The 72,089-nt window shown below is 37.5% G+C and overlaps 2 long non-coding RNA genes and 1 other non-coding gene across 3 annotated transcripts; 1 reads left to right on the plus strand and 2 right to left on the minus strand.

Annotated features, from left to right (window-relative positions):
- Positions 1-12,717: 12,717 nt before the first annotated feature.
- LOC136220025 (uncharacterized) lies at positions 12,718-13,330 on the plus strand. The gene is made up of 2 exons (XR_010684367.1): positions 12,718-13,072; positions 13,167-13,330. It is a non-coding gene; the product is annotated as an uncharacterized lncRNA (long non-coding RNA).
- A 4,000-nt stretch (positions 13,331-17,330) lies between these two features.
- On the minus strand, positions 17,331-17,404 carry TRNAN-GUU (transfer RNA asparagine (anticodon GUU)). Its single transcript has one exon. It is a non-coding gene; the product is annotated as a tRNA-Asn (tRNA).
- A 26,256-nt stretch (positions 17,405-43,660) lies between these two features.
- Positions 43,661-54,666, minus strand: LOC136223658 (uncharacterized). Its single transcript, XR_010686068.1, has 6 exons — positions 54,477-54,666; positions 54,256-54,349; positions 52,745-52,848; positions 51,796-51,979; positions 51,528-51,702; positions 43,661-51,424 (listed from the first exon to the last, which is right to left on the minus strand). It is a non-coding gene; the product is annotated as an uncharacterized lncRNA (long non-coding RNA).
- Positions 54,667-72,089: the final 17,423 nt, after the last annotated feature.

Consider the following 72,089-nt stretch of genomic DNA (forward strand, 5'->3'; position numbering starts at 1 on the left):
CAATAGTACCTTGTATATACCGAAGTATCCTTTTGAGAGCTGCCATGTGAGATGTTTTTGGGTCATGCATAAACAGACAGATCTGTTGAACGGCATATGAGATGTCCGGCCGAGTGAGTGTAAGATACTGAAGAGCACCTGCTAGCTGTCTGTATTCTGTGGGATTGTGATATGCAGAGCCGGAAGAGATACTGAGCTTCTGTTTTGTGTCGACAGGTGTAGCCGCGGCATTACATGACCCAAGGCCTGCCTTGGCTATAATTTCGGATGCATACTTTCTTTGCGACAGGAACATGGAACCCGGAGAGTGAGTAACTGATATACCCAAGAAGTAGTGAAGAGGTCCCAGATCTTTCATAGCAAATTCTGAATTTAGTTTGGATAGAATATGACCCTGAAGCTTATCAGAAGAGGTGATCAACACAATATCATCAACGTACAACAAGATGTATGCAGTGTCTGAGCCATGCTGGTGAATAAACAGTGAGTGATCAGAGATGCTATGTCTGAAACCCAAGGTGGTGACAAAAGTTGCAAATCTATGGTACCATGTGCGGGGAGCTTGTTTCAATCCATACAAGGATTTCTTCAATAGACAAACATGATCAGGGTACCTAGAATCCCGGAAGCCCAGTGGTTGATGCATATATACTGTCTCATTCAGTTCTCCATGGAGGAAAGCATTTTTGACATCCAGCTGCCTAATGTTCCAATTCTTTGATAATGCAATGCTGAGAACTGCCCGAATGGTAGCTGGTTTGACCACAGGGCTGAAAGTCTCACCACAGTCAACACCGGACAGTTGTCCTGAACCATTACCAACCAGCCTTGCTTTGTATCTCTCGAAAGATCCGTCAGATTTGGTTTTGTGCCTGAAAATCCACCAACTATGAATAACATTAGCATTATTTGGACGGGGTACGAGTACCCACGTCTTATTTTGAATAAGAGCCTCAAATTCATCAGTCATGGCCTGTGTCCAATTTGGATCAGATAAGGCAAGAAGTGGTGTTTTGGGAAGAGGAGAAACATTAGATGATACAGAAGCAGACAAGTTAAGCATTCTACGCTGCTTATGAATGCCGTGTTGGGCACGGGTGGTCATGGTGTGTGTGTTAGGATTGGATGCAGGAATTAGGGAATTTGGGGAGCCAATGGGAGAATGTTCAGATGATGTTGAATTGGAATCTGAACTGCTATTAGGTGAGGATATGTGTGTGAGGGATGGAGCATGCGATAGGGACCCGAGGGTCGACGAGGAATTAGACGCAGATGAGGTTGATTTGGACGACACGGGGACGGACGAATGAGGGGATGATGGACTGGACGACGCGGAATTGTGCGACATAGGACTGGACGACTTAGCAGAATGGGGCGACAGGGAATCAGATGACATAGGAGATGATGTGACAGTGTCCCTGGACGACGCGGAAGGGGACGACGGGGTGGGCGTAGACTCGGATGCGGACATCGCAGGAGAGGACTTACGAGACGCTGGGGAGACGACAGACTCAACGATAGGGGAGACTGAGGTAGACGACTCGGACGCAGACACGGGAGACGCATTTGACGACTTTCGAACTACCGACGCAGGGACTAGATGTGGAGGTAGGACGGGAATTTCATGAATTTGGGAGGGGACAGTACCTGATGCGCAAGGCGCGGATTGAAACGAGAATGGATACACCGATTCATCGAAGACGACATGACGAGAAACAATGATTTTGTGCTTGGTTAAATCATAGCATTTATATCCTCTATGGTTCAGTGGATATCCAAGGAATACACATGGGAATGAACGGGCTTCAAGCTTATGTCGTGATGTGGATGGAATAAGAGGGAAACATAGACATCCGAAAACCCGTAGATGAGTGTAAGTGGGATCTTTTTGGTAGAGTATTTTAGTGGGAGATTGATAATTTAGGATTTTGTGAGGATAGATGTTAAGTAAATATGTGGCAAGTTCAAGACCATGATGCCAGAAATGGAAAGGAATGGATGCATGATTCATTATGGTTCGCACAATATTATTAATTGTTCGAATTGTGCGTTCGGATTTACCGTTTTGGGGTGATGTGTACGAACAAGAAAATCGGAATTGCATTCCGTTTTGATTACAAAATTGGCAAAAAGAGTTATTGTTAAATTCGCCTCCATTATCACATTGAAACACTTTGATATCACGCTCAAATTGAGTTCGAACAAAAGAACGAAAGGTAAGGAATACCGAATATACTTGAGACTTGTTAGCTAGGGGAAACGTCCATAGAAAATTTGTGTAATTATCAAGGAACAATACATAGTAACGATGACCACTAGAGCTTAAGATAGGAGAAGTCCAGATATCACTATGAATTAAATCAAATGGCATAGAAGTAAAATTGTGCGATGACTGAAATGGTAATTTAACTTGTTTTCCATTAATACAAGAAGTACAAACAGAAACATTCTTATTCCTAGTACATAAAATTGATTTTTGACTCATAAGAACATTCAGAATAGGGGGCCCTGGATGTCCTAGACGATTGTGCCAGACTTCAGAAGACAGTGCAGTAAAGACGGAAGGGGAGGACGACGAGGTGACCGGACTTGACATGACTGGATAAAGATCCCCGGTACTGTTACATCTCATGATATGTGTTCCCGTCTGTAAATCCTTCACAGAAAAACCCAAGGGATCAAATTCGACAGAAACTTGGTTATCTTTAGTAAATTGACGGACAGAAACAAGATTTTTGATAAGTTGAGGAGCATGCAAGACGTTATTTAATTTCAATGAGTGGTGTTTAGGACCCAAACTAGCATTACCAGAACCACAAATAGGTACACAGTGACCATTACCAACAATAATATTTCCATTGAGGCTCGAATTAAAATAAGAAGTGAGTGTACCTTTGTGAGCAGTCATGTGAGAGGTTGCTCCTGTGTCCATATGCCACTGATCAGGAGGTGGTGCAATTGACATTGTGTGCATGGCTTCGGCAATGTCAGTAGGCAAATAGGGTTGTTGATACATGTTCAGATGAGCCTGAGGAGCATGAGGGCGTGGTCCTAGGATTCCTGGTTGCTGTGTCTGATGTCCGGATGGACCCTGGGGCTGCCATGAGTTCGTTGGAAACGGGCAAGGAGGTGTAGCCCATGGCTGAGAGTAAGCCCAAGTTGGGGGAGAGGCGGGGCGATAATTCTGGTTATGTGCAGGTCGGTATGGATATCGGCCCCCTCTGCCCCTGTAGTTCCGATTATTGTACCGTCCGCCACGGTAAGATGCAGAATTACGATTATGCGCAGGTCGCACAGGTTGGTGGTGCGAAGGCTGCGCGGCTGGTTCGGCCGATGTGGCTGTGAGGGCGACAGATTCAGTTGAGGTACTGTGTTTGCGAGAGCGTGCTGTTTCTTCAAGAATGAGCATTGAGCGAGCCTTGGGAAAGGAGGGTAGTGGATCCCCATGACGAATCTGAGTGCCGACTGTGTCATAGGCATCAGTTAGGCCAGAGATAAGTTGGAGGACCATTTGATCATTTGTGACAGGACAATCCACATTAGAAAGTTGATCATAGATGGATTTTAGGTGTTGGCAGTATGAAGAGATGTCGGAAAAATTATCCAATTTGATTTTGAAAAATTCTTGTTGGAGGAATAGGGCACGGGAATGTTTGTTGTCTGAGAAGATGTCTTGGAGTTTGCTCCAGGCTATGGCAGCAGTAGAGTCTGCCTCAATGATGGTGTGTAGCAGATCAAGTGATATGGTGCTGTAAATCCATTGGAGGACAACAGCGTCAATTCGGGACCAGAGTGCAGGATTGGTAATTTCTAGAGGGTTGTCGGAAGCGTTTTCGGGTGAGGGAATGATGTGGTCAAGAACATCGAAGGCTTTGGCGTGGAGTTTGAATAGGGCGGCCCAGGTTGGATAGTGCCCTTTTTCAGTATCAAGGGTTATTTTGACGAAGGTGGAGATGTTGGAGACGGTAAGGGATGGATGAGGGCTAGGGTTTTTGTCTGACTGATTTGTGTGAGAATTGTTGTTTGGAGGAGTGCCGGTGGAGGATTTCTCGGTGTTGGTGCTCATGGTTGCGGTGTATGTGGTGTTTTAGTGGTTCGAGTTTTAGTGTTACGGAAGAGGAGGAGGTGCGCCGGAAGTGGCTGCGGCGGCTGTAGGTCGGAAGCAAGGGGAAGGGGGAGGGTAGGAAGATAGAGAAAAATTTAGGTTTAGGTTTAGGTCTCTGATACCATGTAACAATTGTAATTGTTCTGTGATTCCATTAATTTGTAAAATAGTATATATAATAAGTACAGTTCACGTTTCAGTGAAAGACTAATGCTAACTAACTATTTTATACAAACAGTAAGTGAGGGTAGAAATGGAGTAGGTATTCTTATTGATAGGGAGTATATTGATGAGGTAGTAGCGGTGTCTAGGAAGAGCGATAGAATTATGAGTGTTAAGCTAGTGATAGGGGATGAGGTTGTGAATGTCATTAGTGCATATGCGCCACAAATAGGATTAGATGTGTCTATAAGACAAGCTTTTTGGGATGACTTAGAGGAAGTGGTGCAACAGGTTCCTAGGGATGAAAAAATGGTACTAGGGGGTGATCTCAATGGACACGTGGGTTCTAGGCGAGATGGGTTTGAGAGTGTTCATGGAGGGTATGGTTTTGGAGATAAGAATGAAGCAGGAAATGATATTTTGGAATTCGCATCAGCATATGACTTGAGTATCATGAACACATGGTTTATGAAGAGAACATCCCACTTAGTGACTTATCGGAGTGGCGGTAATGCGAGCCAAATTGACTTCTTCTTAGTAAGGAGTGCTTGGAGAAAGAGTTATATTGATTGTAAGGTGATCCCTGGTGAGAGTACGACAACCCAACATAGAGTAGTGGTGCTAGATTTTCGAAGTAGGAAATGTATAAGAAAACAAACACCTCAAGTAGAGACTAAGATTAAGTGGTGGAAATTGCAAGGGGAGAATCAACAAAAATTTGTGGATGAGATGACCAAAAAAGATATTTGGACTTGCAATATGGATTCAGATATAGATTCGATATGGAATAAGATGGAGCATAGTATAAGGGAAGTAGCGAAGGAAGTTCTAGGGGAATCTAAAGGTAGCATGCCACCGGGTAAGGACACATCTTGGTGGACAGAAGAAGTACGACAAGCAGTAAAGAGTAAGAGAGAATCCTATAAACTATTGGGAAAATGTAGGAGTGACGAGAACTACGAAAAATACAAAGAGGCTAAAAGGGAAGTAAAGAAGGTCATACGAGATGCTAGAGCAAAGGTGAATCGGGATCTGTATACAAGATTGGATACGAAAGAAGGGGAAAGAGACATATATAGAATTGCTCGGATGAGAGATAGGAAGACGCGAGATCTCGGAAAAGTTAAATGTGTGAAGGATGTGGACCAGAAAGTCCTAGTTGGAGATAAGGATATCAAGGAACGATGGAGGTCCTATTTTGATGACTTATTTAATGGAGATCGCCAACAAGATGTTGGAGATATAAGTATCCATCACGATATGATAAATCATGAATGCCTGCGGAGAATTCAAAAGGGTGAAGTCAAAATGGCATTAAGTAAGATGAAGTTGAAGAAAGCAGTAGGACCTGATGGCATCCCTATTGAGATTTGGAGATGTTTGGGAGAAAGAGGATTCGAATGGTTGACGACGTTCTTCAACAAAATTTGGAGAAACAATAAGATGCCATCAGAATGGAGGAAAAGTACCTTAATCCCTTTGTATAAGAACAAAGGCGATGTCCAAGATTGTGCCAACTATCGGGGAATCAAATTAATGAGTCACACTATGAAACTTTGGGAGCGAGTGATTGAACAAAGGCTAAGGAGGACGGTGAAGATCTCGGAAAACCAGTTTGGCTTTATGCCGGGAAGATCAACTATGGAAGCCATCCATCTAATGAGACAATTAATGGAGCACTATCGAAATAAGAAGAAAGACTTGCATATGGTTTTCATTGACTTGGAGAAAGCATATGATAAGGTACCAAGGGAAGTACTTTGGTGGGCCTTGATAAGGAAAGGCATTTCGCGGAAATATATTGACATCATAAAGGACATGTATGAGGGAGTATGCACGAGTGTACGTACTAGTGTTGGGAAGACTGAAGAGTTTCCTATTACGATTGGAGTGCATCAAGGTTCCGCACTAAGCCCATTTCTTTTTGCCATCGTTATGGATGAACTAACAAGTTCACTTCAAGATGGTATACCATGGTGCATGCTGTTTGCAGATGATATTGTGTTGGTTGAGGAGACGAAAGAAGGAGTGGAGATGAAGTTGGAACTATGGAGGCAAACTCTAGAATCTAGAGGCTTTAAGTTGAGTCGAAGTAAGACAGAATATTTGGAGTGTAAGTTTAGCGGCCGTAGGAGTAGGGAGGCAGGGACAATCATCCTAGATGGGAGAGTTGTTCAGGCCTCGGATTGCTTCCGGTATTTAGGATCTATTATCCAAACGGATGGAGAAGTAGATGGAGATGTTGCTCATAGGATTAAAGCTGGTTGGTCGAAGTGGAAGAGTGCTACGGGTTTCCTTTGTGATCCCGGCATGCCTAATAGATTGAAGGGAAAATTCTACAACGGCAATTAGACCAGCATTGTTATATGGTACGGAGTGTTGGGCAGTGAAACACTGCCACATCCATAAGATGTCGGTGGCGGAGATGCGTATGTTGAGATGGATGTGTGGTCACACGAGAAAGGACCGGGTGCGTAATGAAATAATTAGGACAAAAGTAGGGGTCACATCTATTGAGAATAAAATGAGAGAAAACCGACTAAGGTGGTTTGGCCATGTGAGACGTAGAGCGCTTGATGCGCCGGTTAGGAGAACCGAAGAGTGGCAAAGAGATGTAGTGGTGAGGGGTAGGGGAAGACCTAAGCAAACTTGGAGGAGGGTGATCGAGAGTGATATGAGTTTATTGGGAATTGAGGAAAATATGGTAGTGGATAGGACGGAGTGGAGGGAGCGAATCTGTGTCGCTGACACGACTTGATTTTCACGGTTTTATATGATGGTTCATGTTAGCCGACCCCGAATCATTTCGGGACTAAGGCTTTGTTGTTGTTGTTGTTGTTGTAGTAAGTGAGTAAATAATCTATTTCTCTAATATATATCTAATAAATGTTAGGTCTGACCCGGCCCAAACCACTACAAGAAAAAGAGGATTTAATGATGGGAAAAACCATCACTAAAAGTCTAGTTCCACTTATTAAAAGTTTTTAATGAGCGGAATTTTCCCCTTGAGAAAGCCCTTCTTACTAAAAGTATTAATGAGCGGAATGATTCCGCTCATTATTAACTTACAATGAGTGGACATTTACCCTTATTAAAAACTATATAATGATTCAAAATACACTCATTAGAAGCATTTATAGTGATTAAAAATACGCTCATTAGAAGTATTTATAATGATTAAAAATCGTCTAATTAAAAATATTTATAATGATTTGGATTGAAAGGAGCTACTCTAAATTAGATATATTCAAGTCTCAAACAAATTAAAATAACATCAAACTTTTAAATAAAAACACATAGATAACCAATTCCAAATGAAACCATATCATTAATAATAAGACATATCATAGATTGAAGGTATAATTTTTACACTTGAGCAAATAAGGTATAATCACATTCAAAGTATTGGGAACTCCTACGAAATGAAATCAGAATTTTATTATACTACCGATTAAATAGTCAAAGTAAAGAAATCTACAAAGAATAGAGCTAAATACCAAAAACATTGTGCATATCTGCCAAAAGATGATGTCTATGGGTTCACCTATGGTTCTGATTGCAACTCCGAGTGGGCATCCAAGGTCGAAGAGGACGAAGACTCGGCTCTTCCATCAATAGGTTCGCCTATGGTTCTAATTACAAACGTTTTCACATAAAACACCTGATTGTAAAAGGTATTACGTTAGACGCCAGAACTATATATGAATTTGCTGCATTTAAATGTATCTACAGAGTTATCATATATAATTTTTCTTTTCGTTTACGTTTGGAAGCTTGGAATGTCTTCTTACATATAGCTAAAGTTTTCTCAATCAGATATATGCCGCTCAAGTTTCCCTGTGCAGCTGTAATTAACAATAGTAAACTACTTTAATGACCAAGCGATATATACTCTTTCCAATTACTAACCTTTTGAATAATATAAATAAATAGCAGAATAGAAGCATTGAATATCCACTAACACAATGAGAAGAAAGAATAGACAAAAAAAAATTTAAGAGTCCAACTTACTAGGCCACAACCGAGGAGATGAATATCAGTATAATCACGAGTTCTTGTGTAATATTGCAAATCAATTTGGAAGGAATTTGTCCACTGCAGAAATTAGAAACAGAGTGTATAGTTATACAGTAAAATTTACCATCAATTAACTTTCTCTTCCCAATTCAACTTAATTGTACTTTTTTGCTCTTATTTAAATGGATTACACAAACAAAAATGCATGGAGACACAAACTTATCACCAACTTAGAAAAGGCTTTTAAAGTTAATAAACTAGAGTACATCACCAAGGGAAACATTATATTCTATGATTTTTGAAGAGAAATTCACCACCTAAACAAGCAAAAAAGCATTTATTGAAAAAGCATTTTCGAATTTCAACATTAAATCTCAACTAGTGAACTCAACTTTAACTAGGAATTGAAATTGCCAAAAGCAGAATTGTAACATTAATCTCAACTAATAAACTATACTAGAACTAGGCTTAAAATAATAGTTCATCATATGCTCAACCTAATTGCATTAATCAACAAAATTTCTCAAATATTCCAATCAATCAATTCAATAACTCAAATTGCCAAATCAGAATTCTAACCTTAAATAACAATAATTCACACCAATCACTAAGTTCGAATATCCAATGGCAAACTAAATTAATTGAAGCGTAACGAATTGCAAAAAGATATTCACTGCTAGAATCTGCAGGACAGCCATTCTTACTGCTATTAACTTGTAAATCCTTCTTCAATTAAGTGGATACAGACACTGCACACTAGGCATTTAAGTATTAATTAGACACCTAATAATGATGATTGAATTTACAATAAAAACTTGGATTAAAGACTCAATTTCTCATATGAAACTACCTTAGCTTGTGGAAATATTCCAAATGATGAAGAATGCCGTAGAAAGAAGAACATAACAAGTGATATACCAAAAAAATTTGTGCATCAAAAGTAAAACCTAAAATTTCAATAACACCAACTAACAGACTAAAAATAGAAAAACAAGTGTATCAAATATTTCTATTGGCAAAACAGAGAATCCAGTACTAAAAGAAGTTAAATTCAGCAGAAGATTATAATAATTTCATGTACATTATCTATATAATAATATTTGAAGCATTTAAGAGCTATAAAATGTAATCCAAGTACCTTAGCTTTAGACAACTTAGACCAAGAGAGAAAAAAGCGTGGACAAAGGTGCAGCAATCAAAGTTAGAGCTAAGGATCCAATAAAGAGACCAGGTGGGTTCGATAATCCAAGTGAGATCGGGCCCTCGTCTCTCAATGGCAGCACCACGAAATACGCTCTCAAAATCTGCTAAAGAGAAATTTAGAAAATTAGTCACAACTCGAATTCAAATATCCAAAAAGAATTAGAGAAAGTCAAACATTAACAGCAATTACGAAGAATAAACGAGAGGAAGAGTGAAGCAGAGCCGGGACTGTGAACTATTCTTTAGGAGGAACCACTTGACAGCTACATCGAATCAATTGACTTCTCTATTATTTAAATGACACGTATACTCCAGTTTCATGGAGAAAAACAGAGGATTGTCTATCTAAGGACAAGACTTGCCAATTCAAAATCGTTAATATGCCTTACACTTCTTCAAACAAGAACCAAAGTTACACATGGACTATTGAGCATGGTGTGCCTTCTGCTACGTACTTCGTATGTGTCTATGCTTTCAACTTTGATAAACATGAGGTTGCTTATGGTCAGAATACATATACTCATGAAACAGAAAAACTCTTGGAGGTCAAGGCCATCACCGGCCGTCATGTCTCCGTTGATATTGCCTCTGTTTGCTTCAGTGCTTTCTCTGTCATACCCTTGTTTGTGTTTTTCTTTATTGAGAAAAGAAAGGCCAGGCTCAGTGAAAGCAAGTGAAATCAAGAGGAAAGGACTATGTGCACCCATTTGACACACTAGTATGGTTTGCTTCTCATTCATTTTACAGTGTCTGTATTAGGAATTTTCTATGCCAAACTTAGTATTCAAGTATGAAATGGTACTATACTCTTCCTAGTTTTATTCAAATAATAATTCTCCTAATTAGTGAAATAAAAGGCAAGTTATAAGAGTGAAGAATAAAAGTGCTTAAAATTACTGTCTTTCTCCTCATATACAAATTAAAATACATTTCACTATATCAATAGAAGTATATCCAATCAGGACAAGGGAATTGATATTAATTTGCGGGAAAATTATTAATTCTTCTCAATTCTCATCATTGGAAAAGTTTAATTCATCATACAGAGTCATTCCAAGACACAGACAAGATTGAAATTCAGTCCTAATGCCTATCTGTGCAATTGAAATTCATGAAAGCTTTTACAAAGTAAAACATATTTCAGAGAAACCCACCCATATAACGATGCTTCTCTTTGTACTGCACAAGAGGGTTCAAGTAATTAATTCAAAGCCCCAAAATTGAAAGATTGTATCTGTAAAATTGTTCAAACAAACATATTGTTAGCAAAAGTCTAACAAAGTCGAACAAAAAAAAAGGAAAGCAAGCATAGGAAAAACAGAACCACACAAATTAGGTTTTCCAGTAGATCTGCAAATAAACACATAAGGAGATATGAATAACGACATTTACACAAATAAACAATGAAATAGCCTAACTTCTACTTAATTTGCAAACTAGAGAAACTCTGATTTTGAGGAAAAGAGTACCCAGGGCAACAATCTCAAACAAAATGGAGCTTACCGATTCTTGTTCCAGTCGATTCTGGGGTTTGTCAAATTGACCGAAATATGAAAATAGTGGTGGACGAGGATGGTTCCTAGAGCTAATCGGTATAAGAGAATGATTTCCGGAGCTAATGAAAGAGAGAGGCGAGGGAGAGGGAGAGGGAGAGGGAGAGAGCGGTAGTTTCGTGGAGCACAGAGGTGGACTGCAGTTAGGTTTTGTTTGGGTGGGAATGTATCCCGCTCAAAAAGTTAGCACCTATAATGAGCGTAACATTAGAAAATTGAGTAAAGTTAAGTTTTTTAAGACTAATAGTTACCAGTTTTTGTTTCCACCCATTAAAAGTAGGGTTAAGGTGCAAAAATACCCTTAACGTTTTGGGCGAGGAGCAATTTTACCCCTAACGTCTAAAATGGTGCAATTTTACCCCTAACGTTGGAAGCCAAGAGCAATTTTACCCCTAACGTTAATAAATTGGGTCAATTTGAGAAATAATTCATCAAATTGTCTTCTCGGTCATTAATCTTGTCATCTACACTTCATACGTGTGTCATTTTATTCGTAACAAATCATAAACATATGTTGGGATGTGAAAAAAAAATATATATATATATACTGTCTTTTTGTACGAATTAGATAAAATAAATTTAAAAAATTCACCGAATTGATAAATATTAATCTCAAATTTTATTATTAAATTATAAAAAACATGAAATCATTTTTTCAGAACGAATTGTTATGCAATTGGTGCTGAATAAGGAACAAAAATATCTGTGTTTTATAATAATGTTTGAAATTGACCCAATTTATTAACGTTAGGGGTAAAATTGCTCTTGACTTCCAACGTTAGGGGCAAAATTGCATCATTTTAGACGTTAGGGGCAAAATTGCTCCTGACCCAAAACGTTAGGGGTATTTTTGCACCTTAACCCTTAAAAGTATAAAAAGTATGCTTTTAATGAGCGATTTTCTCCCCACTCATTATTTTTTAGCCATCCGAGGTCGTTTAGGGCCTCAAATCGGCCTTTTTGTGTTTTATCGCACTTTCCTTGTTTTGTTGTTTACCTTTTCCTTTTAGGTTTCGGATTAGGTTTTTATTTGTCAGCCTATATAAAGGCTCGACCCCCACCTTATGTAAGGCAGTTATTGATTAATAAAAATTTTAGAGTTTAATCTCTTTCTTCCAATTTTCGTTAGTCGTGCGCGATTCAACGATAGTTGACGGTTTTAAGCTTTGTTCGTGCGCGAGCATTCGTTTAGAACGAAAGTCTGTTTATTCCGCTGCATCACTTACGAACCAAAAAAAAAACCTTTAGCAATGAAAATACTTTTTTTCTCATATTTAGGTGAGTTCTATGTAAAATAAGCATCCAACAATAATTATCTTATAACTGAATTTAAAGTTCATATAACTTCATATCCACAAAATAACTAATTGAACTTAATTCATTTAAGACATAATTTATTAATTTCAGATGGTGAACAGGCACCCCTAATATTCTTAACTTAAAAGTGCTGAACTTCACATCCCTCCTAGATTTGTAATGGATATCTTTAGAATTTTCTTACTAAAAATAGGTTTAAATAAATTTGTAATGGATTCTATTAAGATATTCATATGATCCTGTTTTTGCCATTTGGCATTTTAATTCAGAAACTTACTACCAATCAGAGAGAAAAGTAATTGCTTCCTTCTTAATATAAATATCATATTGCCATGAACTCAAACATCTCAATCACCCATTTACATATCAAAAAAACAACTCAGATTTAGAGAAATGGAAAACACAAAGACTCCAATTTTGATGGTTATAGCAACATTTTTAATGGTGGGGGCTCTTATTTTGAATGATCAAACTGTTTCCGCTGGTTGTGAAGATCAAATTTCTGCCTTAAAAGCTCATTGTGGTAAATTTATACTGAAACCGGGACCGAAAATTCCACCATCTAAAGATTGTTGTCAAGTGTTAAAACACGATGATGTTCCTTGCACTTGCAAGTATGTAACTCCGGGAGTTGAAGCTGTGATTAGCATGGAAAAAGTTATTTATATAGCTCGAACCTGTGGTGTTCAGGTTAAACCAGGAATGAAATGTGGAAGTAAGTTTACTCTCTTTTCACATAATCTATATCTATATAATATTTATTTTTAATCTTTCATAATTAATTTAATTTTTTTTCCAAATCATTTCAGGTTATACAGTTCTTCCTCGTGCTACATGAAGAGATGTTAATTATAATTTATAATAAAAAATTCTGAAATGTTCTATTCTAATATGTTTCTAGATATCATATTATCTTATGAATAAATGGATTTACAAAGTTATCTATATATATTGTTGATATTTATGCTGTTAATGTCTATTATATATATATATATATAACCAACTTAATTAACCAATTTGAAAACACCAATCACACTCCAAGGTTAACACAAGCTGAATTTGGTTTCCTTGCATGACGAATCAAACGTTGTGAAAAAACAGAGAGAAAAGATGAATGAAAGAAATCAAGCTGAAAAACCTTCACTAATTAAGGACACAAGCCACAAATGGATTTGTTCTGCAAATGAAGAAAAAAAAGGGCAAAATAAAGTATTAAAACTAAATATTAACATCTTTGAATTGAATAAGATAAAAAAAAATAAACATCTTTGAATTGAAATAATACATAGTGAAATATTATAATAATTCTAGTTAAAGAAGTGAATTATTCTTGAACTACAATAACTTAAATTGAGACCCCCATGTAAAAACCTTTGATTTTTTTTTCTAAGCACATCTTAAGTCTTATGAGTGCTCTAGAAAGACAATCCAAAACTTTCAAACATGCAAGTAGGTGACTTCAACATCAATCATTAACAGTTTCTAACCCAACTTTTAAAATCATCCGGGAAGATCACTATAAAGAACCACCATACACTACACTATGGATCAATCACGCGCTATCATATGTCACAAGACACTGTTGGAAAAAAAACAGTCCTTTATAACAAGCAAAATCATGGTTATTTATAACCAGCAAGCCGTTACAATTGCAGATGTTAGAAGTAACTTTGTAATGGGCGCATTTCTGGATTATAACTTTTTTTTGTAATGCCCCATTTAAGAAGACCTCTTATTCTAGTATTCTGAAGCAGCATATCATCGAAACACCTCCCTCAACCTACCGTCTCAGATATAGGCAGTATTAAATGGGTTCGGATTTCACTAGCTCTATATCAGAAACGTATCGCACTCTGCGCTAAAGCAACCCGTGATGCTGATTGTATGATAAATTTCAAAGGTTTCTTTTCCTTTAAGACATAATGACTTTGGTATGCCTCGTACAGGTCTCCTTCACAACTTTTTTAGGACCATTTGGTTCTTCTGTTAGTCCAAATTTTCGTTCATAGTTTTTCTTTTCTTTTTCTTTTCAACCTCTACCCTGACCTTCTTTGGTAACAAGGAAAAAAAAAAGTAAAAAAGAAAATCATTAATATATATATAGTGTTTTAAATAAGGCAGTGATTTCTCGTACAATAACAATGGATTCGGATCCCCTCCTGTCCACCAAAAACAGGAGGGGATCTGTTTATTCAATTTCAGCCATTTGATTAAATTTAAGGGCTGAGATGAATTAACTCTAATTAATTAGTTTTTTTTAAGATAAGCTTAAAAAATAAGAGTTCTTAGTTTAAGTTAAAAATAGTTACCGCACACCCTCCCTCCCTCCCTCACTGATCCATCTTCCAATTAATTAATTATTTTAGTTTTTTTATCTTAAAATTAAAAAGCTAAATTATACATATGGCTACTGAATTATACTCATTTTAATATTATAGTCACTCAACTTCAATTCTTAAACGGTATGGTTACTGAACTTTATACTTTTTAACATCGGTAGCGACTCAACACCTCAAAGCTCGTTGACGGTCTCAAAATAAAAAATTCGAAGTGTTAATAATATTATAAGAAATTTTAATTCTTGAAAATTTTCATTTTGAGGTTATTTAGGTGTTGTTTGGTTAGGAGAGATAGTGAACTTTTAGAGAGAGAAAGCTCCAAAAAATGTGATTTTGGAAAATAAAAAATGTGGTTTCATGGTAAATCTCGTTCTGAACAACTTTAATTCTTGAATATTTTCATTTTAATGTCGTTAAAGGTCATTTTGAGAAGTTAGTAAAAGTTGAATGGTCACGGTGTTAAAAAATATCAAATTCAAGAATTAAAGTTCCTTAAAATATCATTAACTCTTCTAATTTTCTATTTTAAGATTGTCAACAGTCGTTTTGAAGCGTTCAGTGGCCACCGGTATTAAAAGTGTAAAATTTGGTGACTATACTATTAAAAATTGAAGTTCAATGATCTTAATATTAAAATGAGTATAATTCAGTGGCCATAGATGTAATTTAAGCTTTTTAGTTTTAAGATAAAAAACTAAAATAATTAATTAATTGGAAAATGAGTGAGTGGGGAGGGTGCGTAATAATTTTTAAGAGAACTGTTATTCTTAATCTTATCTTTAAAAAAACTAATTAATTAGAGTTAATTCATCTCAGCCCTTAAATTTAATCAAAGGGCTGAAATTGAATAAACAGATCCCCTCATGTTTTTGGTGAACAGGAGGGGATCCGAATCCATTTTTATATCATTTATAATAGGATGCGTCAAATTTAACGTTAACATTTTCAAGAAAGATCAAAGAAAAATTACATTAAAGATAAAAGAAAACCTCTAACCCATCCCATCCCAATGTGATTGGAACCCATGACCTCAACAGTCATACGTAAGCTCTCAACAGATAGGCTAAGAGCTTCACGGTACCAAAATAAGCCTATGGTTTTTGGAGAATTATGAATTTAGGCTCCGCGTACAAAATAGCACAAATATAGGTTTAACGTTTAAAAAAAGATACCAATTTAGACCTCGATAACGGAACGAGACACCTTAGGATTAAATTTTGCTCTTATCCCTATTTAATAATATATAAAATATATAATACTAATACTATAAAGATAAATCAATTTTTGAAACCCCTAATTTGAAAGTTAATTTAATGACAATGTATTTGCCAAAGAAAGTTTCTTTGGATAAAATTTAAAGTTTCTTGAAAAATATATCAAAAATTCAACATCTAACATGCAATTATTGAAGAAAGTCACTAGTAAGGCAGTAAATGTCTTAGACATAATTGATATTTAGAAAGTCTAAAGTGATAGTGAAATAATAGTCAAATTAAGCTTATAAAATTTTCAATAACGTAGGACTAATTGATATTCCTTGGAAATGTTAGGGTAAATTTTACTATTTCATATGTTATGGCTAACTTCCCCTAAAACATTACGGCTAAATTTTACTTTTACCATTATATAATAATATGTAATACAAATACTTTACAGATAAATCAAGTTTGAAACCCCTAAGTTGAAGTTAATTTTATGTCGATGAATTTTCCAAAGAGAGATTCTTTGGTAAAATTTAAAGTTACTTAAAATTCACCGTCTAACATACATATAAAGTTCATATATATTTCTGATATATTAGTAATAATAAGGATTAATTTTAAAAAAAGCAATGGTTACATTTAGTTGCAGATAAAACTCTGTAGTTTTTCAGCTAACATCGATAAAAATAATGATGTCGTATAAGATAATTTTGTTCAAAATTAATTTTCCGCTTTTGACTTTTGAAAAATTAGAAATATACAAAAAAAACACATATTAATGTGCTAGAAAATGTCTCTAAAGGAAAGAGTTTAACTTTCTGTCAAACATTAGGGTTAAATTTTGCTCTTATCCCTATTCAATAATATATAAAATATATAATACTAATACTATAAAAATAAATCAATTTTTGAAACCCCTAATTTGAAAGTTAATTTTATAACAATGTATAATGAGATTATCACACAAATAGAGAAGAAATTGAAGAAGAAAGGTTCAGTCTTTGGAAGAAAAAGAAGATAGTGAAAAGTCTTTTAGGATGAAGTACAAATGATGCCAACAAAAACCTTCTAGACTTCTTAACTTATCGAATTAGACCTTTGGATTACCAAGGTTATTTTGGTCATTTCTCACAGCCAGGTGCATTTTTGCCCTATTATCCTTTAGCACATTCCAGAAGCTTAGCAGCATTACTATGATGTACCACACTCTACACAATCAAAGCCATTAACATCATCCATCACAAGCCTTAAAAGAAATATAAATATGTAAGCTCTAAACTTTTATAATTTAATGAGAATCAAATACAGTAAAAGTGATTTATCCTTTTACCTCATTCACCTTTCCCAAAGAAAGTTTGTTTGGATAAAATTTAAAGTTTCTTGAAAAATATATCAAAACTTCAACATCTAACACACAATTATAGAAGAAAGTCGCTAGAGGAAGGGGTTGAACCTTCGACCTTGTGGTTAACAGCCACACGCTCTAACCAACTGAGCTACTCCAGCAAGTACATTTTAATTTTATTAATATAATACAAAACTACAACATCAACTGGAACACATCACCATATTTTTGTACTTTATAAATCATTCGGGCAATTCTCATTATTATAATTCACCTCCACGTTTCTGTTAACAATGCATGTCTGACCGAAGAAAAATAGAAACAAAAATTGCTCTCATGAGTCCATATTTTTCTTTTCAATTTCTTGAAGCTTCATAATATAGAAAGTTCGTCTTATTTTATTGGAAAAGAAGAAAATAAAAACAGGAACTGTTTAATCCATGTATTGAAATTTGCATTAGATAATCCAAAATAGAAAGTCACAAACCTTGAGGCTTGGGGATGGTTGTGTTGGTGAATATAACATGTGTTGGAGAGCATACTATGTCTACATGAACATCATGGATCATCTATTTCTCTACTGGAATATCTACCTGTTGGCCCAAAATAAAATAAATTTTATTTTATGTATATAGAATGCTTGGGTTTCGATTTTAGGATATAGTTTATATAGAAAATAAAATAAAAATAAAAATACATTCGTAAACTCACCTCAAGTGCGCGAGGCGTGCATTTCTATACGCGGAACGTATACCAGCCATCCGAAGACGTTCCACTTCAGAGACTCCACTACGCGGGACGTACCTTCCTATACGCCACGCGTAAGACGCATCAACAAGGCGCTCCAGGATCAAAAGCACAAACACGCGGGGCGTGCCTTCCTATACACGGAACGTATACCAGCCATCCGAAGACGTTCCACTTCAGAGACTCCACTACGCGGGACGTACCTTCCTATACGCCACGCGTAAGACACATCAACAAGGCGCTCCAGGATCAGCAGGACAAACACGCGGGGCGTGCCTTCCTATACGCGGAACGTATACCAGCCTTCCGAAAACGTTCCACTTCAGAGACTCCACTACGCGGGACGTACCTTCCTATACGCCACACGTAAAACGTATCAACAAGACGCATCAGGTTCAGAGGCTCCATTACGCGGGGCGTAACCAGACTTATGCGGGGCGTGTTCTTTGTCTCGGCAAGCTAGAGGTCAGTTCTCGCCCAGAGCCTGTCTTCGGTCACCGACTTCTCCGAACGCACCCGGACACAACTACGAGCTCACCCCCACACCTAGGCCCAAGCTTTGAGAATCTCTCCAACCACAAGGTAGTGGAGTGATGTGGCATGGTAGTTAGTGGTGGTTTGTGGAAGTTGAGGAAGTGGGGTGATGTGGCAAGGTAGTGGGCAAGGTTAGAGAGAATTTTAAGGGTTAGTTGATAAACAATTACCAAAATACCACTCAATAATTACCAAAACGCCACTCCAAAAAACTATAAATAGACCCTCCATTCTTCATAAAAAACACACTCATTTACACACAAAACCCCATCTCAAAGCTCCAATGCTTAATCTCTAGTTCCTTTTGTTCTTAGTTCTTCAAGTTCTTCCTTTCGTTCTTCATTTTTCTTAGCTTCAGTTCCTTCTTTAGCTCTCCTTTAGCCTTAATTCAAGTTCCAATAGCCTCTTTCCAAGTTTTTTTTTAATTCAATTTAACAATTTCCCAAGCCTTTAATTTGTTCAATCCTTAGCTAGAATTCTATTTTCAACTCAGTTTTCCAGATTCGTCCAACTATTTTCAAAGCCCGATTTCGTCCGTTTAAAGTCATTTTTTGCTTTCAATTCCTTCGACAAAGTTGTTCCTGACATCCTGAAGTTAAATCTGGTGTATTTATTTTCCCAATTCCGTGCCCAGAAACCATAGTTACAATCCAGTCTTTGCAGCCCAAATTTTTGTAGTGGTTCTGTTTCCAGTTTTTTCCAGATTCGTCCAATCGTTTTCAAGACTCAATTTCGTCCATTTAAAATCCGTTTTTGCCGTCGATCCCTTATAGAAGTTTGTTCCTGGCATCCTGAAGTTAAGTTTAGCCTACTTATTCATCTAATTCCATGTTTTTAAGCATCCAAACGAGCCTACCGAAGTTGAAGGTTAAATCTGCCCCATTTGCCTACCATACGTTTAGTCATTGCGAAGAGCACATACCGTACGGGCCCGACCGGCTGCAGCTCTCCGAGAACCTCGCACCAACACCAAAATTCAACGTCAATCCGAGATAGTTATTGTGGCTCCGAGTTTGTTGTTGAATTTTAATTTATTTTATCGCATTTCAATTCTTTGTATTGATTTGTTTATTCTAATTCAATTGATTACCTATATGTTTAATATAGAGATTTTTCAATTGTAATTCATTTCATTTTTAATGCTTACTTTGAACATATGTATTCAAACACTTATTCATATCAATAAATACCAATTTTCCCAAATCTCGTGTCAATTTCGCACTTTAAATTCTTTATTTTACACAACTTCAATTTACCCGCATTAGCTTAAATAAAAAAATTGATTTATCTAGCAAAGTTTCTATAACGGCGCTAGAGACCCAAGAGGGACTTTTTCAATCCTTGCGTCCTTCGCCAATCGCCTCGTTTAGATTTCAAGTTTTGGCGCGCAAATTCCATAAACTTAACCATTTTAATTGAGAAATAATCTTCTCTGGCACGCCCGCATCTTAACCACACGTGACAAGGTCGAAATTAGCATGTTCGCAAAATATCGCTAACACTACCATTGCTAATCATGCACTGCTTTTCAGATTTTATCAACACATGTAATAAATAAATTAGCAATTAACGGAAATATAACAATCGCTCTAATACCAGTATCGGAAATAAAAGCATACTAGAGATCTAGACACTACAATAAAATAGCGAATAAGCAATTGTTGAAATAATAAACTTATAATTAATAGAGTCTTTAATGTGGTTCAGTGTATTATCCAAGAGTCATTTCTGTATCTGTATTTATAGAGTGTCCAAGAATCATTTCTGTATCTGTGTCTGTATCTGTATTTATAGAGAGTTAATGTTTTTGTTAGACAAGGTGCCGCGGCCTAATCTCCCGGGCGGACAGGGGGGGTGGACACCTCATGGCGACGTAAGCGGTGATTGGCGCCGAAAGCAACCAATCGTGGAATCAAGCTGCTCGGCAGGACCGGAGCTCGGAGTATGGAAGAGTCGCCACCCATGAATGGGAAAATAAACACCGATCCCTTGCGGGAGACCGGTGAGGGTTCGGGAAACTTAGGTACGAGCCGAGAAGGCTAGCTCCTTTCCGGGGAAAGGCTACTAGGCACCCCGACATCGCCCGGTTATGAACCACCGGCCTCCTACTCAACGTGTTAGGCGATAACGGACTAATCGCATATTTCTTTAAGTTTAAAATTCATTTGAAACCTTTTCTTTCTCGTTTTGAAAACCGTTTTGAGCATATATTATTGAAAGCCATTTTGGTAAAGAATCACCCATTTACATCAGTTCAAAATATATAGGAGAGAGGGGGGAGAAGAAAGAATTGATTTGTTTACAATGTGATTTATGCTTCGTATTACACACTAACTCTAAACTAAGCTCACTTCCCAAAAACGAGTTTATTTACATGGTTCGTACCTTAATCGCCGTTGGAACGATTTAGGTACGTTTCAAAACCCCGTTTAATGACGTTCACTCGAATCGCCGTTGGAACGACTCGAGCGTTTGACAATGTTGAGATAAAAGCTTTAACAAGAAAACGTGATTAAGCATACAAGTCAATTTATTTTGTTCAAAAACCATTTAGTTAGGAAAACAATTCAAAAACTCTATTATTTACAATTAAAAGAAATTTTAATTACAAGGTTCACTTAATCCGTCGTTGGAACGAATTAAGGTTTTAAAACGTGATGTTTTAAGAAATGGTTTAAAAATGTCAAGAAAACGTTATTTACACTTTAGGAATATCTAGAAAACTTTAAGTTTAAATAAGCAAATTAAACTCTCTTTTTGTGATTTTACTTTCCCCTTTTCACTCAATTAACCTTTAACATTATCATAATTACAACAATAAACCAACTAAACCAAAATTCCTCAATTGAAAACCAATTTAAAACCATGTCCCCAAATGCCAAAAAGAATAAGGAAGAATATGTACATATATTATAATCAAAACATGTAAAAATGATGAGGCAAGTTCACAAATAAGAAAATAACCTTTGATTCAAAAACAACAGTTACATCATAACCCAAAAACCAATTAATCATCCCAAAAGTCACAAAAACTATACATATATACTTATATAATTTACGAAACCAAATCGATATAAACTAAATTTCTAACATAACATAAATAGACATATAATATGTAGATAATAATTATATAAACCAAAAATATATTTATCAAGTATTTTACATAATTAAATAGAGATATACTAAGAAATGCCAAAAAGATAAGAAAAAGACTCAAAAAAATGGGTATTTAAGGTTCCAGCAGCTTTACCGACGGAAAATCCGTCGGTAAACAGCTATTAGTGACAGAAAATGTAGAATTACAGAAACAGTCCACAACTTTCTAGATTTATTCAAAAGCTTTAGATTAGATCTATTCTATCGTTTTGGACTTCCGAACTACCAAAAATAGATCGTAGTCTAAAACGGAGGTTCCTCAAACGACGTTTTTATTTTAAAACGTTATTTTGAAATATTTTTAAAACTTATAATTACAACGTTTTTAATACCCGAACTACCTTTGAATCGGATCACGGTTCGTATTGGGATATTAAAATGAGGTTTTTGTTTTAAAACAAAACCGAACGTTTATCTAATACGAGACGAAAATTAAATAAATACGAAAAATTAAGTAAAACGTGATAAATAAATAAATAACTAAATAAATAAAATTATAACATAAATAAAGGAAATAAATTAAATAAAATAAAACGAGTCTAGTCCTCGGATAATACCTCAAGATCGGTATCTGACAGTCGAAGTCGGTCGATTCCACGAGTTGTGATTTTCCGGTTTTTTGTGTTTTTCGTCTTTTTAGTAAAAATTGTAACTTTTGGGAAATTCGGACTTTTTGAGAAAAAAATATTTTTCTCAAAAAAATTTCACTTTCTCTCTCTAAAAATGTCTAGAGTGAGAAAGCTATCCAAAAAATTCCCTCTCATTCTTGCATGGGGATCTGTGCCTTAAATAGGCAACGGGTCCCAGAAACTTTGGGCGACGCCCAAATAAAATTGGGCGTCGCCCAAAGCTGGTTGGGTGAACGCCCAACATAGTTGGGCGGACGCCCAACTTATGTTGGGCGAACGCCCAACTTTCATTGCGCGAACGCCCAACTTCAGTTGGGCGCGTGCCCAACCAGCGTTGGGCGCGCTCCCCCAACTGACGTTGGGCGTTCGCCCAACGAGCGTTGGGCGTCCGCCCAAGTATCATTGGGCGTATGCCCAACTTCAGTTGGGCGCGCTCCCCCAACTGACGTTGGGCGTTCGCCCAACGAGCGTTGGGCGTCCGCCCAACGTCGCTGGGCGATCGCCCAGTGGCTGCCGGGCGCAGTCGCCCAGCGGCCGTCGGGCGTGCGTCCCGCGCTGTCAGGCGCGCGCGCCCAGCGGACATCGAACGGGAGCCCCGCACTGCCGGGCGTGCGTCCAACTGTCGTCGGACACGCGTCGGCTGCCGCTAGACGCTCGCACCACGTCGCTGAGCACTTGCGAGCCGTCCACTTGACGACTGCGACTCCCATTAACTTCTTCCATTTTTATTATATATTTTTGCTTTAAAACCTCCGGAACCAACCGCTTCGACCGTCTTGTTACAGGTTTTCGTCACAGGTCCTCCGACTCGGTGTCTACAGTTGCCCCTACTTTCCTATTTTGACAGTGATGTGTGTTTTGAAAACGTTTTTTTGCTAACGCAACACATGCAATGTAAAACATATAAAAGTAAGAGACACGTAAAGAGTAGGAGGAAGAATACCTGACCTTTGCGCTGCGCGTTCCGGCGTCGTTCTCGATCTTTCCGTCCTTGCCTTTGAATCAGCTGCCGGCGGATGTTCTTCTCACGGACCCTAGCCTAAGTTGACTGCGGGTAAAAATGGCTCAAAAGCAACTCTGATGCACGACCGCGAGTAAAAACGGCTCAAAAGCATTCCTGGTCTACGACTGTGGGTAAAAACGGCTCAAAAGCAATCCTGGTCTACGACCGTGGGAAAAAAATTGGCTCAAAAGCGACCCTGGTCTACGACCGTGGGTAAAATGGCTCAAAAGCAACCCTGGTCTACGACCGTGGGTAAAATGGCTCAAAAGCAACCCTGGTCTACGACCGTGGGTAAAATGGCTCAAAAGCAACCCTGGTCCACGACCGCGGGTAAAATGGCTCAAAAGCAACCCTGGTCCACGACCGCGGGTAAAATGGCTCAAAAGCAACCCTGGTCCACGACTGCGGGTAAAATGGCTCAAAAGCAACCCTGGTCCACGACCGCGGGTAAAATGGCTCAAAAGCAACCCTGGTCCACGACCACGGGTAAAATGGCTCAAAAGCAACCCTGGTCCACGACCGCGGGTAAAATGGCTCAAAAGAAACCCTGGTCCACGACCGCGGGTAAAATGGCTCAAAAGCAACCCTGGTCCACGACCGCGGGTAAAATGGCTCAAAAGTAACCCTGGTCCACGACCGCGGGTAAAATGGCTCAAAAGCAAAGAGGTTCTCTCTAACAATTCTGAATTCTAAAACACTGTTGTCTGTGTTTTCACTGGAGCTACTGTCTCGGGTATTTTGAGCGGTTTGATAGGAACGTCCTTTTCCTCCGGAATGATTCAAACTAACAATTATTTTCCTGTTGACTATTGTCTGTATTTTGACTGGCGCCACTGTTCTATAAAATTTGGCTGTCGTCTAGAGTCCTATTTTGATATTACTGGTCACTACCTGGCAGAAACGCATGCTGAAACGGACTGCAAATCGGAGGTCTGTGCACCTGGTAAATAATTATTTACTTTTTACATTTATGTCACATCGTACCTTTTTCACTATTTACGGGAATGTCATTCCATTTCTTTAAGGTGGTGGGGTTTCATTTCAACCCCACACATTCTCTCTCTTCTCTCTCTCTCTAACTCCTGATTTGGATTATTCTCGGGATGGATTTGGATAAACATGATGGCACGAAGGGCATGGATGCGGGTTTTGTGAACCTCACTACAGTGGCCCCTTTCCAGGATCCTACCTCACATCTGAGCCGGACCCGCTCTAACCAGGTAAGTACTTTCTTACTTCCTCGTCTTTTGACTAGATTTCTAGGCTTTAGTAATCCTACTTTGAACATGATTTGCATGCTAAACTCTAGGTTGCTTTAGAAGACTTTAACTAGAAAACATGAATAGTGCACGTGAATAGTAAAAAATGTGAATAGTAAAAACGTAAATAGCGTATGTGAATAGTAAAAACGTGGATAGTGCACGTGAATAGTAAAAACATGAATAGTGCACGTGAATAGTAAAAACGTGAATAACGCACGTGAATAGTAAAAACATGAATAATGCCCATGAATAGAATGTTAAAATTGTATCGATCTCTTTGCCAATGCGGGCGAGAGTGGATCAAAGAATAATGAATTAATCAAATCATATACAAACAACCCTAAGAATGAGATTCCACAAAATGACGGTCCTAATTGACAAAGTGTCTCTAGGTTGGATTTGACCGAAAGAATAGCTAACGATGTTTTATTAGACGCAAGCCTAGGAATAACACTTAAACTTACTTGTTCCGTCCTTTCCAGATTATCGGCATTTCTGGGACCACGGAGGACATTCATGTGTGGTATTCCATGCTTAGCGCAGCGGTGAAAGCTCGTGTGCGAGAGTTGGGTTTCGAGCCCTTCATTTTAGCGTTGCCCCACGCCAATGGGGTGTGTGACCGCTTCGGCCTACGCGCCCTATGCGAGAGATGGGTTGACTCGACCCATACCTTCCACCTCTCGTTCGGGGAGATGACGATCTCGCCTCGCGACTTTTCCTTGCTGACCGGATTGCGGGGGAGTGGTACTCCGGTTCCCTTCTCCTTTGATATGGTGCGTCCACGGGTTGACCGTGCCAGGTTGGCTGCTCTGATCGGACCAGGAGTCTACACGGGTGTCAAGTCCACCCCGGCGAAGTTCATCACCACTTCTGGGCTTTTGAGTCATAGGGACTTTTGTGGGACAGACGACACTGATCTGGCGGTCTGCAGCTTCCTTTTATACGCTTTAGGCGAGTCGCCACTTGTTAGACGAGGTGCCGTGGCCTAATCTCCTAGGCGGACCGGGGGGTGGACACCTCATGGCGACGTAAGCGGTGATTGGCGCCGAAAGCAACCAATCGTGGAATCAAGCTGCTCGGCAGGACCGGAGCTCGGAGTATGGAAGAGTTGCCACCCATGAATGGGAAAATGAACACCAATCCCTTGCGGGAGACCGGTGAGGGTTCGGGAAACTTAGGTACGAGCCGAGAAGGCTAGCTCCTTTCCGGGGAAAGGCTACTAGGCACCCCGACATCGTTCGGTTATGAACCACCGGCCTCCTACTCAGCGTGTTAGGCGATAACGGACTAATCGCATATTTCTTTAAGTTTAAAATTCATTTGAAACCTTTTCTTTCTCGTTTTGAAAACCGTTTTGAGCATATATTATTGAAAGCCATTTTGGTAAAGAATCACCCATTTACATCAGTTCAAAATATATAGGAGAGAAAGGGGGAGAAGAAAGAATTGATTTGTTTATAATGTGATTTATGCTTCGTATTACACACTAACTCTAAACTAAGCTCACTTCCCAAAAACGAGTTTATTTACATGGTTCGTACCTTAATCGCCGTTGGAACGATTTAGGTACGTTTCAAAACCCCGTTTAATGACGTTCACTCGAATCGCCGTTGGAACGACTCGAGCGTTTGAAAATGTTGAGATAAAAGCTTTAACAAGAAAACGTGATTAAGCATACAAGTCAATTTATTTTGTTCAAAAACCATTTAGTTAGGAAAACAATTCAAAAACTCTATTATTTACAATTAAAAGCAATTTTAATTACAAGGTTCACTTAATCCGTCGTTGGAACGAATTAAGGTTTTAAAACGTGATGTTTTAAGAAATGGTTTAAAAATGTCAAGAAAACGTTATTTACACTTTAGGAATATCTAGAAAACTTTAAGTTTAAATAAGCAAATTAAACTCTCTTTTTGTGATTTTACTTTCCCCTTTTCACTCAATTAACCTTTAACATTATCATAATTACAACAATAAACCAACTAAACCAAAATTCCTCAATTGAAAACCAATTTAAAACCATGTCCCCAAATGCCAAAAAGAATAAGGAAGAATATGTACATATATACATATATATATTTTTAGATAAAAATAATGATATACATATAACTTTGAAAACCAAGAAAAAAATACCCTATAGTATCGCTAAGTATATGTATAATAATGAAAATAACACTAAGTATGATATATTATAATCAAAACATGTAAAAATGATGAGGCAAGTTCACAAATAAGAAAATAACCTTTGATTCAAAAACAACATTTACATCATAACCCAAAAACCAATTAATCATCCCAAAAGTCACAAAAACTATACATATATACTTATATAATTTACGAAACCAAATCGATATAAACTAAATTTCTAACATAACATAAATAGACATATAATATGTAGATAATAATTATATAAACCAAAAATATATTTATCAAGTATTTTACATAATTAAATAGAGATATACTAAGAAATGCCAAAAAGATAAGAAAAAGACTCAAAAAATGGGTACTTAAGGTTCCAGCAGCTTTACCGACGGAAAATCCGTCGGTAAACAACTATTAGTGACAGAAAATATAGAATTACAGAAACAGTCCACAACTTTTCAGATTTATTCAAAAGCTTTAGATTAGATCTATTCTATCGTTTTGGACTTCCGAACTACCAAAAATGGATCATAGTCTATAACGGAGTTTCCTAAAACGACGTTTTTATTTTAAAACGTTATTTTGAAATATTTTTAAAACTTATAATTACAACGTTTTTAATACCCGAACTACCTTTGAATCGGATCACGGTTCGTATTGGGATATTAAAACGAGGTTTTTATTTTAAAACAAAACCGAACGTTTATCTAATATGAGACGAAAATTAAATAAATACGAAAAATTAAGTAAAACGTGATAAATAAATAAATAACTAAATAAATAAAATTATAACATAAATAAAGGAAATAAATTAAATAAAATAAAACGAGTCTAGTCCTCGGATAATACCTCAAGATCGGTATCTGACAGTCGAAGTCGGTCGATTTCACGAGTTGTGATTTTCCGATTTTTTGTGTTTTTCGTCTTTTTAGTAAAAATTCTAACTTTTGGGAAATTCGGACTTTTTGAGAAAAAAATATTTTTCTCAAAAAAATTTCACTTTCTCTCTCTAAAAATGTCTAGAGTGAGAAAGCTATCCAAAAAATTCCCTCTCATTCATGCATGGGGATCCGTGCCTTAAATAGGCAACGGGTCCCGGAAACTTTGGGCGACGCCCAAATAAAATTGGGCGTCGCCCAAAGCCGGTTGGGCGAACGCCCAACCTAGTTGGGCGGACGCCCAACTTATGTTGGGCGAACGCCCAACATGGTTGGGCGAACGCCCAACTATCGTTGGGCGTACGCCCAACTTCAGTTGGGCGCGCGCCCAACCAGCGTTGGTCGCGCGCGCCCAACGAGCATTGGGCGTCCGCCCAACGTCACTGGGCGCTCGCCCAGCGGCTGCCGGGCGCACTCGGTGTCTACAGGTTTTCGTCCGTCTTGTTACAGGTTTTCGTCACAGGTCCTCCGACTCGGTGTCTACAGTTGTTTACTAAGAGTCATGTTTGTAATCTATAAATACCTATCAATACAAGTAGTAAGATAAGAGAATTTTCTGCCATCAATTATACTCTTCCTCTGTTACCTTTGAAAGTTTATTTATTTGATCCAACAAATTGGTATCAGAGCCAGCAAAAATTCTCTAAAATGATGAATGGAATGATCCCATACAAATATCCACAACTATCAAAGGAAAACTATGATAATTGGTGCATTAGAATGAAGGCTTTGTTGGGTTCCCAAGATGTATGGGAAATGGTAGAAACTGGATATTGTTGAAACACCTTTCCACAGGATTTTGATTTGACAAAATTAATTAAGTGAAAGTAAATATTCTATAACACACTAAGTTTAAATGCTTTGATTTAGTGTTACTAATGTGTTTGTTCAATGTTGAGTTTATAATTTATCATAAGACATAAAGATCATAAGGCTCAAGCCCTATATGGAAATCAAGGCCCAAGTCAAACAAGCCAAAGATCACTCAGCCCGCGTATCTCCAAAACGTCGCCGTTAAAGTGATGAAACGCATGCTGAGTAAAGAAGGATCGAGAAGATCCACGTAGACAACTTCGGTATGAAGCTGCTGAGCTGTCTCGACAAAACGTGCAGGACAGCTACTGACCATAAGACAGCTTCCAGACAAAGTATTTCCTCATTAGGTAAAGGTCAGAAGACACAACAAGCTGTCTGGTTGACATTACCCAAAATGGTGGAACATACTGACTCACTGACCGAAGAACAGAAGACGCTGGAATCTGATTGGCTAACGAGAACTGCTGGCAGACTCAATGAAAGCGACCTGTAGCCGTTTCTCTCCAACGGTTATTTCGAAATTCAAAATAACCAGAAGCTCTCACAGCTCTCTATAAATAGTCCATTCAGAATCCACATTCTGCAGAGAACTTTGAGCAAGAGCCGCTACGCTGACCAAACGTATACAAAAGTTCTCCATCAAAAGCAAAGCAAAGTTCTTACACTACAAAGTCTATTCATTTGTGTAAAAGTCTAGAGTGATTGTTTTTCAATCATCTAAGGTGTTCTAGCAATTGTTGTTTAGGACAAAATCTTTATCATTTCTAGAAGTAGAAAGGAGAGGCTGAGTACTCGGTTTTAAGTACTCAGCGGAGAGATTAGGATTGAGTAGAAGTATAGAGGAAGGTACTCTTGTCATACTCAATTACTGATATTGTAAAAGGTTTGAGGCTCTACCTTTAAAGAGCTCAGTAGAGGATTTGAAATCTCGGAGGTGTTCCGGGGACAGGACGTAGGCTTAGAAGAAGCCGAACCTGGATAAATCTGCTGAGTGAAGTATTTCTAAACCTTAACTCCTTATTCATATTGCTTGCTTAAAACAAACTAAAACTGACCAAGTAAAAGAGGTCAAGCTGAGTTGTGCGCTACCAACGAGAAGGTTCAGGAATAGACTCTAAGTGCTATTTCCTGACCTAAGCAACGAAGCTGTCCTAGTCACCAACAGTCTCTATGTTCTTGTCTTGTATTATCCTGGTGATGAGAGAACCTAAACGGAGCTTCCTTCCGCTTCTTTGGAAAGCTCCGACCAAAAATACAGGCATGTTGAAAGGAGTACTGGTCAGCATATGCCAGATGAAACATTGTTCAAAATTAGAGGCAGATGAGGGAGAGCTGAGTTTAGGGAAGATAAAGTTGGTCAGCAAGAAGTGGGCCATCTTTTGATTTTTGCCCATGCAGGTGCTGGGTACTTCTCCCTTGTAGTTTCTGGGTTTATAGAATCCCTTCATCTTCTCTGCGATGGCTTTCGGTATCGACTCCTTTGTGGTTCTGAACTGGATCCCTGTATTTGGTATCTCTAGCAATGTAGCTAGATATTCAGGGGTTATCACTATCTTTTGACCGTTGACTGTGGTCTCCAGATAGTCAGAGTAATCTGCATCAACATGCAGGTTGGAGTAGAACTCTCTTACTATTGTAGGATAGGTTTGCCCGGACAGAGAGAAGAGACATGTCCATTTGTTGTTTTTGATCCATTCACAGAATGGAGTCTCTGAAGAGATGAAGTCAGGGTGGAAGAATCGACTTCTTAATACCTCTTGATTCTTAGCCCAAGAGTGTACTTTAATCATTTTTCTCATTAGGCTAGTTGAAGGACCAGCCTGGTCAGAGGATTTGAGAGTTGGAGAGAAATAACTTTCGTTGTAAGACATTTTTGAAATTTTGAAGCTCTTTGGAAAATTTTGAAGCTTTCTTAGAGTTCAGTGTATATGTGACGAGGGTAGTGGGTTAGTATTTACTATTTATAGATTTTATGGTTTAGGGTTCCGTTTGAATTTTAATCCAGTTTTGCTCTGGGTTGTCCAATCGCCAGAAACCCTGACACTTATGACACTATTAAGACGTTATTCGACGCATGCGCAGTACAGGTGTCACCTCGCGTGTAGTGACATTAAATGCTAATAAGTGCTTCTACTTAGTGTTTGTTGATATAAACGTTTCATATTCTGAGTAGTCAGTACATTCTTTAGGAATGGCTTTAAGTGAAAGTTCGAAGCTAATTTACTCAGTGTGCAAGATTACTCAGTATTGTATATTTAGTCAGTTTCAAGAGATACTCAGCAAACAATAAATCATTCAGCATGTAATTCACTCAGCATTCAATATTCATTTAGCACAGGAATTTACTGAAGAGGATTAAACATACCAATTGCTTCTCTCAGTATGCTAAATTGCTCTCGTGCTAGAGGCTTTGTAAAGATATCAGCAAGCTGCTCGTCTGTTGGTACATACGTCAGCTTGATTTCTTTCTTGAGTACATGATCTCTGATGAAGTGATGTCGTATACTGACATGTTTCATCCTTATGTATTGAATTGGGTTCTTTGAGAGGTCAATTGCACTTTTGTTGTCGCATTTGACTTCAATTGTCTTTGTTTGAACACCATAATCTTCAAGCTGTTGCTTAATCCAAAGGACCTGAGCAACACAACCTCCAGCAGCAATGTACTCAGCTTCAGTTGTGGACAGGGCTACTGACGCCTGCTTCTTGCTGAACCAAGATACAAGACAGCTTCCTAGGAATTGGCATCCTCCAGAGGTGCTTTTTCTTTCCAGCTTGTCTCGTCCATAGTCAGCGTCAGTGTATCCGATGAGAGTAAAGTCATGAGTGTTTGGATACCACAGACCTGCATTTACTGAGCTTTGCAAATATCTAAGGATCCTTTTTACGGCTATGTAATGGGATTCCTTAGGGTTAGCTTGATATCTAGCACAATAACATACTGAGAACTGAATGTCCGGTCTACTTGCTGTTAAGTAAAGTAAAGAGCCAATCATACCTCGGTATAACTTGCTGTCTACTGACTTACCATTCTCATCAGCACAAAGGACAGTGTCAGTGCCCATAGGAGTGGATATTGGCTTACAATGTTCTAGTTCATATTTCTTCAATATCTCCTTGGCATATTTAGCTTGACTTATGAATATGCCATTCTTTCCTTGCTTGATTTGAAGTCCGAGGAAGAAGTTGAGTTCTCCCATCATTGACATTTCGAATTCAGTCTGCATTTGTTTGCTAAATTCCTTGCACATAGATTCATTAGTAGCACCAAATATAATATCATCTACATATATTTGAGCCAGCAGGGTATCTTTACCCTTTCTCTTAATGAATAAGGTTGTATCAGCTTGACCCCTGACGTAACCTCTAGTCAGTAAAAAGTTGGTCAGCCTCTCATACCAAACACGTGGTGCTTGCTTGAGTCCATACAGAGCCTTTTTGAGTTTGTAAACGTGGTTTGGGAACTTAGAATCCTCAAACCCTGGAGGCTGATTTACATAGACCTCCTCGTCTATTATTCCATTAAGAAAGGCACTTTTGACATCCATTTGAAATAGTTTAAAGTTCATGTAAGATGCATATGCACATAAAATCCTAATAGCTTCTAGCCTTGCCACTGGGGCAAAGGTCTCACCGTAGTCAATACCTTCTTGCTGACTGTAGCCCTGAGCTACAAGTCTTGCCTTGTTTCTGACTACGTTTCCTTGCTCATCTAGCTTGTTCCTGAAGACCCATCTCGTTCCAATGGTATTTTGGCTCCTAGGATGTGGCACTAGCTCCCATACATTATTCCTCCTGAACTGATTGAGTTCCTCTTGCATGGCATTCATCCAGAATTCGTCATCCTCAGCTTCGGCAAAGTTCTTCGGCTCAAGTACTGAGACAAAAGCTACATTGCCGAGATACTTCCTTAGTTGATTTCTTGTCATCAACGTATTTCCAGCTGAGTCAAGAATTGCATTTTCTGAATGCCCTCTTGGGACTCTTATCTCCTTTGGTAGACTTGTGTCTTGTTCTATCTGTGTTTCAACATTCTCTGCAGAAGTAGATAGGTCAGTGAAAGTAATTTTAGGTTCACTCTTACTCTTGGTCAGCCGTTTTATGAAGGACTCAGTAGCTGGTTCTTGATCAGCAGGTGCTGAGTTTGGTTCATCTTCTGTCAGCGGCTGGTATCTTCCTGCAGGGTTAGTTTCATCGAATTGCACATGTATAGATTCTTCTAATACTTGAGTTCTCTTATTAAAAACTCTGTATGCTTTACTGTTTGTTGAGTAGCCTAGAAAGATAGCCTCATCAGCTTTTGAATCAAATTTGGCTAAGCTATCTTTGGTATTTAAAATAAAACACCTACAGCCAAAGGCACGAAAGTATCCAATGTTGGGCTTTCGTCCTTTCCAAAGTTCATATGGGGTTTTCTTAAGTATAGGTCTAACTAAAGCCCTATTCAGAATATAGCATGCTGTGTTGACAGCTTCTCCCTAAAAATACTTTGGAAGCCTATGCTCATCCAGCATTGTCCTGGCAATCTCAACCAGAGTTCTGTTCTTCCTTTCAACAACCCCATTTTGCTGAGGCGTTCTAGGAGCAGAGAAATTGTGGTCAATACCGCTGGCTTCACAGAATTCAACAAACTTTTGGTTCTGGAATTCTCCACCATTATCACTATGGATATGAGCTAATTTTAGGTCTTTCTCATTTTCAATTTTTCTAACCAAGTTTGAAAATGTCTCAAAAGTCTCATCCTTACTGGTCAGCAGGATAACCCATGTGTACCGAGAGAAATCATCTACAATAACCAAGGAAAACCTTCTTCCACCCAGACTCAGTGGCTGGACTGGACCAAAGAGATCCAAGTGTAGCATTTCTAACGGACGCTTAGTTGAGACAACGTTTTTACTTTGAAAAGATTGCTTGGTTTGTTTTCCAGCTTGGCAGGCATGGCATAATTGATCTTTTTGAAATTTAAGTTCAGACAGTCCCTCAACCAATTGCTTTCTTGCTAATTTGGCCAGGAGGTCCATGCTTACATGACCAAGTCTCCTGTGCCATAGCCAGGAATTTTCTTCCTTTGTGACTAAGCATACAATTTTTGAAAACTTCTTTTCGAGGTTTAGCATAAAGACATTGTCTATCCGAGGGGCAGTTAAGATTAACTCATTAGTTTTACCCTCGTATATTTTACATCCAGTAGCATCAAATATAACTTTTCTCCCATTGTCACATAGCTGAGCTACGCTGAGTAAGTTATATTTGAGTCCGCTGACTAGGGAGACAGATTCAATAGTAGGGTTACCTCCGACGGTTCCTGAGCCTACTATCTTACCCTTCTTGTTGTCTCCAAAACTTACACTCCCTCCTTGTTTACGTTCAAACGTGATGAACTGAGTTTCATCACCCGTCATATGCATTGAGCATGCGCTGTCAATATACCACATCTTTGACTTCTCGGCACATCTCAGGCTTACCTGCATTGTAACTAGTTACTTTTAGGTACCCAACTCTTTTTGGGTCCTGACTTGTTAGGTGCAACAGGCATATCATCATATTTTATTTTATGGCGACATACATGGACAATATGGCCATTCTTTCCACAGAAGTCACAACTGACCTTCTGTTTAGGATTTTTTACTGACTTGTTAGCACCCCAGTGCTGAGCGTGCCAGCACACTTTAGTAGTGTGTCCTAACTTCCCACAAAAATCACATTGGACTTTTCGCTGGGGATTTCTTCTCTGCTGAGTACCTTGGTACTGTGTACTTTGATACTGAGTTCTCAGCGGAAAATTGTTTTTGTTTGGAACCTTTAATTGGTTCTGAATGGTTGTGACATCCTTCCTCAGTTTCTTTGAAACTGACTGGACTTCAGAGACAGACTCATGAATGATTTTCATATTTTCATGCAAAACTGAGTTGTCTTGAAGAAGATATCTGAGGTCACTCAGTTTGACCTCTTCTACTTCATCACAGCGCCGGCTGAGTGCTTTAATCTTCCTATTACACTTTTTAACAAGTGTATAGAGATCACTCAGGGCGTTACCCATTTCATTTTTGAGTTGAGAGAGTGAGATTGCCTCATTAGATTGCTCTTCATTGTCTGACTCATCAGAGTGGTCAGCATGCTCAGAAATGCATGGCTCAGCAAGTTCGTCAGCCATAAAGCATATCTTCGCTGACTCAGTGGCCTCAGTTTCTGTTGATGAACATTCATCACTGTCACTCCAAGTAGCCACCATTGCCTTCTTCCCACTTTTCTTGTCTTTCCTCAGCGTGGGGCAGTTTGACTTAATATGGCCATCTTGGTGGCACTCAAAGCATGTAATGGGCTTTGAGCTGTCCTTTCTGTATTTGCTGTCGCTTGAGTCAGCCTTATACTTATCAAAATTTTGTAAGGCTTTTTGGAATATTTGTCGTTCTTCCTGAACAGCCTCTTCATCTTTCTTGTAAACATAGCCATCTCCTCATCATCAGTTGAACTCCCGTCAGTGGAGTCAGCCTTCATGACAAGTGACTTCTGCTTCTTGTCATCAGATTTTTCCTTCACCTCAAAGTTCTTCATTGATATCTCATGGGTCAGCAATGAACCGATGAGTTCGTCATATTTGTAGGTGGTTAAATCCTGAGCTTCCTCAACTGCTGTCTTCTTTGCTTGCCAGTCTTTTGGAAGACTCCTGAGTATCTTTTTGACTTGTTCTTCCTCAGTGAAGATTTTCCCAAGTCTCTTGAGCTCATTAATGATGTTGGTGAACCTTGCGTTCATGTCTGAAATGCCCTCATCATTGTTCATCTCGAACAGCTCGTACAGTCTCATCTGCTGATTCACCTTGGATTCTTTTACTTTGTTTGTTCACTCGTAGGTGACTTCCAGCTTTTTCCAGATCTCTTGTGCCGACTCACAACCTGAGATTTTGTTATATTCTGCAGCATCGAGCGCACAGTGAAGCATATTGATAGCCGAAGCATGGTTTTGAAGCTTCTTAAGATCATCCTCTGTCCATTCAACCTCAGCTTTAACAACTGACTGGCCAGCAACAACTTTCACAGGTACAAACGGGCCTTGGACTATAGACAGCCAGGCACTCATGTTTGTAGCTTGAATGAAGTTTTTCATCCTATTCTTCCAAAAGGTATAGTTTGACCCGAAGAATAGGGGAGGCCTGGTAATGGACAGTCCCTCAGGTAATATCTGAGTTGTCTGGTTTCCAGGGAGAAACCGAGTGCTGTTTTCGCCCATGGTATGGATCAACTCAAGGTTGTTAGACCTTTAGTAGTGAGCTTTTAGGCCCTGATACCACTTGTTAGTCCCTTGTAAGGTTGCAAATATAGTTCCAAGGGGGGGGGTTAGGAACTATTTTACCTTTTTTTTAAAAATAAGTTGGGCAGATTTCTTTTCTTCAAGAAAAGTTTATCTAACAGCGGCGCTTACCACTCAGCAAGACACTGGCTTAGTCAACTAGTGACTAGGACAGCTTCGTTGCTTAGGTCAGGAAATAGCACTTAGAGTCTATTCCTGAACCTTCTCGTTGGTAGCGCACAACTCAGCTTGACCTCTTTTACTTGGTCAGTTTTAGTTTGTTTTAAGCAAGCAATATGAATAAGGAGTTAAGGTTTAGAAATACTTCACTCAGCAGATTTATCCAGGTTCGGCTTCTTCTAAGCCTACGTCCTGTCCTCGGAACACCTCCGAGATTTCAAATCCTCTACTGAGCTCTTTAAAGGTAGAGCCTCAAACCTTTTACAATATCAGTAATTGAGTATGACAAGAGTACCTTCCTCTATACTTCTACTCAATCCTAATCTCTCCGCTGAGTACTTAAAACCGAGTACTCCTCTCCTTTCTACTTCTAGAAATGATAAAGATTTTGTCCTAAACAACAATTGCTAGAACACCTTAGATGATTGAAAAACAATCACTCTAGACTTTTACACAAATGAATAGACTTTGTAGTGTAAGAACTTTGCTTTGCTTTTGATGGAGAACTTTTGTATACGTTTGGTCAGCGTAGCGGCTCTTGCTCAAAGTTCTCTACAGAATGTGGATTCTGAATGGACTATTTATAGAGAGCTGTGAGAGCTTCTGGTTATTTTGAATTTCGAAATAACCGTTGGAGAGAAACGGCTACAGGTCGCTTTCATTGAGTCTGCCAGCAGTTCTCGTTAGCCAATCAGATTCCAGCGTCTTCTGTTCTTCGGTCAGTGAGTCAGTATGTTCCACCATTTTGGGTAATGTCAACCAGACAGCTTGTTGTGTCTTCTGACCTTTACCTAATGAGGAAATACTTTGTCTGGAAGCTGTCTTATGGTCAGTAGCTGTCCTGCACGTTTTGTCGAGACAGCTCAGCAGCTTCATACCGAAGTTGTCTACGTGGATCTTCTCGATCCTTCTTTACTCAGCATGCGTTTCATCACTTTAACGGCGACGTTTTGGAGATACGCGGGCTGAGTGATCTTTGGCTTGTTTGACTTGGGCCTTGATTTCCATATAGGGCTTGAGCCTTATGATCTTTATGTCTTATGATAAATTATAAACTCAACATTGAACAAACACATTAGTAACACTAAATCAAAGCATTTAAACTTAGTGTGTTATAGAATATTTACTTTCACTTAATTAATTTTGTCAAATCAAAATCCTGTGGAAAGGTGTTTCAACAAGAAGAACCTGTCGCTCAGGTGTTGCAGGCGACTCTAGATTTGAATGATAAAGAAGAAAAGAAGCAATTTGAAGGTGGATATGGAAGGGGAAGAGGAAGAGGAAGATCAAGAGGTAGAGGCCGTGGCCGTGGCTGGAATCGTGGATATAATGGAAGAGGTAGAGGTGGCATAAATTTTCACAATAATGAAGCCACAAATAATCAGCAATGGAATGCAAGAGGACGTGGTAGAGGCAACAATTTCCAAGGCCGTGGAAATAATTGGCATGGTCGTGATAAATCTCGTGTGCAATGTTACAATTGTCAAGAATTTGGGCATTATGCTGCTGAGTGTAAATATGAACCTTTTAAAGACGAACGCGCCAATTTTGCCGAGGCGGACGATGAAGAATCAACTTTGTTACTGACATGTAGTGAAGATGAAGCAAGGAGTATTGGTATCTACACTCGGGAGCAAGCAATCATATGACGGGAAATAAAGAACTTTTTTATAAGCTTGATGAATCTAAGAAAGGAAGTATTTCTTTCGGTGACAAAACAAAAGTTCCAGTTGTGGGAAGCGGTAACATTCTTATCAAACTGAAGAATGGAGATCATCAATTTATTTCTCATGTTTATTATGTTCCAGCTTTGAAATCCAATATTTTGAGTATTGGACAACTTTTGGAGTAAGGTTATGAGGTGGAGATGAACAAGAATGGGCTGGTTATGAAAGATGGAAAGAAAAAAATGATTGCAAAAGTTCCTATGTCTGCAAACAAGATGTTCAAATTAAAAATCAGCAGTGATCGTCCTATGTGTTTGAAAGCCTCATCAGATTCTGCATGGCTGTGGCATCTCAGAATGGGTCATTTGAATTTTGGTGGACTGGAGCAAATGTGCAAGCAACAAATGGTGAATGGATTACCTTTTATAAATCATCCCAATCAGATTTGTGAAGGATGTATGTACGGGAAGCAATCTAGAAGGAGTTTTCCAAAGGAGTCTTTGTCAAGCACATCAAAGCCACTTGAATTGGTGCATGCAGATATTTGTGGTCCCATTAATCCGAGTTCACATGGAGGAAGCCGGTATTTCTTATTATTTATTGATGATTATACTCGGAAAACATGAGTTTATTTTTTGACAGACTCATCCCCAGAAAGTTCATCAGAAAGGCCGCCTCGAATGAGAAGCTTGAGTGAGATTTATGCAGACACTGAAGAAGTAGATAACGCTACTTTATTCTGTTTGTTTGCTGATACAGAACATGTACAATTTGAAGTAGCTGTTCAGGAAAAGAAATGGAGACAAGCAATGGATGAAGAAATAAATTCCATAAAGAAGAATGACACTTGGGAATTGACAACATTGCCAAAGGGAAAAAAAGCAGTAGCAGTGAAGTGGATTTTCAAAATAAAGAAAAATGCCAAAGAAAAAGTGGAGAAGTATAAAGCTCGCCTTGTTGCAAAAGGTTTTTCTCAAAAGGCCGGAATTAATTATGAAGAAGTTTTTGCTCCGGTGGCTCGAATCGAAACAATTCGATTAGTTATTTCTTTGGCAGCTCAATAAGGATGGAAAATTCACCAAATGGATGTCAAATCAGCATTCTTAAATGGAACTCTTGAAGAAGAAGTTTATGTCAATCAACCATTAGGTTATACTGTGAAAGGGCAAGAAGATAAGGTGTTGAAGTTAAAAAAGGCTTTGTATGGCCTTAAGCAAGCTCCAAGGGCTTGGTATTCTTGCATCGATAACTATTTCGAGAAGAATGGCTTCACAAGATGTCCATATGAGCATGCTTTGTATATCAAGGAGAATGAGGATGGAAAAATAATGTATGTATTCTTGTATGTTGATGATTTAATTTTCACAGGATCTGATGAAAAGATGATTGAAGAATTTAAGAAGTTGATGACAAATAATTATGAGATGACGGATTTGGGACTGATGTCATATTATTTGGGCATTGAAGTTAAGCAAAGTGATGAAGGTGTCTTTTTGCCTCAGAAGTCATATGCAGAAGCTATTTTAAAAGAATTCAAGATGGATAAATACAATTCAGCTTCTACGCCAGTGGATTGTCGAAATAAGTTGTCAAAGCATGATGATGAAGAAAAGGTGAATCCAACTTTGTTTAGAAGGTTGGTTGGAAGGCTGAGATTTTTGACATGTACAAGACCAGATATCTTATATGGAGTTGGACTCATTAGTCGTTACATGGAGGTTCCAACTTTAACTCATATGGAGGCAGCAAAACGAATACTTCGATACATCAAAGGTACACTGGATTATGGTTTATTTTACTCTTCCCAGAACAATTTCAGATTGTATGGATTCAGTGATAATGATTGGGGAGGAGATGTTGATGATAGAAAAAGCACAACTGGTTTTGTGTTTTTTATGGGAACTGCTGTTTTTGCTTGGAGTTCTATGAAACAAGCAATTGTTACACTTTCAACATGTGAAGCAGAGTATGTTGCAGCAGCTTCTTGTGTTTGTCATCCAATATGGTTGAGACGGATGTTAAAAAGTTTGAAGTTTGCTCTAGATGGAGCAACTGATGTTTTTGTTGATAATAAGTCAGCTATTGCGTTGGCTAAAAATCTGATCTTTCATGATAGAAGCAAACACATTGACACCAAGTATCACTTTATTAGAGAATGCATTGGAAGGAAAGAAATTCAACTCAAGCATGTACCATCCAAAGATCAAGTTGCTGATATTTTTACTAAAGCTTTGAAGTTGGAAGATTTCAGCAGATTGAGAGCTGTTCTTGGTGTAACTAAGGGATAAAAAATTATAAGTTTAAGGGGGTGTGTTGAAATAATAAACTTATAATTAATAGAGTCTTTAATGTGGTTCAGTGTATTATCCAAGAGTCATTTCTGTATCTGTATTTATAGAGTGTCCAAGAATCATTTCTGTATCTGTGTCTGTATCTATATTTATAGAGAGTTAATGTTGTTTACTAAGAGTCATGTTTGTAATCTATCAATACCTATCAATACAAGTAGTAAGATAAGAGAATTTTCTTCCATCAATTATACTCTTCCTCTGTTACCTTTAAAAGTTTATTTATTTGATCCAACAGCAATCGATTGAATCGAGCTTCGAAAACTAGATTCACCAAAAATTCAATGCTTTGTGCTTAATAACAAAAAAAAATGAACTGTTACAATCTATAGTTTACAATAATTAATTAATAAAAAATGATATATCTATATGTGGACAAAAAGAAGACTTATGTAATATACGAGGAAATATATAAATTGGCACGAGACAGTTTCATATTTTTTTTACTAACATGACATTTGTTTACCTATTTTTCACCTCATGTATGTGTTGAAACACCTTTCCACAGGATTTTGATTTGACAAAATTAATTAAGTGAAAGTAAATATTCTATAACACACTAAGTTTAAATGCTTTGATTTAGTGTTACTAATGTGTTTGTTCAATGTTGAGTTTATAATTTATCATAAGACATAAAGATCATAAGGCTCAAGCCCTATATGGAAATCAAGGCCCAAGTCAAACAAGCCAAAGATCACTCAGCCCGCGTATCTCCAAAACGTCGCCGTTAAAGTGATGAAACGCATGCTGAGTAAAGAAGGATCGAGAAGATCCACGTAGACAACTTCGGTATGAAGCTGCTGAGCTGTCTCGACAAAACGTGCAAGACAGCTACTGACCATAAGACAGCTTCTAGACAAAGTATTTCCTCATTAGGTAAAGGTCAGAAGACACAACAAGCTGTCTGGTTGACATTTCCCAAAATGGTGGAACATACTGACTCACTGACCGAAGAACAGAAGACGCTGGAATCTGATTGGCTAACGAGAACTGCTGGCAGACTTAGTGAAAGCGACCTGTAGCCGTTTCTCTCCAACGGTTATTTCGAAATTCGAAATAACCAGAAGCTCTCACAGCTCTCTAGAAATAGTCCATTCAGAATCCACATTCTGCAGAGAACTTTGAGCAAGAGCCGCTACGCTGACCAAACGTATACAAAAATTCTCCATCAAAAGCAAAGCAAAGTTCTTACACTACAAAGTCTATTCATTTGTGTAAAAGTCTAGAGTGATTGTTTTTCAATCATCTAAGGTGTTCTAGCAATTGTTGTTTAGGACAAAATCTTTATCATTTCTAGAAGTAGAAAGGAGAGGCTGGGTACTCGGTTTTAAGTACTCAGCGGAGAGATTAGGATTGAGTAGAAGTATAGAGGAAGGTACTCTTATCATACTCAATTGCTGATATTGTAAAAGGTTTGAGGCTCTACCTTTAAAGAGCTCAGTAGAGGATTTGAAATCTCGGAGGTGTTCCGGGGACAGGACGTAGGCTTAGAAGAAGCCGAACCTGGATAAATCTGCTGAGTGAAGTATTTCTAAACCTTAACTCCTTATTCATATTGCTTGCTTAAAACAAACTAAAACTGACCAAGTAAAAGAGGTCAAGCTGAGTTGTGCGCTACCAACGAGAAGGTTCAGGAATAGACTCTAAGTGCTATTTCCTGACCTAAGCAACGAAGCTGTCCTAGTCACTAGTTGACTAAGCCAGTGTCTTGCTGAGTGGTAAGCGCCGCTGTTAGATAAACTTTTCTTGAAGAAAAGAAATCTGCCCAACTTATTTTAAAAAAAGGTAAAATAGTTCCTAACCCCCCCTGGAACTATATTTGCAACCTTACAAGGGACTAACAGTATGCCTTTTCAGTTTAAAAGGCATAGTTTTAGATGTTTAGTTAGATATCTCCTGTTTGTCTTTTACAGCTGAAAAGTAGCTTTTTACAAAAGCAGAGAATGTCTGCTTTTTGGAAAAGCATCATTCTCCAAAGGCAAACATCAAATAGGAACAACAACCAGCAAACAAGAACAACAAACAACAAGTAACCAAACGGACCCTAAGAATTGATGCAGCGAGATTAATCGGTTTGATGGTGAGAATTGAATGATTCTCGATCTTGATTGGTATGCGATTCAAGAGATTCGTTTGAATCTATAGAAAGGCTTTCATAGAACTCGTCTGAAGTTGTAGATGAATCACTGTGAATTGAAATATTATCGTCTCTTCCTTCTTCTAAAACTTCATGATAACTGCCATGAAACCAATTTAATTTACATAACGTTGAAATTGAATTAAAATGTAATAAATTGTATGTTTTTTTTTGTTTTTTTTTATTTCATGATTGTAGTTTTTAGGGTAATTAATTTATTAGTCCCTATATTTTGACAAAACACACTGTTTAGTCCCTGTATTTTCAAAAACACATGGTAAGGTCCCTAACCTTTTTCTCAGTGAACTGTTTAGTCATTTCGTCTGTTTGTTAGATTTTTTTACCGTTTATGACTTCGGAAATAACTAAATTACACTTTACTATTTACCTTCAAACTTTAGAAGAGGAAATCCAATTTAGAAGAAGAAGTTATTTGTATGGAGAACAAGAAAAAGAACAGACCCAATGCTTACGAATTTGAACGATTAAGGAGAAAATCAAGAAGAAGAACACTCAAAATTGATTTCAGATGCATTAGAGTTTAAAGGAAATAAAAATAAAGGAAAAGAAGAATGCAAATCCAAATTGACTAACAAAATCTTTATGAGAGTCTAACTGCATGGACTAAACAGTTCACTTAAAAAAACGTTAGGGACTAAATAGTTCATCGAAAAAAAGGTTAGGGACTTTATCATGTGTTTTTGAAAATACAGGGACTAAACAGTGTGTTTTGTCAAAATATAGGGACTAATAAATTAATTACCCTAGTTTTTATAGAATAAAGGTTCAAATTGGCCTTCAAAATTGACATGGAGGGTCAATTTAGCCCAAATCAATTTTTGAGTATCAATTCAGCTCTTAAAGTTGGTCGAAAAGGTCAAATTAGTCCCAGATCAAATCAGTCACAAAAATATAATTTATTTTTTGATACCTGAATTTTATCATGTTTACATTTTGATAACTGAAATCTATTTTTATACTTAAAAACTATTATATTCGGCGCAACTGCATAACGTTTTGGCTTCGACGCATTACTTTATACACCGGTGCATAATATCTAATTTTAGATAAGAATTAATTGGATGTAATATTTGTATGAATGTCCTTAGATTTTGGTGATCTCACGAATATTTGTGATGAGTTTGGTTTCGTTAGCGATTTTTAGATTATTGAAGTATTCTAAATTTGGGAAAGAAAACACAAAACAGATGAAGCTTTCCAATAGAAACGGTATGCTTTTAGCTTATACGTCTGCTTTTTTCGTTGGTCTTGCCTCTTTCTTCATTTGTAACGGTAAAATTTCAATTTCCTCCATATTTTTCTCCATTTTTATCGCATTTGTGATGAAATTTGTCGCAAATGTGACAACAGTTGTCGCATCTGCGATAGGAGCAATTTTGTCGCAGATACGACAAGAGCAACTTTTGATGCGACAAAAATGGAGGAAATCGGAAATGACGGGTTCAACGAGAAAACATTCAACTAACCAACAACATACTTGAATAATGTGTATGTCAAATGAAGAAAATACTTACTTCAAAAAAAAAAAAATGAAGAAAATACTTACATGAACTTGAATAATGCATAAATATGTTTAAATCTTGGGTTGATTTATTGAATTTTGTTGTAAGAATTTGAAAGAAATGAAAAGCAGAAGAAGATTGAGGGAAGTCAGGGTATTTTTGTCCAGAATGGATCAAAATATCTAATTTGGTAATATGAAAGGGAAGTGTGTCACATATATTAATGAACCCTCTCAATGAGTTAGATTAGTAATTAGCCATGTTTAAAAGTTTTTTATTAATGAAATAATTATATTAAGTGATAAAATGTGAGAAAAATAAATAGAGGTAAAAATCGCACTGATAATATTGATTTGGACTAAATTAACCCTCAATGCAAACTTTAAGGACCAATTTAAACCTTTATTCTTTTTTTTTAATGCTTTAGATGATTTTATTTGATTAATTTTTTACGTGCATGAAAGTGTTTATGTGTTTCAATATGTGAGTTTTTCGAACTCGACTTTTCATTTGCAAATTGTGTCAAATCTCTGTATTTTCATGTGGACATTTATAGAGTCCTAAACCTACAGTGTCTAATGAACATATTATTCAACTACACTATTACATTTTCAGCCATTGACATTGTAGTCAACATTTGGACATAAGTCTTATGTTTATATACATACAATTAATGCATTGTATTGATGACTTTTATTTTTTCAATAAATCATAAGGTTACCAACATTGTATTTCTTGTTTTTTTTTAATTATAAATATTTTATCCTTTACCATAAAAGTTAAATGCAATTAATAGTTTTGTTTATTTTTTTTGTTTGTGAATTTGACGCGGACATCCTAACTGAGATCTCCTAACTGAGATCTCTGATCACAGGCGCTCTGGCGAATCCCCAGACATCAGACCTACGGAGGTTATACCTAGGAGGGCGGATCCCCAAGACAAGCAAGTGGGGCGAATCTAGGAGTACGCAAGGAGGCGTATCAACATCTACCACGGGCGGATCTCTAGGTTTACTTCCTCCCGAAGTAATTCACCAACAACCCTGACAATCCGTACCTGCACCAATGTACTATTTGTCGGGACGGATCACCTATTTTACCCTTTTAGGGATAGCCTTATTGTAACCCTAGTAGGGGTAATCCTTGTCTTTTGTTATCATTAAGGGGAAGTATTTAAACCCTCATTTTGTAAGAATGACGACAACTTTTAATCAATCAACTCTTTCTCTTTGAGAATTCAAGGTTTAATACCTTTTATCTTGGGATTCACTCCTAGTTTAGCTAGAGAAGAACATCTTTGTGGGTTTACGATTAAAACCTCCATTTATCGCTTTCAATCTGTATCAGTTGGTATCAGAGTCGATCGTTTCCTGACCCGAAACTTCTTTTGGCAATGGTTCAACCCCGACAACCGCAAGATTCCATGGAAACCAGTGACCGGAGGTATGAAGAGCTGAGGGAGCACCTCGCGGAGCAGATCCAAGCCAGCCATGAACGGCAGAGGCAAACCGATCAACGGTTCCTAGAGCTAACCACCTCCTTAGAAAACTTCAAGCTGGAGCTTCTAGCGTTAATCCGACCAACCGCGGGAGGATCGACCCAGAGAAAGGAAGGAGCCCTTGAACAACCGCTTCCACAAATGGGTCCTAGGGATCCTGAGGTAAGAAGACCCAACTTTGTCATTGTGCATAATGCTGATAGTGATAGTGATGACTTTGAGGGTATCGGAAATGATGATACCGTTAGAACTATGAGGGATGTTGGGCCTGTTGACAACCGACGTGTGGAGGTTGCTAGGGGATACCCAGGTCTAGGGAACTTTGATAGAGATGATGCCTTTAAGCTAAAAATAGACTTACCGTCTTTTGGAGGCGAACTGGATATAGAGGGGTTCTTAGACTGGCTATCGGAAGTTGAACGTTTCTTTGAGTATGTTGGGATTCCTGATGAGAGGAAAGTAAGGCTGGTGGCGTATCGCCTGAAGGGTGGCGCATCAGTTTGGTGGGATCAGATGAGGGAAGAGAGAAGAAGAGGGGGCATAGATCCGATTCGATCTTGGCTACGGATGAAGGCGATGTTGAGGGAGCGGTTCTTACCGCCAGGTTATGAGCAGTATATTTACAGCTCCTACAGGGGATGCTCTCAAGGGACCCGAAGTGTCCATGAGTATACCTCAGAGTTCTTGAGGCTATCAGCAAGGGCCAACTTGTCTGAAACTGAAAGCCAAAAGACCTCTAGGTATCTAGAAGGGTTGAGATACAACATCCAGGATCGTATTGGCACACAGATGGTGGTTCGAGTATAAGATGCTAGGAATTTAGCCCTCAAGGCTGAATCCCAACTGACCGGGAGATCCAGGAGATCCGCCACTACTGAGTATACGCCTGGAGGAAGAGATAACGTGAGGTCTTATGACAAAGGCAAGCAGGTGGCGAGTGCTAGTGGGGCCAAGGTTAACAGTGTGGGAAGGGGATCTGTTGGAGATACTAGGCCATACAAGGAAGCACCTATACCACCTAAGAGCAACAATTCGTATGCGAGGTCAGCACCTTTCAAATGTTTTCGGTGCAATGAGCCAGGCCATAGATCCAACGAATGTCCTAGGAGAAAGAGCGCCAACATGGTGGAGAGATATGAGGATGACTATGACGAAGGGAATGAAGTATTTTGCGAACCCTTAGGAGAAGATGATGATGAGGCGGATGAAGAGAGATACGGCGTTTGTTAGTCTCCAGCCGGGTAGAGGGGGATCAGAGGCACCGCTTATTCAGGACCCGCTGTCTTGTGAAAGGTGGGCGATGCAATGTGATAATAGAGAGTGGGAGCCAAAAGAACATTGTGAGCAGCAGCGCCATTCAGAAGTTCGGGTTGTTAGCGGAGGCGCATCCCGACCCTTATAGAGTGGGATGGATCAAAAACGTGGGTGAGCTTAGGGTGACCCAGAGATGCAGGGTACCCATTGTGATTGGTGATTACAGTGATGAAGTCTGTTGTGATGTGGTCGATATGGATGCTTGCCACCTATTGTTGGGCCGACCCTGGCAGTTTGATAATGATGCCATCCATGCAGGAAGAGAGAACACTTACAGATTTGTGAAGAATGGGGTGAAGTTCGTCCTTACGCCAATGATGAGAGAGCCAAAGGCCGATGAGAAATCTACTTTGGTAGTCTGTCCTACACACAGATCGTTTGTCAGCGAATGTGAAGAGAGCCAAATGGTGTATGTGGTAATGGTTAAGGCGAATCACGAATCCGCCCAAAGGGATGAAAGGGAGATGCCGAATGAAGTGACCCGCCTACTTGGCGAATATCAGGATCGGTTCCCTAACGAACTGCCAAGTGGGTTACCACCTTTGAGGGACATCCAACATCATATCGATCTTGTGCCCGGGGCTAGTTTACCAAGCCTCCCACACTATCGAATGAGCCCAAAGGAGAATGACATCATGAGATAGAAAGTGGAGGAACTCATCGAGATGGGATACGTTAGGGAGAGTATGAGTCCTTGCGCCGTTCCAGCTTTACTTACACCGAAGAAGGATGGGTCTTGGCGGATGTGTGTTGACAGTAGGGCTATTAATAAGATCACCATCAAGTACAAGTTCTCGATTCCAAGGTTGGATGACATGCTGGACCAACTTGGCGGATCTCGAGTCTTCTCCAAGATTGATCTCAGGAGTGGTTATCATCAGATACGAATCCGATCTGGGGATGAGTGGAAGACCTCCTTCAAGACGAGAGATGGATTGTATGAATGGTTAGTTATGCCATTTGGGATGACCAACGCCTCCAGTACTTTTATGAGACTGATGAATCAGGTGCTTCGCCCAGTGATTGGGAAATTCGTAGTTGTGTATTTTGATGATATTCTGATTCATAGCCAGACCTTGGCGGAACATGAGGAACACTTGCGGACCGTATTTGACCTGTTAAGGAAACACCAGCTATACGCCAATACCAAGAAGTGTGACTTTGTCATGGAGAGCCTGGTTTTCCTTGGATTCGTGGTCAGTGGGAATGGAATCCAAGTTGATGGGGAGAAGGTAAGAGCCATCCGAGCATGGCCCACTCCGAGGAACGTGGGGGATATCAGGAGTTTTCATGGGCTAGCAACGTTTTATCGCCGATTCATTAAGAACTTCAGTTCCATAGTGGCCCCGTTGACGGAATGTTTGAAGAAGGGAAGGGGGTTCGAGTGGGCGGACGCCCAAGAAGAGAGCTTCGCCTTGATCAAGGAAAAGCTGAGTACAGCGCCAGTGCTGGCGTATCCCGATTTTGATAAACTGTTTGAAGTTGAGTGTGATGCCAGTGGAATTGGAATTGGTGGTGTCTTGATGCAAGAAAAGAGGCCCATTGCATACTTCAGTGAGAAGCTCTGTGAGGCACGGCAAAAGTGGGCAACGTATGATCAAGAGTTTTATGTTGTAGTGAGGGCGTTGAAAGTATGGGAACATTACTTGGTGGGAAAAGAATTCATCCTCTACACTGACCATCAAGCTCTCAAATACCTGGGAAGTCAGAAGCAACTTCGAAGCTCCATGCATGCCCGGTGGTCCGCCTTTATAGATAAGTTTCCCTATAAGCTTATCCACAAGGCTGGAAAATAGAACAAGGTGGCAGACGCCTTAAGTCGAAGGGTGTCACTAATCAAGACAGTTAACCTGGAGACCGATTGTTTTGAACACATCCGAGGAGAATATGTGGCGGATCCTGATTTTGGTAGTATCTGGGAAAAGTGTAAGAACCAGCATGGAGATGGAGCGTATCACCTGATGGATGAGTATCTCATGAGGGGCAACCAACTTTGCCTACCTTGCACTTCCATTCGCGAGAAGGTTGTTCGGGATCTACATGGCGGATCCCTGGGAGGGCATTTTGGGTGAGATAAGACATATGAAGCAGTGAGTTCCCGCTATTTCTGGCCCAAGATGAGGAGAGATGTTGCCTACTTAGTAGAACGATGCTATGTTTGCTAGACCGCTAAGGGGCGCACTACAAATGCGGGCTTGCAGTTACCTTTGCTTGTACCAAAGACCATATGGGAGGATCTGTCCATGGACTTTGTCCTAGGATTACCCAGAACTCAGAGGGGCATGCACTCCATCTTTATCGTGGTTGATCGGTTTTCAAAGATGGCTCACTTCATACCATGTCGCAAGACTAATGATGCCTCAGCGACTGGTAAGCTATTCTTCAAAGAGATTGTCAGGCTACATGGCGTACCTAAGAGCATTGTCTCGGATCGTGATACGAAGTTCCTCAGTCACTTCTGGCGGACATTGTGGGCTTTGTTCGATACGTCTCTGAAGTTTAGTACCACCGCCCACCCTCAAACAGACGGGCAGACAGAAGTGGTCAATAAAACCTTGGGAAACTTACTGCGCAGCAAGTGTAAGGATAAGCCCAGGATGTGGGATGTGGTTCTAGCCCAAGCTAAGTTCGCCTACAATGGCTCCGTACATTCGGGAACCGGAAGATCTCCATTTGAGGTTGTATATACAAAGACCCCGAATCATGTCCTTGATATAGCCCATCTTCCTCAAGGAAATGCGACTGCCAACCAGCTAGCCAAGGATTATGTACAGATGCACCAAGAGGTGAGAGAGACTCTTGAGGAGAGAAATCAGAAATTAAAGGCTAAGGCGGATGAGCACCGCAGGGACCTACAGTTTGAAGTTGGAGATGAGGTTATGGTATATTTGGGCAAAGAGAGACTCGCCAACGCTGCAAGTAGCATGCTTCGGCCTAGGAAATACGGGCCATATAAGATCACCAAGAAGGTCAATGCCAATGCCTATCATATAGCATTGTCGAACTGGCTTGGTAAAATCTCACCAGCATTCAACATCCGTGACCTTAGCCCATGGAAGCCGGATGGTCCTTTGGAGTTCAAACAGGACGAATCGGTGCCGAGTTCTTTTAAAGAAGGAGAGAATGATGCGGACATCCTAACTGAGATCTCTGATCACAGGCGCTCTGGCGAATCCCCAGACATCAGACCCACGGAGGTTATACCTAGGAGGGCGGATCCCCAAGACAAGCAAGTGGGGCGAATCTAGGAGTACGCAAGGAGGCGTATCAACATCTACCACGGGCGGATCTCTAGGTTTACTTCCTCCCGAAGTAATTCACCAACAACCCTGACAATCTGTACCTGCACCAATGTACTATTTGCCGGGGCGGATCACCTATTTTACCCTTTTAGGGATAGCCTTATTATAACCCTAGTAGGGGTAATCATTGTCTTTTGTTATCATTAAGGGAAAGTATTTAAACCCTCATTTTGTAAGAATGACGGCAACTTTTAATCAATCAACTCTTTCTCTTTGAGAATTCAAGGTTTAATACCTTTTATCTTGGGATTCACTCCTTCTAGTTTAGCTAGAGAAGAACATCTTTGTGGGTTTACGATTAAAACCTCCATTTATCGCTTTCAATCTGTATCAGAATTACTATACCTAGCCACTAATTCCCACACTTAGCCTCGGGAAAAGACCGAAATAACATTTACTCAAATTTCAAAATTCTCAAATCCTCTCAAACAACCGAATCTCTCTTTAATCTAATCCAGACAAATTTATTAACGAAAACATGGATCGGGGGAGGGGCGGCAAAAGAAAGGGACTTATGCTACGTAATTTTGTTTGATTTGGATGATTTTTATACGTTTTTTGAATCGGAGATGTCTGTTTTTTGAAATCGGAATCGCGACACGGTGCGTACGGCCACCACGATGTCACCTCTGGTGCGGCGTATGAACATCACGCCACACCACAGGTGACGGCGTGATGGCCGTGCGCCTCACCATAAGCGACGACATGATGTTCATACGCTGTCTGTCACGTCCGTGTCCTTAATTTTTTTTATTTATTATACCCCAAATCCTAAGTTATATTATATTCGTTTTAGGATTCGTCGATTAATTGAGTGTTACGGGTATAGTTTTGAGGGTAATTACACATTTTTGTAATAATTATAAGTTTAGGGTAAGTTTTAAAAGAAATTAGATTTTTGGAGGACCAAATTGAGTAATTAACCATTCACATCAAGGTATATATATAGGTTTATTTCAGAAATGAAAATCATTTTGATCAAATTCAACCCTCTACATTGTTCTTGCTCCTCCATTCTCTCTCCATTCTCCTCCATCTTCCACCACCCACCAAAACAGGGCAGCTCCACCGTTTTGGGTATTGCCCGAGATCTAACTGTCCAAATCACTTCAAATTTTAACTGGAGAGTCTAGACAGATAGGAGCAACGTCTGACTGGAGGGATTTAGTTTTTGAGTTGTGTACAGAGAATACGGGCTAGGCAGATTGAGAGGCAGATTTAGGGTTTTGTGGTGTTACTCTCAAATTTAGGCTAAGGTAAGTAACTATCAACTAGTATTTTGGTTTGCGTATATATACATATATTGAGCTTTAAAACTCCATGAATTTTTCTCCTAAGGGTTTTCATAGAATGATTTGTGTATTTGTTGTTGATTTTTGAGTTGTGTTCAAGGTTTGATGGAGATGAGTTTACAAAGGTGATTTTGGACAATTTTGATTCATACTTTTGATGTTGAATTGATTTTCTTAAGAGTTTAATTGTTATTTAGTTAAATTGATGTTGAATTGGTTTTCTTAAGAGTTTAATGGTTATTTAGTTCAATTGATGTTGAATTCATTTCCTTAATGGTTATTTAATCCAACCACATCTTGCCCAACCTATTTTAGGACTGTTACAGCTTCATACACAGCCTTTGTTACAGCTTCATACACAGCCTCACCGTATTCATTTCTCATCCTCATCATCTATTATCTCCTGCATTTTATCATAAACCTCAAAACATCATATAGGATAGGATCCTTAATTTGTAACCATTTAAAGCATTTATCAGATATGATATATACTAGAAATTACTTACCTGTAGCTGGCCTTCGATAGTTTGCATCTTCAATGGGTGCCAATTTCGATCCTTAAAATACTCTTCCCACGTTGAGCATAGTTCAACTGCTCTCTTATGCGTATAGCCTATGGTGATGAGACGTAAGATGTATTAGTGGACTCCATTTCAGGTTATCGCCTTCTCCTTCCTCCTCCTACAAGAACAAAGTAGGAAACAAAAATGGAAAAAACAGAGTCAATCATATAGTATCAAAAGCAATGAGAAATCAAACGATCAGTATACTCACAATGCTAGCAAAGAGAATGAGGATTAGAAGAAAACAGAGAAGGAAATAATATGGAGTGTAATGGTCAGAAGAAGTGAGGAATTAAGGAGGGGGTTTCAATGGCGCATATGGATAGGCGGTAAGCTGCACAGAGTAGGAGAGATGTCATCGTTCTCTCCGAGCTTCTATATATACCCTTAGTAAGCTGCACAGAGTAGAAAGCATAACAAAGGGATATTAAATGTATGGACTGGTGTACCAGTCTAGAACTTGTTACCAGTTCCCCATTGGCACACAAGCCCCTAAAGAGTAAATGAAGAAATTGAAAAATAAAAATAAAAATCAAAATCCTTGTATTTGTTACAGTATACAACTTAAGTACTTTTTAAATTCATTATGCAATAATTTTTGTATACACTTAATAAACCAAGACCTACAACAGAAAATACTTAGGCAAGAGTGCAATGCAAACGTTTACATAAACAGAAATCTTAAAGACAAAATAACAATCACTTCCTTAAGTCAATTCTTAAAAGGATGGAAAGAACATCCATTACCTCCATTTTGTTCAAAATACTACTCTGTTTTCCCCAATCCCTTTGTAACTAGATTTTCTCCAAGATCATATTAATTTCATAAAAATTCACAAGTAAAATCAAATGTTGGAATAAAGAAAATGTCATTACTCAGTCATGGTCCGACTGAAGGAGGGGCCTAGTAATGTATAAGTGTAAGAGTATGATTGAATTATATACTCATACTTTGGGACTTATACATTACGAAGCACATCTGATGGAATTTCCCTCTCAATAAAAATAGGCGAAATTTCACAAGCATTATAAACAAGAGCATAACAAAAGAGCATAACAAAATCAACATTATCATCCAGTTAATCAGAAATCTAACACACTTCAATATATATATATATAGAGAGAGAGAGGGGAAAATCATATGCAAGTAATTATCTTACTTGTGATAGTAATCATCAAACACTCATCGCCATTTTTTAAATGTGTCGCTAGGGAGACCTTTGTAGTCCACAACATCAGCAACATCCCAACTTATCTTTCCATCCTGATACAAACAATCCAAAGTTGTTATACACTGCAAGTTGTACAACACAAATTACTCATACAAAAACTAGTATGCAAACTAACTAACCATAATAGATATTCGAATTTTATTAGAAAGCAAGCTATAATTCTAATAAGGGTGTTGTATTATATTTATGAATGTGTTTTCTTCTTCAAGCTATTCTTAAACTAATACAATAAAGACAAAGAGAGCTTCTCCTTTTATAGACCAAAAGCATGAAGGAAAGGTGACCCTCCACTAACAAATTGAGACTAATCACTTTGCAGTAGACAAGTGTTTGTTGATAATGGTAGGGATTATTTTTTAATAAAAATTAGAAGCTAGGACTCATAATGTTTTGGCAAAGTATCATAAAAAAGGTGATGTTGATTGTGGAAGCCAAACTAGCTACATATATACAACAGAAAGAGAAGAGGAAAAGAATATTCGAACACACAGCACCAAGACCATTAATTTCTTGGTTATAATTTATGGTGGTAGATTAGCTTGGTATTGGGATGTGAATGCTTTTGAACCACAATGCCATAGCTAGCCTATTTTAGTCCTTCTGCTGCCCCACTCTCCAAACAAAAACATATGGCCTCACTCATGCTTTATGGGTTTCTACCGAAAATACTAGATAATTATAGTGCAATCATTCCTTTTTATATTTTCAAGTTTTTTTTTCAAACTGACTAGTTGCAATTTCAAACACCAATCTCTGTGCAGATTTTATATAACCTTAAATCATGCCCATACTTCTAGTTAACTTGAAGAACAGTTACGAAAATAGGACCCTTAAACTAAAAAATAGTATGCTTGAAAAAAAGAGTATCAAATTAATGAACTCGTACCAAATAGAAAGATATGAGAGAGGAAATCAACATCCACCCGATAGTGAAGTCATGGGCAATTTTGTTTTTTTAAAAAGAAGATAATAACATACTCTCAAAACAATAAGATCAAATCTCATAGGCCTATTATTTTATCAATTAAATGCACAAACTGGTTCATTATATATATTTCAGGAGATACTCGCCTAGAGTAGACTTCCTCAGTTGTTCCAGATATCAACATGACTATCGCTAGGGCACATTAGAAGAAACTAAATAACCAGAAACAGGGGACAACATCTCAATGCCACAAGTAACAACCACTACAAAGGAGAAAACATATATCACCACTCTTATGTACATCAGCTCAATTTCAATATCAATACACTTAGAGTGATCATCAGAATAAAGAGAACAGGCTGATACCCTATTATGATCCATATTGGTACCTAACAGTTCAAATTCCAGGTTTCTCATAAGATGTGTACCAATGAATCCTAAAAGTAATGAAAAAATACTCTCTAATTCACTCAAAATTCACCAATAAGAAGATTTAATATAAGAAATCACTTACTCCAGATGAGAAGGCTTCATGCACTGCACACACAATAAAGTAGATATTTCCATGACATCAGGGTTGCCTACCATCGTACCCTAGAGCTTTCTCTCTATACACAGAGAGAGAGAGAGAGATTCCTTTAGGTTAACCCGATGCAAAATTAACTTAGGAGAATCAAAACAGAAAATAGAGAAACAAAATAGAAAGTAGGGAGATATAAGCAACAAGAGTGATACCTGAGAGAAAACAAAAGTTGCCTATACAGCAAAAAGATTGATTGTTTCCGACCGCCTTTCCAGGTTAGGCTTAAACCTTTATCTGTGACCGATTGTGAAAAATCTGGTGAATTCGATTGGGATTGGGAAGAAATTGAAGATGACCTAGAATTGGAAGAGGGGATCACGAATGGTGGGACTTTCTTTAGACTTACAATAATTGTTTTAGTTAGGTTTTGTGAAGCACTTCCCCCAAATATTTAGGGGGAATTGAATTGGACAAGTCAAATATTTCAGGGGGAATAGATGGCGCCTATAATTTGGAGTTAAACTGAGATAATATTTAATTTTAGTTTTTATAATATTATGTATTCTCATTATAATTATGGATGATACTTTTAACCAAAATATTTATATTCTCATTATTATTTTTTTATTTAATGAGGATATTTGTAAATAAAAATCTGAAAATTAAAAATGTTTAATTATTAATACTTAATGATATTATTTCCCTTCATTATACCTATCTTTCAGTGAGAATATTTTTAGTATCATTATTTTCTTCTCATTATAGATTGTTTTTCTTGTAGTGAGGTGCGATACAAGTGAACATTTCTGTACTAGTGATTTAAGGCTAAATTTGACCTTTCCATTGAGTTGAATTTCTTTAAGGGTTTTAATGTTATTTTGGTTCAATTAGTGTTCAATTAGATTTCTTTAGGGGTTTAATTACTATTTTGGTTCAGTTAAGTTCAATTGATGTTGAATTGAATTTCTTTAAGGGTTTAATGATATTTTGGTTCAATTGGTGTTAAATTGGATTTCTTCAGGGTTCAATTGCTATTTTGGTTCAGTAAATGTTGGATTTCGATTTATTGATGATTGTAGTAAAGTTTGATCTATTTGATGAGAAAATGTATACAATTGAAGTTTGGTTGGATTTTGGGTAAAGTTTGTATCCATCAGGAGTAGTCCGGACAGGTGGCTTGATATTGAAGACCATGTTTAGTGACGAACATGACCTGTGTACACAGTCTAAAGACCTAGTCGGGTATTGGCAGCGAAGTGTTGGGTAAGACCAATACGGGATTATGCATGATTAAAGAGACATCTCGATTATGTTTGCGTGTTGTGGATTGATTTACGGGGGGATACTCGGTGATAGATACGATATTGAATTTGATTCGAACTTCGGTTTTTAGTAAATGTTTATATAAGAATTATTACATTTTGATTAAGTTTGATTTGAGGTTATTGATTAAAATTCTATTTTAATTGGATGTTGTTTACAAGTTAATAAGTTTAAGGTTTGGTTTGGTTAAATGTTTTCACAAATGTATAAATATAGCTATTTTACGTAAAAACTAGTTTCTATAGTTGATAGTTGGTTACTGAGATTTTTGTCTCATATTTTCAAATGTTTGAATGTTTTTAGGCGAAGAAGTACGAGGTACTGAGGGAAGTGTTCGATATTAGGGCGAGGATTGGATACGACCACGATTGTCCAAGTCGTCTTCTAGGGTATTGCATACCATTTTGAACATGTGGATATAGGTTTGTTTTTTTGTGATTGTGAATATTTAGGCACATGAGTTTCCAATTTTGAAAGGATAAAGAAGTTGTGTTATGCAATATTTTGGGTTGAATGTCCAATTATGGTGTTAATTTGTGTGGTTGGGCAAATTAAAAGTTAACATGTTAGAATTGGAGTCATTCTCTATGTTTCAAACTCATTTTGGTAAAACGCATGAGAAAATGATTCGTAATTGGAAATTATTAGTGATTTTCGACCTTTTACAAATGTAAAAGTATATTATAAAAATGTTTCTAAGTTCAGATAAGATTTGTATTTCTTAACTTTTGATTGTGAGATGTTACTTCCGACTCGTTCACGTCTGTGGTAATATCTCACTGTCATATCCGATTCTACTTTGGATCGGGTTTGAAACCGTCACCTGTGGTGAGGCGTGATAGCCTCACGCCCTCACATAGGTGAGGGCGTGATGCCCATACGCCCGTGTGGCGAAATCCTAATTATTATTATTATTTTTAGTTAATTTAATTTAGTTAATTTGTGTTATTTTTATTTTATTAATTTGAGTATAATTTGTTGGGGTTTAGTGTCCTATAGACAATTGTTCTAGGATATAAACTTAATGTAAATTAAGTGTTATTTATATCATTTGTTTTAATGAGATATGATTTCATAACTATATAAAGGCAACCTCTTTTAAGAACTAAATAAAGTCTAATAAAAGGAAATCCCTAAGTTTGTTTAAAGTGATTATAAAGTGTTCATACAAGCATGAAGTGAGACGAAACTTTATAATAAACTAACAAACTTAAAACCACCCCAAGTCAAGTAATATGTTTAGGATTGACATATATATCATTGCTGAGACTTGCATGTAATAATGTCTTCTGTCGAGACAGAAAGCTGATCTCACAAGCTTCAGATATGCAGATATCTGGACAGTTACGTGGATCCAATGAAAGGGAGTTCATTAGGATTGGGGACCCAACTTGAGATAACAGGATGGGTAGATTCATCATTGTCACCTGTTCATCTCATTGGTATTAATAGGTATAAGTAATCCTCAGACTCAAAGGAATGTTAATTAGTGATTCTGAATTATGGAATGTGATGCTTTGATTCTGTTGTAACACGATCCATAACAGAGATGACTCTGGGGTGTGAACGGCAGACGTTGGGTATCACAGGAAATAATTGCAGGATAATTATACATTGGATTGAGCATTTGTCACTCCCGATAAATGGGAGATACGTCCAAGGATCGCTTGTGGAAGACTTGACTCTAAATCCGTGCAAGGTGATAGCTTAAGACTTGAAATGCAGATTTCACTTAACCTATCTAATTGGAGTTAACTCGGCCTGTACAAGTAAAACGAACGTCTCGCTATATGTGACTTGACATTATCCATAGTCATAAGATTCAGTTCAAGGATGTAGTTGATAAAGGATCGAATTATACTGTAACTAATACGGAAAGGTCAACGACAGAATCAACCTGTCTTCTTATAGCTCCGGGGGAATGTTTCGGATTTGCTAATCACATTTCGCGTACTCATTCCGTTATGCAAAGATTAAATATAATTCTGAGAAAATTAATTTAATAGTTGCATACGGCTAGAAGCAATAAGAACCTAATGGGTCACACATAAGACTTGGAGCCCAAAAGAGAAACAGATATTAATTAATTGATGGAAGCCCAACTGAGTCCACCAAGGTCCAGTAAATAGAGGGGGGCGATTTTTATGTATTAAATGCATAAAGAAATTAATTTGATTTTAAGCAATCCTAATTAGATTATGATTGTGAATTAAATTAATTAAAAGATAAATAAGTTAGGAGGTTTAATGAGATTAAATTGCTCCTATTATTATCCTAAAACGTTATTATTATTATCTTTATATTTAGATATAATTATAGATAATAAATAAGAATTATATTCCAAATTAAATTGTTATTCAGTAACCTAATTCTATCTAACTAGGGTTTAGATACAAGAGAGTATATATACCCCCTCTATATGTAAATTTCGGCCAACCCTAGTCTGCCGTAGAAAGAGAATTTCGACCCCCATAGTTGAGGACGAGATCATTCACCGCTTCCCCCCGATTCAATTGATTTTCATCTCTTTCTCTTATTCCTTGATCTTGTGTTGATTTATTAGAGGCAATCTATTCTTGATTGCTTTTACACGGTTGATATCTAACTTGATTTTGGATTGTGTTTTTGTCTTGTGCTCGGGAACTTGGAGTAAGAGTTGTGGGCACTTCGATTGCAACGGTAGATAGAACTTCAAAAGGTATTTCCTTCTATCCCTCTTTATATGAAATAACGATTAACGGATCTTGGGTTAGTGGAAAAATGTTAAAATTTTTATATTTCCGCTGCCATACGTTAGCCTATTTTCCATCATAATTTTTATTTTGTTAATTTTAGTTTGTTTAATTTAGTTTAACTAAATTTTTATGTTGTTAATTTTAGTTAAATTTAGTTGTTGTAAATTTTATTTTGTTTAATTTAGTTTAGTTAAATTTTTATGTTGAAAATTTTATTTTGTTTAATTTAGTTTAACTAAATTTTTATATTGTTAATTTTAGTTAAATTTTTATTTTGTTAATTCTATTTTATTTAATTTAGTTTAGTTAAATTTTTATTTTGTTAATTTTAGTTAAATTTAGTTAAATAATGTGGTCAATATGTGCAGATGGAGAGGGTGAGTGTAGCCGGGAAATCTATCCCACCATACGAAAAGGCGTGGTGTTGATATATCAGGCCGTAGACGGAGAGCGACTGAGACGCAGCAGTTGCGGGTGGCTCAGATAGATCAGCCTGTGTTGGATTAGCCCGAGCTGGGGGCAGAGGAGTCGGATGATTCGGGAGATCGATATCTTGGTCTTTACGTTGTCGATGAGTATTTTTAGGAGAGAGTCGTGGTGCAACGATGACAGGGATCTGATGGTGATGATGATGATGATGATCATGTGCAGTCGACCCAAGGCTCGAGCAGACAGCGCAGAGGTGGTCGATTTGCTAGTACAAGTATTTTTTATAGTTTTGTATTATTTATCATTTCAGTATTATTTTTAGTATAGTTTAGTATTATTTATAATTTTAGTATTATTTATAATTTCATATTTTTTTAGTTTAGTATTATTTAAAATTTAGTATTATTTATAGTTTAGTATTATTTATAATTTTAGTATTATTTATAGTTTAGTATGATTTATAATTTTAGTATTATTTATAGTATAGTATTATTTAAAATTTAGTATTATTTATAATTTTAGTATTATTTATAGTATAGTATTATTTAAAATTGAGTATTATTTTTTAGTTTAGTTTAGCATTATTTAAAATTTGGTATTATTTAAAATTTAGTATTATTTATAATTTCGTATTATTTTTAGTCTAGTTTAGTATTATTTAAAATTTAGTATTATTCATAGTATAATATTGATTTAAAGTTTAGTATTATTCATAGTATAATATTATTTTAAATTTAATATTATTTATTTCAAGGACCAAAAAACAGTCCAAAGCTACTAAGAACCGTAGCTGGATTGTTTTAGGGCCAGTGGAGGGTGGTCCCAGTGATGGTTCCGTGATTCCTAGTTTTCTAGGACACGTTGCCTCACAGATGTTGGGAAGGGATTATTGATCGTATCTTACTTGCTATACCAGATCATTAGCATGTGACACATTGGAGGGATGGTATCGAGGTACGACACCCGATGTAAGAATAATTTGCTCAATAAATTATTTTATTTATTATTTTTAACCCTAACCCTAAAAAACATTCAGTAATTGTATATGTGTCATGTTTACAGCTGAGGGATATGGTAGAGAGGACTGGGTTGTCTCACCTCCCATCCACCATGTTCAAGAACCTGGATGCGCCTCTGATATCTGCGTTCGTGGAGTGGTGGCAGCCCAATACGAACTCCTTTCACATGCCGTTCAAGGAGATGACTCTTCTTCTGCACGATATATGGCAGATTCTAAGTATTCCAGTGCACGGTCAAATGATATCCGATGCATGCAGTGCTGAGCGGCTGCAGGCCATGTGTATGATGATGTTTGGGGGTCACTCAGCAGGAGTTGCTATCGTCATGCCTGCATTACTGGACTGGTGGAGGTGTTTTTGCAGATACTATAGAGAGACTTACCCACCCGGAAGGGGGGGGGGAGGACAGGACTCGAGCCACATCGTGGATATGGCTTTTGTTAGGATCTACCTTGTTTGTCGGCAAGAGTGGCGATAGGATCAGGCCGTCCCATCTCCAGGAGGTTCAAAGTGGTATCAAAGGGGAAGTTGGACGTTCTTGGGGGTCTGCTACACTTGCCACCTTATATCCGCAGCTGGGGATAGCGAGTAGAGGAGAGTGCTCGGGTATTTGTTGATGTTTGACCCTCCTCTAGGTTTATTATTATTTTTTATTTATTATTGGTTTACATATGTTTGTTTTCTAATATTTAATTTTCTGCAGTGGGTTAGCCGTTTGGCACGCATCACTGAGCGGGCGATCTCACGCCTGCCCGATGAGGATGAGGAGGCTCCACCTATTAGGACTGATATGGAGCAGTTTATGGATGAGTGGCACCGGGCGAACTGATATCTGTTGTAATATACTAGAACTTATTGTTTTTAAAACACATTTGAAAACATATGTAATACTGCATGTATATTAATTAATTGTAATGTTAATTATTTATATTTAAAACTAAAAGGTTAATAATTATAATCCACAATAATCTGCAATAAACTACTAATCTGTAATAAACCACTAATCCGCAATAAACCACTAGGTTGGAAACATATTTTTTTCCTCTCTCGACACGCGGGCGTGAGGAAATCACGCCTCACCATATGGTGAGGCGTGTGGCTATCACGCCTCACCTTGTGGTGAGGCGTGATACACACACGCCTCACCACTTGGTGAGGTGTGATTTACACACGCCTCACCATATGGTGAGGCGTGATTCCCTCACGCCCGCGTGTCAGGAGCGGAAAAAATTGTTGAAAAATAAAAATTGAAAACTAATTACTTCTTATTCAATTAGATAAGAATACAACAAATAACTTTATGCACTCTATTTTTTTTTTTTGGTATACTCACCCTTCAAATGAAATAATATGCTCTTTATATAGAGCTTGAAACAAAAAAACATAGACACACACCACAAAACCAAATCAAACTTACAACCACACATTAATTATTATTTTTTTACTACTATTTTGTTCCACCACCTACCTCCATAATGCATTGACAAATGCATGTGAATTCACATTATTACAATAAATGTTCTTTGACTCATCTATGTAAAACATGTCTCCACCATTAGTTGAATATTTATTTATTTGTTTTATTATTATTTAATCAAATTAAGTTTATTATATTTTAATATGTCCCCTTAAACTTAATTCTCTGTAACTTCCAACCAGACTCTCAACTGACTGAATATATCGTACTTCTCTACGGCTTTGTGAAAATATCTGCAATCTGATCTTGAGTTTTCACATACTTCAGCTTCACCTGCTTCTGCTTAATGCACTCTCGAATAAAATGATACCTCATATCAATGTTCTTACTTTGATTATGAAATACTGGATTTATCGCTAATGCCAGTGCAGATTTACTATCGATAAAAATCTCTGTCGGATCATTTTGAGTCATCTAAAATTCTTCTAGCAATTTTCGGAGCCAAATCGCATGACACACACATGAGGTTGCATCAACATATTCAGCTTCACAGGTTGACAATGTCACAATCGCCTGCTTCTTCGAACTCCAAGTAAATACAATATCACCCAGAAAAAATACAAAACCGGTTGTATTTTTTCGGTCATCCTTGTCACCGGCCCAATCACTATCACAAAATCCAACTAATTTGAAATCATCAGCTTTTGAATAAAGTAATCCCAAATTAGTTGTACCTTTCACGTAACGGAGAATTATTTTTGCCGCGTTCCAATATGACACCTTTGGAGCTTCCATGTATCGACTTGCTACGCTGACTGCATAGAGAATATCCGATCTCGTACATGTCAAGTATTTGAGACTTCCGATCAAGCTTTGGAATAATGTCGGGTTGACTCTGTCTCCACCTTCATCTTTTGTCAACTTGATTCCACATTCGACTGGCATGCTGACGGAATTACAATTTTCCATCTTGAACTTTTTTAAGATCTCCTTTGCAAAACCACTTTTAGAAATAAAAATTCCATCATCATTCTGCTTCACTTTAATGCCAAGATAATATGACATCAGACCAATGTCAGTCATCTCGAACTCACGAGCCATTGTCTTCTTGAACTCCTCAAACATCTTAGGATTGTTCCCTGTAAAAATAAGATCATCCACATACAAAAAAACAAGTAACATATCTCCATTTTTCACCTTTGCATATAGGGCATATTCATGTGGGCATTTGACAAAACCATTTTCTTGAAAATATTTGTCAATGCGACTGTTCTAGGCTCGTGGTGCTTGCTTGAGACCGTAAAAGTGCCTTTTTCAATTTTAGCACTTTATTTTCTTGACCTTTCACAACATACCCAGGTGGTTGCTGGATAGAAATTTCCTCTTCTAGATATCCATTGAGAAATGCAGATTTCACATCCATTTGATGGATTCTCCACCCACATTGAGCAGCTACAGAAATTACGAGTCTGATACTTTCCATTCTGGCAACAGGAGCAAAAACTTCATTGTAGTCAATTCCGGGTCATTGACTGAACCCTTTCGCCACCAATCTTGCTTTATGTCGAACAATTTCACCGTTTGCATCTTTCTTTGCTTTGAACACCCATTTAACTCCAATGGGTTTACCGGCCGGAAGTGATGTCAGCTCCCTTGTTTTATTTTTCTCAATCGAATGAATTTCTTCTTCCATGGCTTTTCTCCATTTTTCATTTTTCATTGCTTCTTCTGGATCTGTTGGTTCATCATTAACAAAATGACAATAAAGAGTTAATTCATAATTGAGATTTCTTGTTAGATCATAGAGATCTTTAATATGTATGAATTTTTTTGGCTTTCCGGGCGGATGTTCATCTGAACTGTATTCATAACTCGAGGACAAACTCGAACTGGATGAGCTTGCTGATGTCGAACTGGTTGTTGGTGTTGTGGCTACGACTGTTTCTGGTTCTTCCTGGTCATTGTCTTCATCCATGAAAGGATAGAAACTGTAGCTATTTTCTCTTTCATCGGTCTAGCCCCAAACTGCTTCTTCATCAATAGTGACATCTCTGCTGATGACGATTTTTTGAGTCTGAGGATCGAACATTTTGTACCCTTTGGAATATTCTGAATAGCCCACAAACAAGTATTTCTTGCTTTTATCATCTAGCTTCTTGCGTTCTTCATCCGGTACATGGACATGAGCAACTACCAAAAACACGCAAATGAGAAATACTGGGTTTTATTCTGCTTCATGCTTCTTGTGGAGTTTGATCCCAAACACTGACAGTTGGCGATCTGTTCAACAGGTAGACAGCACAATCTACTGCTTCGACCCATAATCCTTCGATAAATTTTTGCTTTTTAACATGCTCCTCACCATGTTGAGCACCGTTCTGTTCTTTCTTTCGAATATACCATTTTTCTGAGGTGATCTGGGAACTGAAAGGAAATGACAGATTCCATGCTCTTCACAAAATTGCTTGAAAGAAATGGACATGTATTCACCGCCTCTGTCTGATCCGAGTGCCTTAATAAAATAGCCACTTTCTTTCTCCAATTAGACTTTGAATTTTTTAAATGTCTCAAAAACTTCTGTCTTTTTCTTCAAAAAATACACCCAAGTTTTTCTACTATAGTCATCAATGAAAATTAGAAAATGTTTATTTTTACCCAGGGACTGTGGAGTGATCGGTCCACACACGTTTGTGTGAACTAGCTCAAGCGGCGCCTTTGCTCTTGACATGGACTCCTTTGGAAAACTAGTTCTGAATTGTTTTCCAACAAGACATCCTTCACACAGTTGATGAGGCTGGTCAATGTGAGGCAATCCGTTTACCATCTGCTTCTGTCCTAACAACTTCAATCCTCCAAAATTGAGATGCCCATAACATAGATGCCAAAGCCAGGGGGACTTTGCACACAAGCTTTCAAACATTTGGCCACATCCGTTTGAATGTTAATTTTGAACATTATGTTTTTCGCCATGGGTACTCGTGCAATCAACTCCTTTTTCTCATTTAATAGGAGTAGTTTCCGGTCTGCCATATGAACTTCATAATTTTTCTCCAGTAACTGTCCCAAACTCAAAATATTGCTTTTCATGTTAGGAACATAATAAACATTATCAATAAACTGGTGAGCGCCATTTTTTAGCCGAATAAGAATGGTTCCTTTGCCTCTGATAGGAACCTTGGAGGAATCTCCAAATACAACATTACCGCGAACAGATTTATAGAGCTACACGAACATCTTCTTGTCACCACACATATGGTTACTTGCGCATTGTCAAGATACCATATATTATTTTCACGATTTTCTTCACCTTCATAGGTAAGTAACACTGTGCTAGTTACTTCCTCATCTTGAATATTATTGGCAGTCTCCTCTACCTCCTTAGCAGGACTCCAACATGTTGAAACACCTTTCCACATGATTTTGATTTGACAAAATTATTTAAGTAGAATTAAATCTCCATGATAAAAATATTCTAACACATTAAATTTAAATGCTTTGATTTATTTGTACTAATGTGTTTGTTCAATGTTGAGTAAATTGAATCATAAGATTAAAGACATTAAAAGTGTAAGGCCCAAAAGCCCACAAGAGAAAGTTAAGTCCAAGTCAACGGATGAAAGCCACACGACCCAAGCAGATCAAAACGTGACTCAAGCTGAATAAAACGCAACCCCAACAAAGAGAAGGATCAAGCCTTCGTCTAAAAGCTTCAAGACGAAGCTGCTGAGTTGTGCGACAAGGGAGTCAGGTCAGTGACTGACTTGAACAAACTTGGAGACAAAGTATTTCTACTTTGGGTAAAGTTCAGAAGACACATGAAGCTGTCTGGAAGACTTTGCCAAAAATGTAGAGACACTCTAACCAGCCTGACGAAAAGCATCTGAGCACTGCCGAAGACAGAAGATACAAGAATCTCATTGGCCGAAGACGTTGAGCACTAACTGAGTGAAAGTGACAGGAAGCCGTTTCCTTCCAACGGTTATTTCGAAATTCGAAATGACCGGTGCCTCAAGTGTCACTATAAATAGGCCTCTCAAACGCTTCATTCAATGCAGATCTTCATCAAGTCGAAACGTTGACCAAATTGTTCTTCGAAGTTCTGTGTTAGAAAATCAAAGCAAATCTTACACCAATTCATATTCTTGTGTAAAAGTCTAGAGTGATTTATTTCATCTAAAGTGTTCTTACCTTTTGTTAGAACAAAACACTTATCATTTCTAGAAGAATAGAAAGGAGAAGCTGAGTACTCGGTTATAGTACTCAGCGGTAGAAATATGATTGAGTAGAGGAATAGAGGAAGGTACTCTTATATACCCAGTTTCTATTGTAAAAGGTTTGTGCTCTACCTTTAAATAGCTCAGTAGAGGATTCTGAAAAGCTCGGAAGGAATTGCGGGGACTGGACGTAGGCGGAGAGGCCGAACTAGGATACGTCTGCTGAGTAATATCTTTCTAACCCTTAACTCCTTTATATATTGCTTGCTTAACCACTGCCTAGTAAAACACTAAAAAGAATATACGCTGAGTTGAGTGAACTGAGAAGCTGAGTTCAGGAATAGACTTAAGTACTATCTCCTGACTCAAGAATAAAAGCAGTCTTAGTCACCTGTTGACTAAGCTTGTATCTAAAACTACTCAGTACCGCTGTGCTAAGAGACTAAGTTAAAGTCTTAAGAGAAAAGTAAGTGAGCCTTACCGACAAAATTTTTAAATAGTTCCTAACCCCCCCTTGGAACTAATATTGTCACGTTACACCGGACCAACACAACATTCTACTGCATAGTGACCATACTTGGAGCAATTATAACACTGAATATTGGACTTGTCACGTCCTTCATTCGGCCTCTAGTTTCCTCTTCCTTGACCATGTCCTCGGCCTCTTCCTTTGCCTCTGGTGAATTGAGCTTCTCTCATTGTTGTTGTTGTCGTTTTCATTTCTGCCTTGACTTCTGCCACGTCCCTGTCCTCTACCATTTCCTCCTCGACCTCTTCCGCGTCCTCTACTGGACTGACTACTTTTGCCATTTTTAAACACAGTCTTCGTTGCTAAGACTTCTTTTGTGGAATCTTCTCTTCGTTTCTCAAACCGCTCCTCTCGTGCTTGTAGTGACCCTACAACTTCATCAACGGACATTTTGCTGATGTCTATAGATTTTACTCGTGATGAGTAATCACTAATGGCCTCTGTCTCTTTCATCCTCATCGTCTCAAATTCTCCTCTCAGCATCTGCAAACGAACTTTTTTAACTTTCTCCTCCCTTTGAAGACAAACTCGTAGGATTTCCCATGCTTGTTTAGCGTGGTAGCTTCGGCTACTTTTTCGATCGTTAATTCATCCAGACCTTGATGGATGAGAGTAAGCGCCTTTTAATCGCTTTTGCGATTTTTCTGTAGAGTATCTTTTTCTGCCTGTGGCAACGCTGCCTCGTTGGCTAAGACTACATAGCCTTTTTCAACAATGTCCCAGACATCTTGACATCCGAGTAACGCCTTCATTCGAATACACCAACTTGAATAATTGGTTTTGGTGAGCTGAGGGTATTGATAAGGAAGTTTGAGACCGTCTAACATTTTTATAGGGTCTTTGGAATACTCGGTTTGGAGACAATATAATTATTTTTACGGAAGACTGACTCTCGTAACGTGGCTCTGATACCACTTTGTTGAAAAATAAAAATTGAAAACTAATTACTTCTTATTCAATTAGATAAGAATACAACAAATAACTTTATGCACTCTATTTTTTTCTTGGTACACTCACCCTTCAAATGAAATAATATATATACTCTTTATATAGAGTTTGAAACAAAAAAACGTAAACACACACCACAAAACCAAATCAAACTTACAACCACACATTAATTATTATTTTTTCCACCACCTACCCCCATAATGTATTGACAAATGCATGTGAATTCACATCATTACAATAAATGTTTTTTGACTCATCTATGTAAAACATGTCTTCACCATTAGTTGAATATTTATTTATTTGTTTTATTATTTAACCAAATTAAGTTTATTATATTTTAACAAAAATATGTTTTCCCACCCAACACCTGAAAGGGCATTTTCGTCCTTTTGGGTGGCTAAGGGTGGAAAAAATGAGGCCATGTTTAACAACACCCTTTTGTTTTCTTTTCCTTTTATTTTTATTAGTTTTTATTTTATAATCTAAAATAACACATCATTTTGAATAAACTCTGAATCCCCCATAGATTTATAACGGATTCTCTAAGGATTTTCTGCCTATAAATAAGGCTACCCCTCTTAATAAAAATAGACATTTTCTAACTAATGTTCCTTTTGCCATTTGGCAATTTTATTTTGGTCAAATTGGCATTTTACTAATGTTTTTTTTTTTTTGCTATTTTGCATTTACTCTGGTTAGATCCATTTGGCATTTTTTTTTTTGTGATAGAGAGTCATTTGGTATTTTAATTCCTCAATTACTACCGATTGTAAAAAAAAAAAGTGGCTACCCCTCTTCATATAAATATCAAATCATTATATCCATGAACTCAAACATCTCAATCACCATTTTGCATACAAAAAAAATATTGAGATTTGAGAGAAATGTGAAACACAAAGACTCCAAATTGGATGGTTATAGCCACATTTTTAATGGTGGAAGCTCTAATTTTGAATGATCAAACAGTTTCAGCTGATAGTGAAGATCCAATTTATTCATTAACAGCTAATTGTGGTAAATTTTTAAAGAAAAAAGGTCCCAAAATTCCTCCATCTAATGAATGTTGTGAAGTATTAAAACATGTCAATGTTACTTACATTTGCAAGTATATAACTTTGGAACTGGAAGCTATAATTACCATGGATAAAGTTATTTTTATAGCTCGAATTTGTGGTTTTCATGTTAAACCTAGAATGAAATATGGAAGTAAGTTCACACACAATATATATAACATTTATTTTTATTTTAATCTTTTTGAGGTTATATTTAGTTTCTCCTCGCGCAACATGAAGATCAGTAGTTAATTGCAATTTGTAATAAAAGAGTCTGACATGTTCTCTTCTACTATGTATTTATATATTATATTCTCCCATAAATAAATGGACTTATAAAGTTTCCTTATTTATAAGTTTGAGTTTATTATATTGTTGTGTATATGTTCTCTAATGTATATAAACTAGTCAAAAGCCCGTGCTATTTACTAACTGAACATGCATCACAAAGAGAGGAACTTTTATTTTCTGAAAAAGTAATAACATTACAATTGATTAATTTCTTAACAATTGGAAGAGAGGCATGTCCTAGACGCTCATGCCAAGTAGATAAAGCAGCTAAATTAATTTGAACTGGAATGGAGGAAGTTGTTGGAAGATAATAAAGTTTGTCTTTACTCTGCCCCGTGAGGATGATGTCCTTTGTTGCCAAATCCTTAAGAATATTGTTAAAAGTAGTTAAAGAATGAGCAGAAACAAGATTATGTTTAGCTGCAAGAACAAATAGAACATCTCTAAAACTAATGTTTTGGTATAAAGAGGAAATTGAAAAGAACCCACCAAGCTGATGGAAAGTTTAGAGCCATTACCAATTGTCACTTCCTCAAGACCCGAATACTCAGAATGAATAACAAGGTTTCCCAAATTCGATGTGAGATGATGTGTAGCACCAGTGTTCATGACCCACTGTTGAGCAGGTTGATTCTGATTTGTAGCAATGTTGGATTGTGGATTGTGAACCATTCTAGTATCATGCGCATATACTGGAGATGAGCAATTCCGAGCAATATGACCCTTACCCTTGCAATTATAACATGTGATAATGCTAGAATCTGGTGGGGCAAATTGTGTGGCTTGAGGTGAACCACCCAAATTGTTCATAGAATTGTGTGAGGGGGTATATGAAAACTACTGAGAGTAGCTATTTTGATAACTACGGCCCCTACCTCTTCTTCCACGACCCCGACCCCTTCTAGTGAAATTTCGGCCGGAGGTAGCAAATTGTGCCATTGGAGCAGTAAGGATGGCTTCCTCTTTACTGTCAACAAGAATTTGAGCTTCCTCATTGAGAAGCAAGCCATATAGTTGTTCATATGTTGTAAGGCAGCATGGGTGCATGGAATGCCCGAATGATTGGTTGGTAATTGGGGCCCAATCCGGCCAAGATATAATCAATGAAATCTTCTAGAGACATAGGCGATTCCAAGGCAGCCAAGCTATCAAAAATTGATTTTGCTTTATTCATATAAACCGAAATTGAATCTGTTTCATGACAGAGACTCATCAATTGTCCGTGAAGAAAGAGAATTTGAGGTCGAGAGCCTTGAGAGAAGGTTTTGTGGAGGCGGTTCCAAGCCTCGTAAGCAGACTTTGCTCCAACAAGAATAGAAAGTAGAGATTTGTCCACAGATTGAAAAAGGATAGACTGAACTTATCTATCTTGATAACTTCGTACAGCATATTCATCATAATCATAAGCAGTGGCTGCGGTTCCATCAACATGGTGAAACAGCATGCATCCTTCTAGGGTTAACTCCATTTGCGTTTTCCGCAACACAAACTTGGTTTAATCAAGCTTCACTATTAAACTGTCAGAGAAATTCGGCATTGGGCCAACTGTGGCCGAACTGACAGTAGACGAGGTTGAGGAGGCCATGGACGTAGACGAATTTGAGGAAGAGGAAGACGACATAGTTTCGATTTCTGAAGATTAATGGTGAACGATGGAAAACTTTAAAGTAGACGAACGGCAAAGCTTCTGGCGATGATTTAATAATTAGGGTAACAGGACAGGGATCAAAAGAAAATGCGCAGTGCGAGAGAAGCAGCATAATTTTTTTTTTAGAATTAGGGCAGAATAAAGGATGGAGTCGGTTAATTGAACAGAAACGTTTTGAGAATTAGGGCAAAACAAAAGAAGAAGGAGTCGGCCAATTGGTGTTTAAACCCTAATAAGCTCTGACACCATGAACAGTTTGAATATTCTTTGTAATTCACTTATCGATTATGTTACATATATGCACATATATATAGTAGAAGTTGTACGTATCTAACTAGATCCCAACCAACAATAACCTAAAGCAGCAGCTGTTGTTTTAATCCTAAACAGATTCGGTTTTGGGTTAACACTCCTAAACCAAATCTATTAGGTTAACTACTCATTAAGAAGAAAGCTTATATTTTGCAATGTCTGTAGAAAATCAGCATACGAAACATAAAAAATAGAGCTAAGACAATTATGCATCATCATATTGGAAGTAAGCCATATCGAGCAATTATGTATGACATGGTAAGAAACAATTCTGCAACGTCTTTTTTTTATTTATAATGTTGGTATTTTTGGAATGCTAGAAAATGGTATATTAGGATTTTTTTTTTTGTTATTCTTAAAATAAATTGCGAATTTGACATTTTTAAAAAACTAATTTTTTTTTCTTTTTTTTATGAAAAACAATTATTTTCTAGTGTCGAGGACTAACATCCAACAATATTATTTTTATATTAATTAAAATTTAAGCGAAGTTATCGAATCAAAATAAAACAACTTATTAAACTTAATTTATCAATGGCATGAATTGAACAAGCATCATCCAATAGTAGTATAAATATAAGTTTTCTTAAAGAACTCCGAATCCTTCATAGATTTATAATGGATTCTCTAAGGATTTTCTAACTATAAATAAAGACTACCCCTCTTAATAAAAATAGGCATTTTCTAACTAATGTTTTTTTTGTGCCATTTGGTAATTTTGTTTTTGATGAAATTGGCATTTGGCATTTTACTACTAATGTTTTTTTTAGTCATTTTGCACTTACTCAGCTTAGAGCCATTTGGCATTTTTTTTTTTGTGATAGGGAGCCATTTGGCACTTAAAAAAAACAACTTAATATAAATATCAAATCATTGTATTGTATGCATGAATTCAAAAATCTCAATCACCATTTTGCATATCAAGAAAAATATTGAGATTTATGAGAAATGGGAAAAACATCCACTCTAAATTGGGTGGTTATAGCCACATTTTTAATGGTGGAAGCTCTAATTTTGAATGATCAAACAATTTCAGGTAGTAGTGAAAATCCAATTTTTTCATTAACAGCTAATTGTGCTAAATTTTAAAGAAAATAGACCCCCAAATTCCTCCATCTAATGAATGTTTTGAAGTATTAAAACATGCTGATGTTACTTGCATGGAAAAGGTTATTTTTATAGCTCGAATTTGTGGTGTTCATTTTAAACTTGGAATGAAATGTGGAAGTAAGTTCATACACAATATATATAATATTTATTTTTATTTTAATCTTTTCGAGGTTATACCGTTTCTCCTCGTACGACATGAAGATTAGTAGTTAATTGTAATTTGTAATAAAAGAGTCTGATATGTCCTCTTCTAATATGTATTTATACATTATATTCTCTTATGAATAAATGGACTTATAACTTTCCTTATTTATAAGTTTTGAGTTTATTATATTGTTGTGTATATGTTCTCTACATTTATATAAACTAGTCGAAAGTCGTAAATGATTACAAGAGTTCTGTTAAAAAAATTGTGTCATTTGTGAATTCGATTTCATGCATGAATAAATGAGTTGTGATATAATTCACCTCGCGTAACTAATTACAAGAGTTTTATTAAAAAAAATGTGCCATTTGTGAATTCGATCTTATGCATGAATAAATGAGTTATGATATAACTCACCTTGTAACTAATTACAAGAGTTTTATTAAAACAAATTCAGTTGAATATGCATTTATTTTTCAATTGGAGTTAATTTCAACCATAAATAGTATTGATTGATGTATAATTAATTATTTTTAAATAGTTAATTATCACAAATAAAAGATCGATGATTAAACACTTACAACAAAATTTAATAGAAATCAAGTCCAAAAATTAATTCAATTTCCAAAAATAATATAAAAAAATATATTCAA

Source organism: Euphorbia lathyris, chromosome 1 (assembly GCF_963576675.1).
Source record: "Euphorbia lathyris chromosome 1, ddEupLath1.1, whole genome shotgun sequence".
NCBI classification, from domain to species: Eukaryota; Viridiplantae; Streptophyta; class Magnoliopsida; order Malpighiales; family Euphorbiaceae; genus Euphorbia; species Euphorbia lathyris.